Source organism: Typopeltis vanoorti, chromosome 24 (assembly GCF_054136105.1).
Source record: "Typopeltis vanoorti isolate ZY-2024b chromosome 24, IOZ_Tvanoo_1.0, whole genome shotgun sequence".
Lineage (NCBI taxonomy): Eukaryota > Metazoa > Arthropoda > Arachnida > Uropygi > Thelyphonidae > Typopeltis > Typopeltis vanoorti.
Window position 1 is genome coordinate 31,131,380 of NC_143572.1, and position 71,121 is coordinate 31,202,500.

At 35.3% G+C, this 71,121-nt stretch overlaps 1 protein-coding gene across 1 annotated transcript; it reads left to right on the forward strand.

Moving 5' to 3' along the window:
- Positions 1-30,956: 30,956 nt before the first annotated feature.
- Positions 30,957-58,388, forward strand: LOC150093070 (very long chain fatty acid elongase 4-like). Its single transcript, XM_090414143.1, has 7 exons — positions 30,957-30,993; positions 31,274-31,416; positions 34,969-35,055; positions 42,358-42,414; positions 49,810-49,915; positions 52,093-52,220; positions 58,038-58,388. Exons 1-7 carry the CDS (start codon positions 30,957-30,959, stop codon positions 58,386-58,388), a joined length of 909 nt encoding a protein of 302 aa, XP_090270269.1.
- The last annotated feature ends 12,733 nt before the right edge of the window (positions 58,389-71,121 follow it).

The following is a 71,121-nucleotide window of genomic DNA, read 5'->3' on the forward strand; positions in this document are numbered from 1 at the left end:
GGATTTGATGGAATATCACCACACATCTTAAGAGAATGTTCCAGGGAACTGGAAGTAGCATTGGCAGGCCTGTTTAACAAGAGTTTTGCAACAGAACAGGTTCCAAGGGACTGGAAGGAGGGTAAAATTGTTCCACCATAAAGGTGGTGATAAGGATGTAGCTTAAATTATAAACCGATCTGTATATCTGGAGTTGTGGTGAAGGTTCTGGAGAGATTGATGAGAAGTAGGATACAGAAATGGATTGATAACAGCAGTATTCTCTGTGGTAATTAGCACGGGTTTGTTAAGGGCAGTTCATGTTTCACTAACTTACTTATGTACTATAACAAGGTGACAAATACCTTGGAAAGAGGAGATGCATATATAGTGGTGTACTTGGATTTTGCAAATGCTTTTGATAGACTGCCACATGACAAGCTCTTAATTAAATTGAAAGAGATAGGATTGGATAACAGACTTCTGTGTTGGATCAGTAACTGGTTGTCAGATAGGTATCATAAATTGTATATGGCGGTGCAGTATCTCGAAATAGAGTGGTCACCAGTGGTATGCCACATGGGTCAGTTTTGGGGGATTGTTGTTCAATTTTTATGTTTATGATATTGAATTGGATTTATCTATATCTAGCTGTTTGCAGATGATGCAAAACTGGGGAGAGCAATGCAAAATCAGGCTGACGTTGATGCCTTACAAGAAGACTTGAATAGATTGCATGAATGGACAGATAAGTGGAACTGTCAGTTCAATGTTGCCAAGTGTAAGGTTTTGAGATTTGGTAAGCAACGATGGAATGCCAAGTATACATTTGGTCGTGAAACTTTAATAGAAGTAGAGGAGATGAGAGATCTAGTTGTAATGGTGGACAACGACCTGAAATTCAGGGGCCACATTGCAGAAGTTGCGAAGACATCACATCGAATAATTGCAATGATGCGGAGAACCCTGCTATGCAGAAATAGAGAGGTTATGTATAAGGCCTTGATTAGGCCTCATATGGATTATTGTGCGCAGATTTGGTCGCCGTGTTTTCATGGTGATGAGGATATGTTGGAAAGGGTACAGAGAAGATTCACAAAGGTAGTCAGTGGTCTTTGGAATGTGGAGTACGAGGACAGATTGAGGGAATGTAAGTTGCAGAGCCTCGTGAATAAGATTCTTTGCATGGAGGGTGGTTAGTGAGTGGAATGCATTGCCTGAGTGTGTTGTGAATGTGGAAACAATGAATCTGTTTACGACGAGGTTGGATAAGCATTGTATGCAATAGTGAGTATCTCCCAGAATGTCGCTGACTCCATGGAGGTTAGGTGTTGATAATAATAATAATAATAATAATAATAATAATAATAATAATAATAATAATAATAATAATAATTAGAAGTGGTTAAGGAAAGGAAAACGATGCACATACAGATAAAGTGAAGACGTTAGCAACTGGCTGTCTTCTAAAAGAATTCGATGTTTATGAGGTAATTAATAGCATAGTGATGCTATTAATTACCTCATAAAAATCGAATTATTGAAATTAAAAATCTAGAATATGCCAAAAGTTATTGCAAGGAAAATCAAAAAATATTATAAACAATAAAAGAGACTGAATATTTAGACGGAAATACTGATATCTAAAAAATAAATTACGAACTTCACTACAGAGCTAAATATCAGCAACGTTAAAATATTGTTACGCTAGTTCAACTGGCAGCCTTTGCCAATTCAGTTCAGGTATGGGCTTTGTAAATGATCAGGGCGATTTCAGACATCTGAAATTTGCATGCATATGGAACTATAAACATCGTTGGTGAAAACTCTATCAGCAAATAGTGCTCGACTCTGCAATCCATAGAATTCTCAGGAGTTCCAACTTAGGGAAACCATTGCGATATTGACTACGGGCGGATGGTGAACAGTTCTGATAAATAGCTAGAACAAAAATGATATTAAAGTAACTGATGTAAAGAAAAGAAAGAGCATATCTTAAAACCTTTTAACCCCCATGTTTCATCAAGTTGTAATAATTTGTTCTTTTTATCTTAGTAAATATAAGAATAAGTGTCAGAGGTTTTGAAGAAATTCGAAGGAAGACACAGAGGTGAGAGCCGTTATCACGTTTTCCTTGCTGAAAGAATTGTCCGCAACTTAGATTCACCCAACTTTCTATGAGGATTTACGGGATTTGTGCCCCAACATATCCAACAGTTACCAAATGAGACCAAGTTTAAAACTTGGCTTCCTAAGATGACAGATGCCACCATGTCAGGAAGATCTTCCACAGCCATCACCTGAAAATATCGATGCAGCGCATGCGGTGTTCCTTGATGATTGACGAAAACCAGTCAAAAACATTGAAAAGACTCTGGAGATATCCCGGAAAAGAGATGGGGGTCCTTATCTACTAATATCTGTACATGAGAAGCACTTAGCGAAGTGAGTCTCCGAATGTTTGAATGCTGACCAAAAGACAGAAAGTGTACTGTCACCTCAATGAATTTTGAGTCATTTTAAGAAATCATGTAGTGCAGATTTTTTTTGCTCGTATTGTGACCGTCGATGAAACATAGCTTCACCACTATGACTCAGAGACCAAACAACAATCAATGGAATGGAGACACAAAGTTTTTCCACGGCCAAAGAGGTTTCAAACCCAAAAATCAGCAGGGAAGGTTCTTACCATTGCCTTTTCGGATATGTATGCTAATCTCTACTAACTACCTCAAACAAAGGTGAAACTGTAACAGCAGCAGTTTATTCAACTGCTCTGAAGGACTTGAAGGAGGTACTGAAGGAAACACGCTTTCGAAAACTGAGCAGAGCCGTAGTGCTTTTGTAGGACTATGCACCTGCTCATGAAACTCAGCAGACAATACATAACTTCAGCTTTCAATGTTTGCCTCACCCACCCTATTCGCCAGACCTGATCCCATGTTAGTATTTCCTATTCCCAAATTTAAAGAACACTTGAAAGGAACAAAATTTACCATAGATGATGAAGTCACATCTGCATCTGAGGACTACAACAGGGGTAAGATATTTTTCTCTGAGAATTGTAGGTGATGCAGCACCGTTGTAACAAGGGTATAAAACTTCGTGGGGAATAATTAGAATAATGTGTAAGTTACATGGTTCTTCCTCAATTCTTTCATGGTGATTATCACAACTTTACAGCACACCCGAGTATTTGTTTTTCTGAGTTTTCAACAATTCTGTAATGAATGCCATCTCTACAAATGTAATTTAATTTTTTTATGTGTGAACCCTTAGTTAATGAAATCGTGCAAAACCGTGCTTAAAATAAATTAAATTATATCTATGTAAAATAATGTTATTATCGCTGCAATATTATATTTTAAATTACAAATAATGAGAATTGTCAATCTAAAGTCCAAAAAGAAAAGGAAATTCTTATTCGAAATATTTGAAAAAAAAAAAGAAAGTGCAGATTGAACTCATCGCATCGGTAAAAACTGTGAAAAATATTCATTTAAAGGACCTTTTTCATTCGTGTTAAGTATACCTTATTTCACGAAGCAAAAGAATAAAATTAAAAGGAAAAATTACGTAAAGAGGGTTCAGCCTTATAATAAACCTTAATAAAAGGAAGGATAGCAAGTTTTCGTTACTTTTATGAATCAAGTTCACTTTTCTTGAGTCTTCATTTTATTAATTCTTTGGGTTGAAATCTTCGGGCATAGAACCTTATGTTATTGACTCACTCAACGGTTTCCAGTGTCTGCTCTTCACTAGAATTTAGTGTCATTAAAAACAACAAAATACATAACTTAATTTATTTTATAAAATTCTATAACAAGCAATACTCAACTTCTGATGAAAATTCAACTCCTAATTAAGATATAAAAAACATCAGATAAATAAACATTAGAAAGTAGAAATAAAGTGAAGATAGCGATTTCTATGATAGTTTTTTCCGATTTATGCATGAAATATTGAAAACAGCTTTAGGTGGGACATCAGGAAAGGAACAGACATCACTCAAATATTAAAATAAGCTGTAAATGCACAACTTATTTCTGATTGGTTGTGATTGTAAAAACTCTCCGGTATAAACCTTCTGCAGGTTTCTCGCTGATATGATGATATAAAATCCATTTTTATGAATATGTGATTACGTGAACTTTTTAAGTGTTTCTTCAACTGGTTCCTGATTAGGTTAACTTCTGACGCTTTCAAAGCTAGTAGAGTTTACTCTTGGAAAGCTGGGTTTTTAATCCCTTAACTAAAGAAAATAGGCTCCATTCATGACAATATTACATGTAACGTTGGTGATAAGGACGTATGTTCCACTTTCTCCCTGGATCAGCGTTTAAAAATCATTGATAAGCTCGGGTTAACTTCATGTGATCAATAAAATTAGTGATGGTTACCAACAGTATTCTGAGCATTCAAAAATAAAAGTTACTTAACCCTGATTGAACTCGCCTAATACTCCCTATGAAGAGAAGAAGACCAAAGAGATATATATTTTTATATTTATTTTCTTCTTATTTTTTGTTTCCAAGGATCCATACATCCATAGAATGTATTGAAGATATCTCGTTATCTGACGTACATTTTCAGCCATATTTAGCTGACTCGCATTAACCAGTGATGCTAACTAATGTTTTCATGGTAACGAATCCATCCCCCAGATCTGAAACAGTCGAACTTTTATAACATGGACTTTCTAGCTCTTTCTCTATTTGAATAACTAGATCAGCAAAATAGGTCTAAATAATATGGTTTTCTTGATATTTTGTAGTAAGCAATTAATCACGATATTTTCACCTAGAGAATGGTTGTTATTTCTTCTTCGGCACAAGCAAGTAGTTACTGAATATGTTTTAGGATTCGAGAAGAGAGAAAAATAGAGAAGCATACTAAGAGAAAAACACTCATGACATAATCGGATTAAATGTATTTTATGTCTATTGTATACTGAACATAAATGTATTTTATATCTATTGTATACTGAACATAAATGTATTTTATGTCTATGTATACTGAACAGATTATTAGAGATACACAAAGTGTGAAATATGTCAAAGGTCTAGTTGGAAATTCCTTCACCTAACCAAATGATGCAAACTTGACCGTCATAGCCTGTACGATATCTCTGCGGGAATTTAATTTCTGTCCTCCAGATTTCTAAACATGCATTATGAGTGATACCTATCAAGGGCAAAATTAATACAGGGGTGAAGAGATTAGGGGTCTCTCCAGTCTTCGTTGATACAGAAGCAAAGCTGTTCATCGAAATGTTAATTAAATGGCTCAACCTGATTGTGACTCAAGAAACTCAGCGATAAGCATGCGTATTATCAGGTTGTTTTCACTGCCAGTTTGTGCTTGGATGGAGGTCGTGTAGTGGTATGACTGGAATCTGATTGGTAAGGCCATTTTATGGCATATACAAAGGAATGCTCTCTCATCACCAACATGAGAACAAACTCAATTAGATGTAGTATCGCTAATGGTAATATAAAATGCAATCCATACACTGAAAATTAAAAAAAATTACAAAACCTTAAAAGCTATTATAGTCGTTCATTATGGAACGACTATATCCTGAAAACAGTCGGATGCAATTTCAGCTCTCAATTCTCAGTCACTGGGTACCAGTGGTTCAATTACATTGGACTCACCTCCTGGCATATTATTCTCATCCAAATCCTGCATAGGTGACATGGCAAATATCGGTGCTATCTGTACAGAGGCATGCTTCTTTTAGTCTTATGCCAGAGGGATATCTGTGGGAGTCGTTATCAACCTGGATACTTAAGGGTTTCTTGTCTTGAATGCCCATGATATGTTTCTAAACTGAGTACAACATAATGCAGAGCTGAGGATGGTATGTGTTATTTCAAGAAGTTCGCGGTTTACGATCTTATCCATCGCTTTAAAACCTAACCGAGGTGGGGTAATAGTTCGATACTTTATGGAAAAATTAATCTCTTTATGGTATCCTTCCAACGGAAGCTGCCTAAACGCAGCTGATTCGAAATAGAGGAAATTGAAATGGAGCATCAAAAACTACAGACCTAGAATTCTCATGTTGGTGCGCTCTAAAAGCATACAGATCGGCGTTCAGCTACCAAAGCACCTTGAGGACTGTCATCTTATCAGTGACTAAGTGTTTTAATTCTGCTAATCATGATCCAGAGCGAATATTCTTTCCTGCATCGCCCACCATTAGACGTAGCAGATATAGCAGGTACAAAGTGAGAGTTATGGTGGATGGTGTCAGCTCCTTAGACTTTCTTATTGATTTGAAGTGGTGCACACTAAACAATCTCTCTGAATTTTCTGATAGTATCCAGAACAAGGCAGTTTCCGAACTGATTACACTTCATTCCCCCACCCCTTCTCTCTTGCAGTATCATAGATGGCAAGTTTTATCATTGTACCACTAATAGCATTAAAAGCAATAATAATAATAATAATAATAATAATAATAATAATAATAATAATAATAATAATAATAATAATAATAATACTCAGTACTTACAGACCGTTCAGTCTCACAAACTGTTCAGATTGGCTTAAATAAAATAATTGTTGAGGATAAGTTGGTTAGCCTTAGGCCTTAATGTATGTAAACTGCTTCGATCTTCTAGTGGGTTTAGCTTAAAAGTTGAAACCGTGGGTGAAAAATCCTGCTACCTCCGTATGAGATCACCTATCCTAAATTCATTTGAAAAGCAGTGATAAAGGTTTCTGATCCTAAACAAGTTTCGAATACACACACGATACGAAATTTAGAATAGTCCAGGAGTATTCCAAACATTATTTACAGGAATCGTACAGCAGGTCAATAATGATGAATTTTTACGTTTCGAGCATGATTTCTTAGAGTATGAAACGTAGTGCTACCTCATCTCAACATCAGATGCTCAAGTGGATCGAGATCCACTGAGTAAAGAAATACATCTTTTATGGTATACGGAATATCTGATTCTTGTGTTTACTTGTAGTAGTCATATGGCCTGTAGAATGATCAGTTATTCTGTTCATACATGGTTGGTTAGTTTATTTTTTATTGGCGCAAGAACAGCAAAGGTCATACTGTGCCATGTTCCTACATCTCCATCTCAAACAGCGCATAAACGCCCAACATAAACGGGTGTACTTAATTGGTAATAATATTGAGATAGTTCTCGCCATTCAGACTGCGGTTATCAGTGGGGATGAGGAATGAAGAGAATATATTTCAGAGAGTCTTTCCTTCACACTGTCATAAGTAAACATCTTAGATTCAGTCTTTGGTATTCTTGTCTCAATACGCTTGTCGTTCCCTCTGTATTAAATAAAAAGACTGGTTAAATACTCTATCTGATATTTTCGCAGTTCTATGGCGTCGTTTGTTTATGTCTCTTCATTTATACATGGGCTAGTCAAAGTTCTTTTTTTCTCTTTTGGACATAAATAGTTGTACACAGTGTGGATATACGTACTAATCAAAATGCATGCCGCTATGCTACCTCATACACCTCGTTGTACAGGTGGAACTGATTCGAAGTAACGCAAGCCATCAACTTAGCGTTAGAAGAGATGCGTCTAATTCGTTAACCGCTGAGTATCTGATACTTCTCTGTTATGTTTTTTTTTGTAGAAATTCTGTTTGTAAAAATAAATGCTGAGTGTTCGAATAAATGCTTGGTTCATATTCGACCACCTTGAGTAGCTTTAAAAGAATAGTTTAGAACGAAGAGTCTATAATTAGCGTGATGTAATCAATAATCTTTTAAGTATAAATACAAAGCACTGGAATTGTACAAGTTTAAAATAAAGTAAAATTTATTGAAATGCAAATATAAATAGGAGTTTCCCGTAAAACTTTAGAGATAATAATAAAAATTTATCAAGTTAAAGGAGTTTCGATGAAAAGTTCATTGATGTCTCAGATCATTTGAGTAGATATTCACTGACCTGATAAAGGTTTAAAATAAAATAATAAACATAAAATACTGATTTGCTAATTTATTTATTCATATGGAGTTTCCTCCCTTTTATCCCCCGTCCCTATTGGTGCGAGTTGAGCTCCCTCAAGGGGGGTTAAGAATTAATGTCTGTATACCAGTGTGTTCACGGGGCCGGTTTGTCTGCTTGCGGGATGAAAAACCCCAGATAAACTGGGGGAAAAACCTTGCTGTCCACTCCCAAGATCGGCTAACTTGGCTATGGCTGAGGAAGATCCTTAAGCTCCTCACGTCGGCGACGGTAATCGAACCAAGGACAATCATTCTCCAGGCATATGGTTGCGAAGCGCAAAGCCACTAGGCTAACCGCGCTGTATTTGCTAATTATGCTACTATTATAAGCAAGCTATGCTCAAAAATATCTGCCTTAACAGTACATCAATCGAAAGATTTCCGTAAATTTATCATTCCGCTGGAAAGACTTGTGCTTAGCACCTGTTTAAACACAATGACAGCGAGAACAGACTTGGTTCACACTCCAGTTTCTTTAGTTGTTTTCGCCGTAATTTCAAAGGATAGTTTTACATTAACATTATCATAACGATAAATGGAGATACTCTGGAAATGGATTTCTTTTTTTTATGAGAATAGCTTATTAAAGTAAGTCATTCCCATCAATGGAGATATTCAAATCTGGTTATGTATTTTAAGAAGAGTGTAAATGGTTCAGCCTTCATAGCTCAGTGGATTTAGACCAGACTTCATTTGAAAAGGTCAGGGTTAAAATCTCGTCTATGACGTTAGGAACGACTATAAAGTGTTTTCAATGAAATGGTGATTTCGCCGGTCTCATACGGAGGCGGAGGGATATCCTCCCAAACTATCGAGTTTATCATGCCTGTAAACAGGCAAACTGGCCAGAGGACGCACGCAGTGTACTATACATGCTATTCCGTCAAATTTAGTTTAGACTGTGCAGTGAAGTGTGGGTCTAAGTACAAGCGAAAATTAGGAGGAATAAATGGTTATGGAAAGTTGGTATACTAAGTGGATTGTGTTGCTGCTTCTAGGGTGTGATGTAGACAAGACCATAATATATGCGATGTCTTCAATAATAAGATAGGATTGAGAAAGATTTCTTTTAAATTAAAAAAGGAAGAATTATGAAGCAACCTAGAGACAAACAAAGATAAGTTAAACTGCAACTTATGTGCAATTTTTTTCAACTTATCCTACTTAAATAAACAATTTATTGACGACTCATGGTAGTTTTAAGTTTAATATGTCGATATTTCATAAGTATGGCCACAGTGGATATCAGTTCTTGTTTGATAAATATTACTATTTCTAATAAAACTATTCCATTAAAATTAATAACATGTTTAAGCTTTCAAGAGAAGTTCCTTTTTTAAATAAAGAAAAAAAAATATTTTATTAAAAAAAATTCTAATATCCGTCTTTTACTTTTCCAAACAAACAAATACAGGTGAATTGTTTTTATTTCTGTTTCTTCAACTCTCATTCAATATTCAATATTCAACATTCAACATTCAATATGCTCTCAGTTGGAAATCTATTCAACGAATTAATGCCACGAGTACTCCAAAAGCGTACGCTAATAAATATTATATTAACTCCAAAAATGCCAAATTATTTCAGTATAAAAACTAAACTTAAGATTAGAGATAAACACCTTGCATATGATATGTGTAATGTTTTGGGACTTCCTCCACTATATCATATGATACTGTCCGTTCAGACTCAAAAAAAAATTTCTTTTTTCTGAAAAAAATTGTAATTATCTCAAAAGCATTCATTTTCCTATAAATAAATAGCATACTATCTCTGAGGTTGTTCGAAAGCTGTTTTGGCGAATTAATTTAATTATTAAGTACACTCAGCTCTCTTTTTATGTGTCTTTTTTATGCGGTTTTGAAGTTATGCGGTGAATAACTTCAAAACTTATGTACCGTTGTACATATATATATAATGAACAGCGGTTTGCAGCACATTCTGGCGTAACGCGAGTAACGTGTGAGCAGTGAGTGTCCCTGAAGTTATTTGCATGTAAGTCTTTGTCTTTTCATTATCACAAGTCTAAATCTTGCTAATTTTTATTTTAAAAATTTAATTTAGCCCAGTGAAGAAAAAAAAAGCACCAAAGAAAACGCAATTTCTTTGAAAATGAAAATTGCAATTTTAGATCGCTTAACAAAAGTAGAGGGATCTGCAGCGATTGGTAAATATTTTAATTTAGGCGAATTTACGATGAGAGCAACTAAAAAGAATGAAGTTGCAATAAGAAAATCTGTCATTTCTGGCACAAAACTAAGTGCAAATTATCAACGTACTCAAGAGATGCTTTATTAGAAAAAACGGAACGAGTGCTCGTAATTTGGATTGAAGAATTAACTCAAAGAAGAATTCCTTAAAAAAAAAAAAATCAGCTAACGCCTTTTTATTCCCGTATATACGGGAGTAGGCGAGGCCATTTAGCCCTATCTTACTTTTGGAGACTGAGTGGGCAGTTCAATCTCCACTGGTACCCAATCAGAGACAGATGGCCCAAGGCTATCACTAATTAAGCGGTACGCAGTGAAGAGAGACGGCTCAAATGTGCCGCCATCTCGTGGTCCCTAACCCTAACACAATATATTTAATGTCTGAAATAATGTGGGTTCTACGGTCGATTTTCTTGAGTTTACAGGACGAAAAACCCGAGTTACCGGGAGGAAAAACCTGCGTGCCCGTGCCAGAGATCGACTAACTCGGGAACCGGTCGAAAAAAGGCATAGAAAAATTTCCTCTAGTCGCCGACTAGACTCGAAACCAAGACTTCCTTCGTGCGGCCAAGCGCGGTGGTGTGCAAACGCCACATCCACCGAGCTACACAGGCTCTAGAAGAATTCCTATAAGTGGTTATTTAATTAAACAAAAAGCTCTTCGGTTTTATGAACAGATGAAGCAATTGGAGCCGTCTACTTCCGCTTCCCAGGCTGATAAAGAATTTTCGGCTAGCAAAGGATGGCTAACCAGATTTTTAAAAAAAAGGAATGCACTTCAAGAGAAGTTAGCCAAAATTATTGAAGATGGTTGATATTGTCCCGATCAAGTGTTTAACGCTGCCGAAACAGGATTATTTTGGAAAAAAATGCCTGGTCGTACTTACATCGCAAAGTCTGAGAAAAAATCAAGTGGGTTTAAAGCAAGCAAAGATCGAGTAACATTGCTACTTTGTAGCAGTGTATCAGGGGATTGAATGTTGAAACTCTTCCTAGTAAATCAATCTCTAAGACCACGTGCTCTAAAAGGCAAGGATCTAAATAAGCTGCCGGTACATTAAATGACTAATACAAAGGCCTGGGTAACAACTGCTTTATTTACTGAATGGTTCAATAATTGCTTTGTACCAGACGTGGAAACATATATATAAAGCAAAAAGCTCTTGATTTTGAAATTGTATTAATTTTTGACAATTCACCAAGTCATCGGCATTTAGAACATCCAGATGTGCAGGTAGTATTTTTTTTTCTATCCAATACAACAAACATTATTCAGCCATTAGATCAAGGCATAATTGCTACTATTAAAAATATTACGTTTAAGCACTTTTCAATTTATATTGGATAAACTAGAAAATGAATCATTAACAGCAACTGATGTTTGGAAAAAAAATTCTATTTTGGACTGCTTAAATCATGTTGCATCTGCTATCGCTGAAATAAGACCACAAACTTTAAATGTCTGCGGGAAAGCAACTTGGCCTTGATGTGTTGCAAACAGTGCAACCATTCAAATATCTACATTATCAGCTGAAATAATTACTTTGGCACAGGAATTTGGTGGAGAAGGTTTTGATAGATTTAGCCAGAATGACGCAGACGAATTGCTTTTGGATAATGCCTTAATTGACGATGATATTATTGGATATCGATTAACTTTAGATATCGTCGAAGATCCAGAAAACAATAGTGAAACGGAAGAAAAATCTGTTTCCCTCACTGTAAACATAATTCTAGAAGGTCTTGGACTGTGCAATAAACTCGGAATTTTCTTATTAATGACACAAATGCTGAACGAGCCTTTAAATTCCAACGTGAGCTGAAGAACTGTATGTGTGGATATCGAGAGCTGTATAAGAAATTTGTAAAATCATCATCTCAAAGTTTAATCACTGATTACATTGTCAGAAGAAAACAATCAGCACAGAACGAGGTTAAAGCTAATTCTGTTTGTGAAGAACCATTGCCTTTACCTTACAGATCTGATGCGCTGACTATCTCTTCTGGTGATGAAAGTGATTTCGCACCAGTTTGCAAATGTTGCTGAAAATTGTCTAATAGCGACAATAATTCTGATGAAAAAATCTAAAAAAAATTATTACTTTTCAATAAAATTAAATTAATAAAGATTTAAAACAAACTTAGGCATTGTTATTTTCCTGAATTTTCATAAACTTTTTTATGCAATTTTAGGTTTATTTTAATTCATTTCATTGGTTTTGTGCGGTTTTCGAAAATTACGGAACGTATCCCCAATTTTTCAATGTAAGTTTGGTCTTTTTTGTGCGATTTTTTTATATGCGGTTTTCTGTGGAACGTATCTACCGCATAAAAAGAGACTATACTTTATTTATTTATTTTCATTAGCGACTGTGAGTTTTATATGGTGATTTTTTGAAAAATAAAACGGGTCACGTGTAAAAAGTATAATTGTTTAGTGCTCCAAATATATATATATATATATATATATGTTTATCATAAGATAATTTGTGATGAGAGAAAAGAGAAAACAGCAAAAAGCAATGCGTCTGAAACATCACGGAAGAACTTAATTAACGTAATGCAAAATATTTGTCATTTGTAGTTGTAATAAGCCAAACAAGATATTTCGAAATAATCCAAGTATTTTCCTGGCTGTCATACGTAACACAGTTCTGTTCGAGGTTACGCAAAGAAAATAAAACGTGTATATATATAATAAAATAAAATAAAACGCCTGAAGTTATTTGTTCTTAACTAACCATGAATGATTTGAAATGACATACTATTTGTTTCTTAGAAATTACACGACAAGGATTATTCCAGGTATACGAGTCTACAGGGGCGCCAATTGGAACATAATCTGAGAACATGAGCAAAGTGAACTTTTTCTCTGATTTTTTCTGCCCTCAGTAGAGAGATAACTGGAACTCGCGTACTAGTAAAATACTAGTGCTACAGGTAAGGGTACCGTACTGTTTCTTTTCTGTAAATTTAGAATAAAACAACAATCTTATTAAAATACGAAATAGGATGATCTATGATTAATATGTTTACCTGATATTAGTAATAAGAGAAATTTTTTTATTATTATTTATAAATTCTGGAAAAAAAATTAAATTATCTCAAAGGCATTCATTTTCCTATAAATAAATATCATGCTATCTCCGAGGTTATTCGAAAGAAAAAAAATTTATTAATTAAATTAAATTTAAAAAAAAAAAAAATATATATATATATATATATACCCAAGGTGAAATACTTTCTACATCTATCTCTCATCCTGAGATTTTTATTTAATAAGGTCGAAACACCTTATGGTGACTTGTTCTGGAAAAATACTTATAAGCTATGTATTACTAAAATCTTGGTGTTTCTAGCCTGGCTCCCACTGATGAGACCTCAATAAAGGTAGAAAACGGTCTGGGTAGTGGCCCCTTGCCTTTAATACATAAAGCATCATACATCTTCTCCAGGAGATGTGCTTTGCATTAAGGGTAAATATTAAGAATAGTGATCAGAGTTTATTCTACCTTTACCACGAGTTGCCTTGACTTGCACTACGTGTGGAATCACCCAGACTTGCAATACTTGCAGGCGCAAACTTGACTTGTTTGTCTGTTTGCTTACTTGGGAAATGGAGTAAAACCAGGTTTAAAATAGCTTGGTATCTTTAAGATATATATAAACTATTTTGAAATTTAATAACTTGATTTATGAATTTTGGCTATTTGCGTATTTTTTTCTTGAAATGTATTTCTGCTGGTCAGTTTATCGAATAACTCTGCTACCGCCGTATTGAGACCGACTAACTGACTTATGAAAAATTTCTTCGCGTCCGAGATGGGCTTCGAATCTAGATTTTCCAACCAACGGGCTGCATATACCGTCTGATGTACATAGGCTCCTTGTAACAGTCACAGTCCCAAGTCCTTCCTTTCTTTCAGGAAAAAAAGAAAACAGAAGAAAAGTGCAACTGCTACAATTTATTTAATAAATGTTTCTCTTCGATAATAAATACACAATTGCTAAAATTGTGGAAACTTTTTGGTAAAAGTGTATTTTTAAGGTTTGATGGCTCATAATACCACTTTTTTTGGAGTAATACCATAAAATTATATATCAATTGAAAGATAATTTAATCAAGAATGTGATAATTTTATGAAGGAATTTTTATTAGAACAGCAGTTATAAAGAAGAAAAGTGAAACACAAAAAAATGAGATATATACAAAATTTCTCACAATGAAAGTTAATACTTAGTTGGGTAACCGTTAGCATTAATTACGGTCTTACAACGCCTTCCCCTGAAGTGAACCAAGTTTTTTAGTTCTGCAGCTGTTATAATGTGAAACCAAGATTGAAATATTGCTTCTGTTAACTGGGTTTTATTGCTGTTTTGCTTCTGACTAACACGTTTTTTTAGTTAGCTCCATAGATTTTCGATTGGGTTAAGGTCTGTGCTATCCCAGGCCATTCCAGCAGTGAAATATGATTATCTTTGGATATTATAGCAACTTATGAAAACGAAAGTGATCTTGAAGAACTGAATTGTATCAGATGCAGACTACCAAATCTACCAATGCTTAAGTTCACAGTGTTCACTATATATTCGATTTATATTTATATACAAAATAATCATAAACTTAATTTGGTATTTGGTGACTTTTGTCCATTTATGCATTATATGCAAGATATGGCATTAATTCTCGCGGAGAATATGCCATATCGTGTAATATAGCAACTAGATTTTAAAGAAAATTATACGCTAAACTTTCACCTTCTCATGGTGCACCCTGTTGGGTATCTACCTGGATACTGAAACGCAAAATTTGGGATTTAGCCGATCAAATTGTATTCTAATTGGCTCAAACCAAAATACAAAATAATGGTACAACATGACAAAATTTCTTGCCGGCTGGGGTGTTGCCCGGTTAAACAAGTACCCGTTGTTTTCGTCAGGGAAACAAGGTGAAGAGCGAAAAGTCAGCTACTGGAACAAATCTGAAAAAACATCCCAACTCAACATCACCAGAGTTAAAGATTGTTCGTAATTAATCAACGTAAGAAGCGTGAATGGCAATGAAATCGAGCTACCTGAGGAATTAGATAAGTACCAGATCGACATAATAGGAGTGACTGAAACAGAAAAGACAAAAACTGGTGAGATCTTTCTGAGCAATAAATACAAAATGTTATATTCAGGCAATGACAATCAAGGAAGAGAAGGAGTAGCCATAGTATTCAACACAAAATACGAGGCTAATCTTTCTTGAATGGCAGGCAGTCTCAAGTAGAGTAATGTGGGCAAATATCAGAATGGAGAACTGGACAATGAGACTTATTTGTGCCTATGGTCCCACAGAAGGTTCTAGTAAGGTAGAAGTGGAGGAATGTTTTGAGGATTTAGAGAAAGCAGTTGACATAATCAAAAAGGAAAAGTTGGTCCTTGTTAGGGATCTAAATAGCAGAATAGGAAATGGTCGTCACACATACAAAAATATATTGGTAAAATTTCAAGAAAAGAGCAAAGCTAATAATAATGGCAAATACGTGTTGGATTTCTGTTCAGGACATGGACTGGTTATCATTAACAGAATGTTCCAACATAAAAATGTGCACAAATTCACATGGAGAGAAGAGGCAAGGAATACGAAAAGTCTCATTGACTATGTTATTGTTGATAGTGATGTTTTCTCCCTGGCGCAGGACACCAGAGTGTACAGAGGACAATGGCTGCACTGCATAGTTCAGACGGCCTAGACAGAGGGACGAATTCCCAAGGATTGGAGTAGAGCTCTGATAGTATCCATATATATGAAAAGGGAAACAAAACTGAATGTGAGAATTACAGAGGTATAATCGCAGAGTTCCTGGTAAGTTTTATGCAAGTATAAATGAGAAACGGTTGAGAAGAATTTTGGAAGAAAAGCTGGGTGAAGAACAAGCTGGATTCAAGCCAAATAGAGGCTGTCAGGATCAGATTTTCTCTTTACGACAGATGGTTGATAAATCATCGGAATATAACAAAGTTCTGCATTTAAGTCATGTAGATCTATAAAAGGCATATGACAAGGTGACAAGAGAAAAGTTACTCAAAATGCTACAGCTATATGGTGTTATTGGGACATTATATCAAGCAATGTTTAGTCTTTATTTGAGTTGTAAGTCAGCAGTAAGAATTGAAGAAAGTACAGGAAGATCGTTTAGTATTAAATCTGGTATCAGTCAAGGATGTACATTATCCCCTCTATTATTCATTGTTATCTATATGGATCACATTATGAAAGAAAGTGGTATTAAACATGATATCAAAATTAGACGTTAATGTCAGCTCTTTGCTTTATGTGGATGATGTTATACTTCTAAATAAATCCGCTACTACTCTGCAAGATTGCCTGACTAAATTGAATAACTGTTGTAATAGATATGGTATGAAGGTCAGCAATAAAATGAAAAAGACAATGAAAATAGGCAGAATCGTTGCAAATGTCAACTGCGTTGTAAACGGAGAACCTGTGGAACAAGTAAAACATTTCAGCTACTTAGGCACAATTTTTAGTGAAGATGGTAAATTAAATATGGAAATAGACAACGGAATCAACAAAGCTGGTGTGGTAGGAAGTCAATTCAATACATTCATATGGAACAAGAGAGAAATTAGCTATAACAATAAATTAGCTGTATACAAGACAGCGTTTGTATACAGCTAACAGACAGACGTAAAACACTTGACCAAAGACTAGAGACCGCAGATATGAGAGTCCTGAGAAAGAGGCGTGAACAGATAGCATTAAAAGCAATATCATATTAAAAATGACGATATTAGGAAAGAACTTGACATTGTGATCATCCAGGAATGCGTTAGCTGAGCTAATGTTATCTGGTATGTTCACTTAAACAGAATGGGCCAGGAAAGATTAGCAAAACAAGTGTTCCCTGCCAGGTTGTCAGGAAAACGACCCAGAGGAAGACCAAGATATAGGTGGATTGATAAGGTACAAAGTGCCTTTGACGATAGAAATATAAGATCTCTGATGTTGGAGTCTTGACAAGTAACAGACTGATTTTCAGGAAAATTGTAGATAGAAAGTTAGTAACGACGTAAATTTTTCATGTAATGCTATCATATAATGTATACCTCTTCAGGGTACATGGCAGAAATTTGATGATGGTGCTGAAATAGACGAACAGTGTTATTCATTTTTCATTAGTGCGACCGTTATCTAATCGAGACCATCTATAGTTTCCTACTCCTTTTTATAACTTATATATTCTACTAAATCATTATTTAGAAAAAAAAAACGAATCCTATTTTTTTTATTTTCTTGAGGTGGGGGATACGTTTTATTTCAAAGTAAAAAATTTTTTTAACACTAAGACACTAATCGGAACCTTTTCTGTTGCAGTAGCAGAAACAGCAACAGGACCTTGCATTGGTAAGTACTATTGCCGAATGTTTGTGTGTTTCTATGGGTAAACCGTTATTCACGTAGCAATCTGAATTACAATATCTGATTGTAGTCATGTTTATTCACATAGCAATCTAAGTAATCTTTCTTGTTTCTTTCGCCTTCACTCAAAGTAACATGAAATTTTGTGTAATCGCAATCAAGAATTTGCAATTAATGCATTACGTGGTAGAGTTGTTTCAATCTGATACAAGTAGTAAAATAGCCACATTCTATAGCAGGTGAACATCGTCTGTACTTTGTAATTAGCATTTCGAATTCTTCTGGTACGGATAACTGTGACTGCCTTTAAGTCACAAATAAATCCCCTTTGCCCTGTGTAATACTGCTATTCTGCTTCAAAAACATGGAACCGGAACTTTTTAAAGTTTTATGTTTGGTCTGTTGAGAATGAGTTATGTATTATCCAGCTGGTGGAATACAAAATATATTAATTTACATAAATACGAACGTTAAGAGCATAATCTGCTTCTTAAAGTTTGCATTTACTTCCGAAAGCAGATCGAAGGTCTAATCGTTTAAATTGCAATTGCTTCGGCTCCTGCAGAGATCTTATAAAATATCAAAAATCAGGTTCATTTGCAAATGCACACGAAGCTTTGAAGGTGGTGAACACACATAAGTAAAGGAATGAAATTATTTCAAAAACAAAGAAACAGTTGTTGAACTCTGAAAATCGAAATGAGAGAACATACTGTGAGATGTGGTAGTACTACAGATTCTCTTAAATTATGCGATATTTATAAGTGAACATAAAAATGTAAGACGGGTTTTGTTGCATTTTTTTAAACGTATTTAAATAAATTTCACATCCAATTAGTAAAAACATTCTGAGAGAGTAATGAATGAATGAATGAGTACTGAAAGAGAAATCTCTGGAAATGCGACACAAAATTTAATCACAGTAGTTGAAAATATAGCGAAACTTACGAATGCCGGAGCTGTTATTATATTATATTATATTATATTATATTATATTATATTATATTATATTATATTATATTATATTATATTATATTATATTATATTATATTATATGAAAAGAATGTTCGGCAGCTGTTGCGTATATCTAAATGAATGTCATAATGAATGTATTTTAAAATGTATTGTAGACTATGGTTTATGTTGTGGATGGAATTTGCTGATAGTTAAAAAGAAACCAGAAATGCAATTTATGGACACAAAAAGCTATTGTCTTCTGTATATTATGAAAAAATAACAATGGGATTTAAGTCGCGCAAAATCATCCAATTCCTAATCCATCGAACGAATAATTGACTATTGTCATAGCCCAGGGGTCTTCAACGCATGGCCCGCGGGCACTGTTGGCCCGTGGAGCTGTTTGCAGGCCCCCCAAAACAATTTTTCCACGCCGGCAATTTTGAAAATATAACTACTTAACATTAAAACGTGATTAAATAAAGAATAATTTCAATGAAGACCGCGGACTACTAAGCTATACTGAGGTTTTAGAATTGTAAGATGCTTTCCAGATTTATAAGGAACGCTGTGAATTTGACACTACATAAAATCCTATAAAAATAAATATTAAATAGACATGCTTCTTCAGCCATCTACCAGCGCCAAGCGGTACTTAAGTACTAGTACTAAAGTCGCAGGTAGATAGCTGAAGCAGTAGTTCGTTCCAGTGCGCTGTCTAGTGCCTTCCAGATACATCTCGAAGGTTATCTATACTTCCTTATTTTCATATAAATACAAGAGGATCTCTTCCACAGTCAGTCAGTCAGTCGTGAACAGTGTGATATTCTTATAAGCGCAAGCAGGTTCGTCATGTCAGCCATAGTCTACTATGGTTTCATATTGCCAGACTTTTTTTTATCAGTGTGAGACATATTCAGTGGATAATAACCGTTACACAGCTATTTTGGATCATATTTTGGGTTCACCTTCCATCACTATGGCGTCTACGAGTAAAAAGAGTAAATCAAGTGATTCTTGTCGGGTTTTTAATGAAAAGTGGGCCAATTTGTACTTTTTGGTGCCGATCGACGATAAGCCAGTGTGTCTAATTTGTCTTGAGTCAGTGTCAGCATCAAAAGAATATAATATAAAACAACACTATGAGAAAAAGCATGCGTCCAATTTCAACCACCTTCAAGGACGGCTTCGTGTAGACAAAGCGAATAAAAAATAATAATAATAAATCAGCTAACGCCGTTTTATTCCTGTATATAGGGAGTAGGTGAGGCCGTTTAAGCTCTAGATATCTAACTTTGGAGACCGAATGGGCAGTTCAATCTCCACTGGCACCCAATCAGAGATAGCTGGCTCAAAGCTATCATTAATTAAGCGGCACGCAGTGAAGAGAGACGGCTGGACAAGTGCCGCCATCTCGTGGTCCCTAACCTTAACACTCGTATTTAATGTCTGAAATAATGTGGGTTCTCCGGTCGATTTTCTTGAGTTTACGGGACGAAAAAACTGAGTTTCCGGGAGAAAAAACTCCCATGCCCGTGCCAGGGATCGTCTAATCGGGAACCGGTCGAAAAAAGCCTAGAAACATTTCTTTTAGTCGCCGACTAGATTCGAAACCAAGAAGTCTTCCTTCATGCGGTCAAGCGCCGTGGGTGTGCAAACACCATATCCATTGAGCTACATGACAAAGTGAACCATCTCCAAATTGATTTAAAACGCCAACAGGGTACATTTAAAAGGCATAGGAAAGATAGCGAGGCGTGCGTCAAAGTAAGTTATCTAATAGCTGAAAACATTACTAAAAATTCAAAAGTCTTCTTGGATGGCGAGTTTATGAAAGAGTGTCTCATCGCTGATGGAGATATTCTATGTCCAAATATTAAGGAAGTGTTTAAAAAACCAAGTTTTTCTGGGTAAACTGTAGCACGACGTGTCGAAGAATTTCCTAATGACATTGAAGGAAGTTTAAAAAAAGGTCGTCCGAATTTACGTCATATTCACTTGCTTTAGATGAGAGCACAGATATGAAGGATGCAGCGCAACTGGCTATCCTTTTCCGTGACATTTATCAACAGTTTAATGGGACAGAAGAACCGCTAGCGCTCGTACCTATGAAGGGCACGAAAGGCACTGATATTCTTGAAGGCGCCAAGAAACCGCTCCAACGTTTCGACGTCATCTTAACCAACCTCGGGGGTGTGGTAACTGATGGTGTCCCTGCTACGTTCAGAAAGAAAGAAGGGTTTGTTGCGCTACGGAATGAACCGGAACAAGAAGGAAATGTTTTCGTCCATTACCACCGTTTAATCCACCAGGAGAATTTGTGCGCGAAAACTATTGGATTTGAGAATGTTATGAAAGTTATTGTGACTGTCGTCCACATTATTAGGGCAAGAGGATTGAATCGTCGTGAATTTCAACAGTTTTTGACCCAAGAGTGCGAAGCGGATCACAGTGATGTGGTTTATTATAGTGATGTGCGTTGATGGACCAGAGGGAAGGTTCTTAAAAGAAAAGAGTCTTTGACTTAAGGAGCGAAATACAGCAGTTCATGCAAACCAAGGGGAATCCGATTGAGGAATTTAACGATCTGAAGTGGATGACAGACTTTGCCTTTGTGATCGACATCTCGTTGCATATGAATGACCAAAATACGCGGCTACAATCCAAAGATCAACTGGTGCACGCACTGTTTGATCACATCAAAACTTTTGTGGCCAAGCTCAAACTTTGGGAGGCAGAACTCGCGAAAAAAAGACTCAATTTATTTTCAGCTTCTCACTGATTCCAACTGTTCGTCTGTTTATGAATACGCTACAAAATTAGCCATGTTGCGAATTGAGTTCGAAGAGAGGTTTAGTGATTATCGTAACCAACAGTTTCTTTAGATTTATTTTCAATGTCGCTCAGTATCAATGCTGCCGAAATTCCAGGTTCAATACAAATGGAGCTGCTTGAACTCCAAAACAACTCTTCTTTGACAGAAAAATTATTCAATGTGCCCTAGCTTATATTTTACAAAGACTGCATTTCTGAGGATGCATTCCCTAATCTTCGCCGGCATGCTTTGAAGATGTGCGCTTTGTTAGGAAGCACATATTTATGTGAGTAGTTCTTCTCCAAATGAAGAATGTGAAGTCCAAGACAAGAACTCAGATTACGGATCAACATCTCAAGAATACTCTGAGCATAACCACTTGCAACAATGATGCCAACATCAACAAGCTGGTCAAATAAAAAACATTCCCATTGCCATTGTAAAAAAATAGTGTTTTCTTAATTAAATTATCTTTTTTCAAGTATTGATTGTATTTACTTTTCATGAACCCTACCTACGCTTAAATCTGAGTTTGTTTATTTTTATAGGATTTTAAGTGAAGTATCAAATGCACAGCGTTCATTGGGAACCTGCAGTCATAAATGTTATTATTAATATATTGAGTACTGCCTTAATTACTTTTGTATTACATTTCCTTAATTTTGCACTAGATATCCCCCCCCCCCCCTCTCTCTCTCTCTGGCTAGCTCGCTTTCTTCTTTCCTGCTTTTTCGTATTAATAATAATTAATTTTATATTAACTTCATATTACCGTTCAAAGTAGAAAGGAGCAGTACTAGAGGCGAAAAATTAGTCTGAATAAAAAATAAAATTAATACTTGATATGCGAATCACTACAAGAGGAGCTTCGCTGCTTACTGCGATACAGAAGTTATGAGCAGAAAAAATAAACGAAATTGAAAATAATGCCATTAACTAACTTCCGTTATTCCCCAAAGGATGGAGAGTGAGTCTCGTTAAATAATTTCGAGAATGAATAATATCAGTTTTTAAGTGACATCTCATAAACGAGAGATTGAGTAAGCTAGACATTAATACCGTGTACGGCCAATTCATTGGGAACGACATATTTCAGAGAACGGACACGCCAACAATGGAAAGACTAGAGTTTTCCAGTATTCTGCTAGACTGTTCTCATGTTCTTTGTTAAAGGTGAATTAAAGATAAAGGACTCTAACAAAATTTAAATTGGGTTCTTGATGAATGTAAGAATACTTGAAGGAAGGGCGCATGTCTTTAGCATCGTTTGATAGTATAGTCTCACAGTGACAAGAAACAAGAATAATAGGCTCCATTCAAAGTACCACAAGAGTTAATTAAAGCATAGGACAAATAGGGCTAATTTGGATGTTCAAATTATAACCAGTGTCAAAGGATATTTATCGAATAAGAAGCAGAATAAAATATGGAAAATTATACTCTAATGCAACTTCCAGACATTCATTTAAGAAACTCATTTTTCTCCCCATACAATAGTAAGCACATCTTCGCACAGTCATGTCCTACTGGAATATCGGAGTCCCTGTGATTTGAAAAGCTAATAATTGCCCGATAAAGGTATACTGGCACTAAATTGGAGATGTAGCAAGCAGAGGTTGTTAAGTAGATATGTAACAACGGCTGCAGTCCTGGTGAATGAGACCGCATGGAGAACCGTGTACTAGACAAAATTAATGAAAACATTGACTTTCAAGAAAAAAGGCCTCGAAGAACTTAGATCCTCTTTGCTTCAGATAACCAACTTATTGATATCGGGAGAGCTAGGAATTCTAATATGCACATTTTTACGTGGTTCATCACACGGGTAAGAGGATAAGTCGAATGTATGCGTCATCTAACCTAAAGAATAAGTTCGCGATATACGACAACGATATTTGCCGAACCGAGAAGACCTTTTTAAGTGATCGCTTGGTGTTGATAAAATTATATAACATCAAACCCTTCAGTGGAGGATAGCTCTCAAACATCTTCTGATCTATATATACTGGTATTATTACATATAATTCTGGTTACACATATTGCAGAACCCAATAAAAAAACAATATATAATTTACTATTATTCTTCTTTTGGAGCTTCAGGAAGTAGACCTGCAGTACCTGTATCTCACAACTACTAAAGTGGGAGCCGATTTCCCACGATAATGTAATTTTGTAATAATATTGTAATAATAATAAAAAAAGTATTGTCGTCTGACCATTCACGTAAATAGGCCATTCACTACATACTGGGATTTTAGTACCCCATTTCCAGTCTCAAAATTATAAAAAGCATCAGTTGAAACAGTCCAGGATTTCTGCTAAAAATTGTACACTGCTAAGGAAAATCTCACAGAAAAGTATGTTAACACTATTGACGGCGAAGAGAAAAACAAATACTCGCTAATATACTTAACCACCACAATTATTAGCTGCTATTTTAGGGTGTAGGTACCATGAAAATATTCTTAATAAATGTGTATATTTGATGTTATACATTTGAACAACACTTGTCTTGGAGAATGGCCCATCGGAAAAATCCAAAAATCGGAAAAATGGACGTTTTGCACTGCAGATTCAAAGAAGCGTCAGGCTTTAAAAATTCAACTTTTACGGCTTAAAAATGAATTGTTTTCAACATATATGCGAACAAAGAATGAAAACTTCCATGTTTCTGATCAGAGAATAGAAATACCATATTTGAAAAAACAAGCAAAACGATACATTTGACCCAATAAGAATTTATATAATGCAATCATCGCTGCCTTTTCTTATTCCACTTTTTAATTTTCTAATATTCGAAAATGTTCTTCTAGGAACATTAGGTGTTCTAAAGAAGAAGCGCAGCCCCCACCCCCACCATCATTTGTAATTTAGAACAAAGTAATCTTAAAGCTAGACGTCTTCCATTTGCTTATGTAATAGCAATGCTAACTGAAAATTCTAATGTAAGTGATAACAGAGAGGGAAGTTCTAGGAAAACCCCGGCTGTCAAGGCGAACTCCAGGTGGAAATCCCCTGAAATGAACTTTCTCAGGCGAAACCATCACCAAGTTTAAATGCCTGTCGAAACAACGGTCGAGACAGATATAAAAAATAGTTATAAATAACTAATTATTTCAGTAATAGTTAGCAGGACCTAAGACAACGGAGCAATTAGTTTATTTGAACTTTGCTTTCCTACGTGGTCTTTGATGAGAATTAACACTTCGAAACAGCTGTCACAACAGTAAACTAAAACACACGCTAAAAAGAACGCGAATATATCGGCTCTCCTGTCAGATCCGGTATCTGCTAAGTTGTGCAAGGCAAAGGCAACTCCGATGCCGATTGTATTTTCATAACTCTATTTTTCAAAATATTCTTAGTTTCTGTATATTCAACAATAAAATAAGGATGGATTTATAATATTCCATGATTCTATAAAACGTAGACTCTTAGTACTATACTTCATAGTACTAAAGATGTACAATTATACCCAGTCCTTACATTATACCCAGAATCTAAAAACGATATAAAATAATATATTACGGCTGAAAAATGTTGAAAAATGGTGAAAAGTGCAGTTATAGTGCATGGGTACTTCCACAAAGATTTGTGTACACCTGTGGAACATACCATTGGTGAATTAAGGATGTTTCCCACTTATTATTAACTCTATCCATATTGTTTTGTTTTTTACATAGTTCGCTTGTCTCATAGCGAGTGATTAAATTCCTTTTCCCCTTAAAGACAACCACTAACATTCACGCAAAGGAGGAATGTTTATTATTAAATAACACGCAGTTAGCGTAGGTCTCATCATATTTAAATTAATAAATAAAACATATGAAACCGGACATACACTTAACAATTTAAAGGCCATGCTGATCACCACATTATATAAACAAGGGAAAAGAAATTCAGTAATCATCTACTGATCTTTAGACTTCGATTTTCAATCATATTATTGAGCGGATTGTTAAAATCTGATTTCACAAAGATAAGATGTTGGAAATGGCAAAAATGCATGAAAACCTCTTGCCTTTAGTGCAGAAAATTCATCATCAACACCGGCCTAAAATTCAAACAGCCATTTAGATGCGAATTGTCTTTTGATTTCGCCGCTTGACGTGAAGTCAATAAATTGTTCCTCTTCTTCAATTGAAAAACCTTCAGCGGTAAGTTGAAATGGATTCCGAACCCACTCATACATTGTCATTGTGTTGTAGTCAGTTCTAGAATTGTTCGTCAACATTGTTAAATGATTTTTAATAGTTTGAAATAAAACTTCTATTTTCCTATTCCAAGAAGATTGTTATTTCCTCTCATAATTCGTAAACACGTTGTAAACATTTTCCCTCTGATAATCAACTTGTTTAACAGTAAGATAGTAATGCTGAATGTTCTGACCAAGCCATGTGTTTGCAAAGTTTAGAAAACTGTCTTGATTTTAAGGATCTCATTTTTATGTAATTCACCACGGTTATAACTGTTGTTAACAACAATGTTTAGACAAGGACTCATTTTCTTTGAAGCATGATCTCTATGAATCATGCAATGTGTCCAAATACATTGTGGAGATTTTTTCCTCACATGGGCTGTAAATGTTTAAACCTTCCAGACATAACTCGAGCATCATCAGTGCAAATTCAACATAATCTTTCCACCGTAGGTTTGCCTTATAAAATCATATAAAATCGTTCAATATTTTGAACAATACAGGTGCCGTGGCTTTACTTTCTATCGGTTTACAAAACTCTTCAATTGCTGATAATCCGTCGCAAGATCGAACATAAACAATTAAATTACAATCCTTGTTGCTATCTGTTGCCTCTTCAAGCTGAATTGAGAATTACTGGTCACAAAGTTTCGACAAAAGTTGTTGCTGCATATCTTCACATATATCTGCAAGCAACAGTATCATTTGATAGAGGTATGCACTGTGTTTGTTTAGTAATACTTTCAACAATCATAGTGTCCACAATATCAGTCGCAGCTGGTAGAATTAAGTCTTCTCCGTGTTGGGTTTTGCGCCTAGCTATTTGATATAGAACTTTGTAAGAAGCTAGTAAAACTTGTTCATTTAGAGACAAAGCTTTTTAATGCTAGATATACTAGATGTTTTCTGTTCAAACCATTTCAGTAGATCTTTGTAATGACAAGAAAGAACTTGGACAAATTCTTGATAATGTTAGCAAGATCAACATAAAGTTAACAGAGGACTTCAGTTCAACCCTACCAAGACAGAGATTATGATTCTCAAAGGAAGTACAAACAGGGAATCTCTTGAGAAACAAGTGTACCTTAACGAAGAAAGAATTGAGGAAGTCAGCAAGTTTGAGTACCTTATATCCATTATTAATGTGAAGAATTGCTATTCAGAAGATCGGAAGAAGATTAGAAATGTCAATCACAGCAGTCAGAGACTCGTCTAAAATCTGTATGGATGGATCTGTCTCCATGATAACAAATTTGAGGATTTTGGAACATTTGTTTTTCCGACTTATGGATACGAGACCTGGAATCTAAAGGAGTCAGAAAAGAAAAGATAGCTGCTTGTTAAGGCGTTCATTGGTACTAAAATACGTACAAATGAACGGGTGTCAGGAAAGATCAGTAGAACTTTAAGGCTCCTTAAGGATATTGACAGACGAAAGTTAAAATATTTTGGACACATTGAAAGGATGGAAGGAGGACTTCTCAGAACAATAATAGAAGGTAAACTTCCTGGAAAAAAAGGAGGGATAGACCATCAGTGAGATGGGTGGATGATGTGTATGTGGAGTGACTGATCTTCAGAGAGTTGAAACCTCCAGGAAAGCATAAAACAGGACTACATGCCGAGGCCAGGTGTGGCACATCTTCGAGCATCGGAGTAACCATACAGCATCTGTATATGTCCAGTGAACAACATATATGTATACATCTTCTTACGGGTTTCGGAGATCCTGGTGCCAAGATGGCGACTTTCTTCGTTCTCCTCTCGCGCAAGTAACCATCGTTCGCTTCAATATTTGAAAACTTCCATCGTACAAAATACTCAACAGATACAATTTTTAATATTTTCGACTTCACGACCTAAATTCACTTACATATTTTGAATAATAATCCACAAGAAAAAGCTACGTTAGAACTTAAGAAACTGGGAACATAAGAAATAAAAAAAAATAATATGTACACTTAAGTCTTCATGATTACATTAAATATATAATACAAAATGCTGTGAATATTCATTTTTAATATATTTTCATTGAGATTATTTCATTTGATATCATTTTATTGCTGTACTGAATTTTTGAATTGTTTTCTGTTTGTTCGGGTGATATTTTTGCTGTCTTTCTCGAAGCTTCTGCTGAGCTTATCTGAAGACGATATTTGATGGCGGGGTTTTGTGGTTTGCTTCAGTCCCCACCGAGTCTGGAGTTGATTTTACTGTTTATGTTGTTTGTGCATACGCCGCGAACAACAATTGAGTATGTGCGTGTTTTTAACCATTTTGTAGGTGGGGTAAATTGGGCGTATTTTTCTCGTTGCAATGGTGTTTGAGAGAGTTTCGTTATTTTTATTTATTCATTTTAATAATTTCTCTCTAATATCTGTATATTGCTCTCTGTATGTACTTAGGTTTCTCTTCTTGAAGGGCACTTTTTTGATCATGATAAGCATGCAGCAGCTCTGGGTCCTGCAGTGATTAATGTATTATACGTTATGTAGTTTGTTAACTGTGGTCTTGTTATCTGATATGTGCTCTGGTTATCCTATAGTTTGGACCGACGTAGTGGTACAGCATCGATTATGTAGTGACATAAGTGTTTTACTTCATACTTTTACTTGAACGAAGTAAACGATATAAGTCTTTGCAGCTTATATAAGTTTCAGATCTCTTTCTTCCCAGAATATCAGTTTTCTATTTTATTTTGCACCTTTAATCTATTACGTTTGTCGTGTTAGCAGATTGCGTGCGATATAATTACATATCTTAAAATGTTTTCACATAACATCTTATAGGTTGATATTTTTATACGTGTTAGAGTAATCTCTTTTAATCCTAATATTATACGAAATTTGTTGAGTAGATAACATATATGTCTATTCTAACTTAGATGAGCATCGAAGTGAATTCCGAAGTAACGTGTTTCACTGTGATGACTGCAGTATAAGGATGAGTGCTTCGTATGAAGGGGAAAGAAAGTCAGATCGTCAGATGCTTAATTTCTATGGGTTTGGTCTGAGGAATTTTGAATATCATTTGATTTGTTTCTCCAAGGATTTTCTGCATAATAATAATAATAATGTAATAACAACAGTATATTACTCTCAAAGGGATTACACACAAATACTGTATAATGCATATGTATACTGTAACATGTAAAGTGTGAAATGCTAGAAATGGTTCAGAGAAGATTATAATAAATGATTGATACAGTGATGCGAAGTTTGGTATATTGGTACCGTATAATGTTTAGCATGTAAACGGTTTTGGGTTACAAACGACTACTATTGTTGTTTTCTGTTGTCTTGGTCTTGTTGTGTTTGAGAAAGAGTAGTGTTGATGACTGAATGGAGATTGATAGTAATTAGGATTCATCAGCGTACTGAAACATTTGATTTCATATCGCAAAATACTAAGAATAGCAAACAGATCACTAGTAAAATATGTGAATAAATCAGTAATCGTCTGCTTATTCTGTTTAGAATTCTTATTAAACCCAGAAAGTTCCAGTAATAATCTCCAACCAACAATCTTCAACTACAATCAACAGATTGCAGTTGAAGAGTTTACCCGTGAATCGTATAAGTATCTTAAAAATGCTGCACTGATAAATATTAACATAAGACATTCTGTTAATTATGGAACTGAACTTGTTTGTGAAGAAAAAAGAGATACAGGAATTCCATTTTTTGCACAATTTTGCACATTTTCTCCACAATGTTAAATAATTATATTGAACACTACAACAACAAATATGTTTTTATAGTAATCTTAGATCAAGTTTTTTTATTTATTGGCTTTGAGAGCATACAAGTTAATTAAGTTAATAACTACTTCCCATTCTCCTTTTTAGACAAATCATGCAGGAATCTTTCATGATTTCAACCCAGATTCTAGATTCAGTCTTCGGCATGCCAGGTAAGATCTAATAAAATTTTACACAAAAGATCAGCACGTTCACAATATTCGTCTGACGCACCAAAAAATTATTATTATCATTATTATTATTAAAATAAATGAATAGTTTCAGTTCATGTTTCCAGTAGTATGTAATGCATTTTTCTAGTCAGTCGAATGTTATTATTGTTCAAAAGTGTTATTAAAATTATTATATGCATAGCTGGCAAAGGTTGGTCGATTGGTAGAGCCACTGCTACTCATGGCTCAGTTAAGTAAGTTTGAGCGCGGTTAGTAGTTGGAAGGGGCCCAATCGTTCGATGATGTTGGCACACTCTCCCTCCATGAGTCTTTGGACTCCCTGGAGGTGTGAAATAATAATAATAATGTAAAAATGAAATGAAAATGCAAAGCAAGTAAAATTGTAACATCACTAGTAGTCTAGTTGTAACAGTTCAACTCTAAATACGATCTGAACTGAAATTGTATACGAAATGAATACCATTTTATTTTTCAGTGTTCATAGCATAAGCAAGTAGTTCCTTCAAAAGATAAAAATGGTCAATTAAAAAATAAAAATGGTCAATTAAAAGATAAAAAATATTGCTAATTGCGTAACTCCACGAAGACTCAGGACTCATCGCAGTGGGTAGATTCGCAGTCAGACATTATTAATAACTGTTTTAGTGCATTGACCTCAGATCAGCACTGAGCATATTCACGATTAACGTGTTTCCATCGCTATCTACGGATAGCGATGTTTCTGGTGCTGAAATTGGACCAGGTACTGGTCCAATGTCAGCACGAGAAAGTAGTTGAGAATGAAAAAGCTAAAATACTCTGGGATTTCAAAATCCAGACTGACAAAAGCTTGGAATTTAATACACCCGATATAACAGTGGTTGAAAAAAGTGAAAACAAGGGTGTTAAGTTTATCGAAGTATCAGTACCAGGAGATAGTCGGATTGATGACAAAGAAACTGAAAAAATTACAAAGCACCACATATGCAAGTCGAAGTTGAACGAATCTGGCAAAAGAAAACGAAAGTTGTTCCCATAATAATAGGTGCTTCAGGCGCCATCCCTAAAACATTGAAAAAACATCTAGAAGCACTCGACTTAGATGGATTAAAAATTGGGCAGCTGAAAAAGGCCGCTTTGTTCGGCACAACATTTATTTTCAGAAAGTATTTCCACAACTCATAGGCCCTTGGGTAGGGCTCAAATTAGTGGAATATAACCAGCCTTTTCAGATTGGCGGACGCTTTTAACATAGGGAATAGTAACAGGTTGTGCCAGGCCTGTATCGCTATTTTCCAAAGGCGAGCTATAAATATTATGTCTATAAATATTCTTTTGTCTGTAGATTGGCCGATTTGCCTGTTTACGAGACGCAAAACTGGAGTTTACAGCAGAATAAAATCCTGTTAATACCATGTGAGATCGGGTAACTCAACTTCAGTTGAAAAAAATGGTATTCGTCTATAGTGACGACGTTTTCATAACAGGTAAGTAGAACTTACAATTAAAGCAGCTGCAAAGTACTGTTTTTATATTTTTCAATTTCATTGATTATCATTTTATTTTAAATCGCATTACATTTGGAATTATACAATTATTCGTTAAGAAAAATTCCATTTTAGCAGATCCCTGTATTCTATCGCAAAGGATATGATTACTCGTCATTAAACATTGGTTAATAATTTCTTACTAGAGATTTAGTTGTTTCTTATAAGTTTCTCTGTAATTACACAAAATATTTCTGATAAAATAGTTCTTTCTTTGCAGATGAAACCGCGAAATCATGGATCTTAGCTTCGAATCCTAACGGTGTGTGTTTAATCGCAACAAGCTATATTTTATTTGCAAAATGGGGACCATTACTGATGAAAAATCGAAAAGCATTTGACATCCGAACCCACATTATAATATATAATATCTTCATGGCTTTTTCTAGTTTCCTTTTATTTTTTGAAGTAAGTATAATTTAGTTTGACCATTGTAATATTTTATCTTTTTATTTCTTCGTTTTGTTGTCAGTGATACGTGAGTGAAAAATATGTTGAACTCATTTCCTTAATAAAAAAATTATTAGATCACATATTTTCCTGATGTTATAAATATTACACTACTGTTATAAATATTAAATAATTGTGAGATGTACTGTCATAATGTTAAAATAATTATAATTAATTCAGCAAATTGAGACTTAACTGTAATGATTGAACTCAAATGATAGGTGGAAGGTAAGAGACTTAGAAAAATTAAACATCGAAACTTAAACTTACTTGGAATAAATGTATTCACTGAAAACTTTGTTCTGCGCATTATAGGCATCCTCAGTACATTAAAAATGGACCACAGTATAAAATTACAATTAAGCGTTTATTTTTAAGAGCCACTATAGCATTAATGAGACAACAAACTGTCTGTAAAATATACAATGATTTAAAAAATATATATACAATAATACAGGGTGGCCATAAAATAACTTTCCATAATTGTGAAAGTTATAAACCAATAAACGGAATGAGTCCAAATTTTATATTGAGACTTTTGAAGGCATGGGGAAATGATTTCCCGAAAAAAAAAGATTTAGTACCAAAAGTCACCGATAGAGGAAATTTTGGCGCTGGCGGAACCGAAAACAAGCGGATAATTACATTAAAGGCAGATAAAATGGAATAATAACATTTCGACGGTGTAAGTGATGGCCGCGTCATTCATTCCTGCTAGATATGTGGCGCGTTACAATGATAATAATAATAATAATAATAATTAAACTAAAACAACAACTTTCGAGAGACGCAGAAATTAATGTAGTGAATGAATTAATTTAGTTAACGAACTCACAGGCAGAGCCGGCGCTAGGGTCTCTGACGCCCGCATGCAATTTCTATATAAGCGCCCCTGTAATGATCCGAAAGTGTGTGGTTCTTTTATGATAATAAAAATTTAAATTATTTGAAATTTCTAAAATATATTTTGATAGCCACACGTTGATTCGCTAAACGTAACGAACCGGGAGTGTTCACTAGGCAAGATAATCGTTAAAAACCCGTATATTCAAAAAATTCTCAAACATTAAAGCAAATTTTGATAAAGCCACTTCACTTTAATCGTTGAATATAATGATAGGGATTATAGCCTTCTCACCGACCCGAATCGCTAACAAAATTAAAATTAATTTTAATTAAAGTTAAAATTTATTTGAACTAAAATTTAAAAAATCCTTGCATTTTACAAGTTACTAAATTCTTAGAAACTTGTAATAATTTTTATAAGTGGAACTATCTTTTAGGAAATTAAAAGAAACTCAAGATAGATGAGAAAATAATAAAATAATTCAGAAATAATTAGAACATTTAATATAAGTATTCAAAAAATAATATCTTTACAGAATAACAGAAAATAAATTAAATTACATAAATATACTTGAAATTTTTTAAATTAAAATTTTAAAGTTTTTGATTTCATATTCACAAAATTAGAAATAATGGTCTTAACGTCTAATTCCGCACATGTATCATTTTCAATAGCTATTAACGCCAAACTAACAAGCCTTTTTTCTGACATTCTTGTTCTTAAGTAGGTTTTAATCAATTTCAACTTGGAAAAGGAACGTTCGCCGCTCGCTACACTAACAGTTAAGGTTAATAGCATTCTTGAAGCAATTGAAATGTTAAGGAAAGATAAGTTATTGGACACAATAAAATTAAGAATATCGAAAGGGCTTTTGAATATTAAATTATTCTTCCAAAATATATCCTGTAAAGCACATAACTCGTCATATATTTCTATTGCATTTACGTTTTTATTGTCGTCGTCCATCAAGAGAATCTCTAAATCGTCACAAATTTTTCGTAAATCTTCGTTATTAATTTGTAGTAATCTATAAAAGAAATTGAAATTATCATAATATGTTTTTAGTTGTTCAAAACGTTCTATTAACGAACACATTGCAACGTCTAGAAGTGTATAAAACACATTCACTCTAAATTTATCTTCTGGCGATTGTGGCGTTTCGTCATGATGCTCGTAGTCAAATTGTCGTGTCTTCTTTCGTTGTCGAACTTCCGTACCAGTTTTAAATTCTTGTTCTCCATCCACCTCTTCACTCCGTTATTTTGCCGTTTTTAGAACTTCTTTAAAATTTGTATCTGATCGATACTCTTGTAAGAATATTTTTAAGTTTTCGATTGATTCTAAAGCAAATGTAATGTTCATATTTTTGTCTTGAAGCATTTTACTCACAAGGTTTATTCTGTTAAGTAAATCATACCAAGTTATAAGAGAGCAAATAAATTTGTAGTCCTTTATTTTAGCACATAATGTTTATGCTTCATGCTGAGTTTCTTTATTAAAATTTTCATTATTTAAAATTTCAAAATGTGCATCATAAATTTCTCCTAACTGATATCGTAGAGGGCGGATTGTATTAATTTTGCTATCCCATCGCGTTTCTGATGGCTGTTTCAATGTTAATTTTTTTACGAACTTTAAAAGGATTGTCCAACGTTTGTAAGAGAATGAAAAGAATTGTATATTTCTTGAATAATTGCAAAGAAACTTTGGCTGCATCGTCGATGATTAAATTTAGAGTATAAGCAGCACATGGCACGTAAAAAGCTAGAGGACTTTTGTTCAAAAGCAAATTTTGGAGCCCTATATTTGCCCCATTGTCATACCCTTTACCTCGATTGGGAATGTTCCATTTTTCTAGTTGTTCCATTATTGTTGCACATAAACCACATCCTGTGGAATCTGATATATCTGCAAAACCTAAAACGTTCTCTTGTTTAAACTTTAAGTCATACCATTTATCCCCTGAAGATGTAAATCCTACGAAACTTGTCGGGAACTATTATTTCAGTATTTTGCACAACTGAATAATCAAAAATGTGGTGTAATCACCGAAATATATCTTTTGAATGAGTACTTTTTCTTTATTTTTGTTACGTGACATCTACAGTTAGTGCAAGGACTCATCGTGCGAGGGAACACAACTCCATTAAAACTCACTATATCCCTTAACTAATCTTCCGATTACACAACACTACTACCATCAACCCACAATGCCATCTACCCTCCGCCGCCACCAATGCTATTTTTTGTCTCATAATAATGAGATTAATGTGCGCTGAGTTATTTTAGTGACTATCGTTGTAATTTCCTTTGGTAACCTGATCAAACATCATATTTCTAATTTATTTTCTTCTGAATGTCTCTTATTTTTCATTTTTAAAAATGTCTATTGAATTGGAATATTTGTACTCAACCAAACCATTCCTTGATGGTTGTAGTTTACGCACATTCAACAATACTTCTCATGAGGGGGTGTAGTGTTAGATGTTGAAAAGAAGTAACAAATTGGTCATTGCAAAAATAACGGCATCTCTTACAGAATATAAATATATAAATTTTTATGAATATTTTTGGTATTATATTTTCTGTGCTTCATAATATGTTCTTTATATCATTAGGGTTTCTTGATCATCCCAAAGATGATGGAAAGCAGAACATTTTTTTGTGCTTCAGCCAGTATAAAACATCCTTCAGGAATTCAAAGAGTAAGTTAATATGTTTTTGATTCTTGAAGCGAAGAATAGCAAATACATAACATTGGAAAAAAGGTTCTGAAAATATACCTAATTTATCATATTTTATTAAACAATTTCGGTTTTCTCAAAAGAAAAATTGAAAACGTTTTGTAAAAAAGCATTTAAAAAAGACAAAATTGCGTTTCTTCTATAGAAGACCTGTAATCACAAATTTCATTTCTTAATATGTACACTTAGCGATACAAAAGATATTATGATAGCATTGCCTCATTAACTTATTACTGTCCTCCTTCCAACAATTTGTTCCAAATACATTTGTTATTTCTTAACCCTGAAATATTATTAGTTTTTTCTTGCCTGTTTCCTGAACACTTTGTATATCGCTTCCACTCACACACACATACACACAATTAAAGGTGAAGAACATTTACCAACCATATAAGTGGTTGGTAAATACAACACTTGGAAAGACAATTTCATTACTTTTATTCGACAACAGTAAATCATTATCTCGATCTATAATTTCTGACATTCTTTTTCATTATTATAAAATTATTCTCTCGAGCTATTCTCGACTCAACCAAGTGGAAAATAAATTATTGTCTACATTAAATATTTTATGAACTAATGTATGTTTTTTCTCCATGTCAATCTGGTTTTTAGACCGACAATTTTATGTGCTTTTCTGGTTACCTAACCAATACGATATATTCGAACGTAATACGCATTACAATAATACTTCAACCCTTATATTTAGAAGCCTCTTTCAAATCCTTCTTTATATATGTAATCCACTATTCCTAGCGCTAATCATTTAATTATCCATTTTATTCAAAGAAGTCGCGAATGAATCGGCATAACGGTGCCAATTTCCTTATCTTGTATAAGATACAGTATGTTAACCCATTTAAACCGATAATTAATTTATTAAACTCATCTCATGTCAACTGGGTCCTTTAAAATCTACCCGTAATGTTGGAAATGCAACTTCTGTTCTTTTTTGTACGTATAAAACTCATCCCAAATCTTCTCAGACATTTAATTCCCGTGCTGATTCTCATATCAGCAGTCTCTACTCTTTTGGTCAAGTATTTTTATTTCTGACCCAGCTCTCAGATCCATAAGTTAAAACTGGTTTGAATATTGTATTGTATACAGCTACTTTAGCATTCCGACTAATTCCTCTCTTATTCCACATAAATTTATTGAATTGACTTCCTACCCCACCAGATTTGTTGAATCTGTTGTTTATTTCCATATTTAATTTACCATCTTCACTAAAAATCGTACCTAAGTAGCTGAAATGTTTTACTTGTTCCACAGGTTCCCTATTCATAACGCAGTTGATATTTTCAAGGATTATACCTATTTTCATTGTCTTTGTCTTCTAATTTTGATCATCATACCATATCTATTACAACAGTTATTCAATTTAGTCAGGAAATCTTGCAGATTTGTAGCGGATTTATTTAGAAGTATAACATCATCCGCATAAAGCAAAGAGCTGACATTAACATCTCCAATTTTGATATCAGGTTTAATACCACTTTCCTTCATAATGTGATCCATATAGATAATGAATAACAGAGGGGATAATGTACATCCTTGTCTCACACCAGATTTAACATTAACCATCTTCCTGTACTTCCTTCAATTCTAACTGCTGATTTACAACTCAAGTAAAGACTATGTATTGCTTGATATAATGCCACATTGACGCTATAGAACTGTAGCGTACTGAATAGCTTCTGTCTTGGCGCCTTGTCATATGCCTTTTTCAGATAGATAAAACTTAAACACAGATCTTTGTTATATTCCCATTTTTTCTCAACTGTTTATCATAAAGTGAAGATCTGATCCTGACAACCCCTATTTGACCTGAATCCAGCTTGTTCTTCACCACGCTTTTCTTCCACAATTCTTCTCAACTGTTCCTCAAGTACACTTGAATAAATCTTACCAGGAACACTCAGTAAGGAAATACCTTTGCAATTCTCACATTCAGTTTTATTTCCCTTTTAATATATGGGTACTATGAGAGCTCTACTCCAATAATTGGGAATTCGTCCATCTGCCCAGGCCTTCTGAACTATGCAGTGCAACCACGGTAAGACTTTTATACCACCATACTTCAGAATTTCTGGTCGAATATCATCTACACCTGCTGCCGTTCCACATATCATCTACACCTGCTGACTTATTTGACGAACATTTGATATGCTTTCTTCTTTTCCTTCACTGCCTCTTTAACCTCCTGTGTGGACCATGTAGGTTTGATTTTCTATCCATGTAGACAACCTCACCACATGCCGCTCTCGCTGAATCAATCTGAGTTTCCTTCAAGGCTTGCCACTGAATCTCCAAGATTGGGTTCCTCTTCTCAAACTCTTTCATTTTTTTTAATAATCTTTGTGTATTTTAGTCTACAATTCACATCTGAGAGCTGCTCAACTTTTACTCGCTTTAAAACATTCTTATATGTATTCTTTTCAATATGAAATTCAATTTTATCCTGCTCAAGAATAAATAGTGATCACTTCCAATTTCAAATCCTCTGTACACTCTGGTGTACTGCACCAGGGAGTAAAAACATCACTATCGAATATAACTTAGTCAATGAGACTTTTCGTATTCCTTTCTTCTTATCTCAATGTGAATTTGTGCACATTTGTATGTTGGAACATGGTGTTATTAATAATCAGTCCATGTCGTGAACAGAAACCCAACAGGTATTTGCCATTATTATTAGCTTTGCTCTTTTCTTCAAATTTTCCAAAAATATTTTTGTATGTCTAACAATCATTTCCTACTCTGCTATTTAGATCCCCAACAAGGACCAACTTTTATTTTTTCGTTATGTCAGTTGCTTTCTCTAAATCCTCAAAACATTCCTCCACCTCCACCTTAGTAGAACCTTTTGTGGGATATAGGCTCAAATAAGTCTCATTGTCCAGTTCCCCATTCTCATATTTGCCCACATTACTCTACTTGAGACTGCCTGCCATTCAAGAAAGTAGCCTCTTATTTAGTGTTGAATACAATAGCTATTCCTTCTTTTCCTTTGTCATTTCCTGAATATAACATTTTGTATTTATTGCTCAGAAAGATCTCAGCAGTTTTTGTCTTTTTTGTTTCAGTCACCCCTATTATGTTGATCTGATACTCATCTAATTCCTCAGCTAGCTCCATTTCTTTGCCATTCAGGCTTCTTGTGTTGATAGTTCCGATCTTTAACTCTGGTGATGTTGAGTTGGGATGTATTTTCATATTTGTTCCTGTAGCTGACTTTTCTCTGTTCGTCCTGGTTCCCTGGTAAAATTAACGGGGTACTTGTTTAACCTGGCATGAAATTTTGTCATGTTGTACCGTCATTTTGTATTTTAGTTTAAGCCAATAAGAATACAATTTGGTCGGCTAAATCCCAAATTTCCAGCCCATCCTCGTTCGTTCAGTGTCCAAGTTGATACCCAACAGGGTGTATTACGAGAAAGTGAGGACTGGACATTAGGTCAGAAGCTCTGGTTGGTTCGCCGCATTCCTTTAAAGGTCATGTGGAGGTCTCCTCTCAGTTATGCAACTTTGACCATTAAGCACTCCTATTTAAATTATATTAAATATTTTATTCATTTATTAGCATAAAGCATGATCTTGTAGATCTTGTTTCCTTGCATTTGGTGCGATCTGCTACAAACAGAGATTTAAATTAGATGTCTGTTGCATGGTAATGACAGTTACATTCATCTGAACACTGTAATTGAATTCAACAGAAAGATTTAAATCACTGAATTCTCAGTTTTGTGAAACCCTAGTTTACACAGTTGTTTATCAAATCAGTAAACTTCTGACGAAGAATACTTGTTAAAATTAGCTTAATACATAAAGATTAAAATGAGGAAAATAGAATAATAAAGCTGATACAGTAAAGTACACTTTGACGAAAAGGCTGATTAATAAAATGTACTTTGATAAATAACTTCATCGAAGCAAAATGTAATGTAATTCGTAAAACAAACCAGTAAGGAAATAAATGTAGACGATCGTTAAAAGGCGTGTTCTTATTCATTCGTTCCTTCAGCGTGATTCACTATTAGGACAGTTGAGCTCATAGCAATTTTGACATATATTGTTTCGAAATTACTGTTTTAGAATATATGTGTGTCATCAATGCATCGGATTGGCAGGCTCTCATAACTATTTATATAAAATACTAAGTGGAGCTACTCATTGGGTAAGTGATGCAAAATTACAGTCTCAAGAGTTCTATTAATCCGCCCTCTCGAGGTATGTATTGTTTCTATTAAAGAGACAGGCGACATAAGCGATAATTCCGATGCCAATGGACGTCTTTCTGGTTGGAGGAAATGACACCTATACCAATCTAGGTGGAATATACCACCACTTTGTTCATTGGAGACCTGAAGAAACTCATGCTGTCTTTGACATAGACAGTGTAGATAGTAAACGCGACCGAACTAGATGGTAACGCATTAATTACATTTCCCGTACAGCATAATCCTCTGCCTTCTTCACTGGGATTTTGTTCCTGAAGGAAGGCTGTATAGTGGTATGCCAAAGTGGGGGCTGTCTAGCTCATGAAATGTCATGGAGGCTGGATATTCTCTGTGGGTGACATGGCCAAGAGTCAATCTCTTCCATCTGCATAGTATTGTACTTTATGTTTTCTGCCTTTTAACGCAAAGAACACAGCAAATTCAAATAAAAATAAAAGTCATTGAGGTTGATATAAACAAAAATCTCTCAAAAAATCCAAAAATATTAAAACGCTTTAAAACTTTTGCAAAACTTTCTCTTCTGCGTACACTTCGCCAACAGTTTTGATATAAACGAAGACTTTAATGATGTCCATCAACAACTACACACATCCAAACCTAATTTCCTTTTCTGACCCAATACTAAATTATTGCTGAAACAACAACAATCCATCTTAAATGCGCAATCCACAAGTAGCAGGACATAAGCGATTGGACTGAATAGGATCCCGCAATTTGTAAAGAACTAAGAAATTTAAAAAAAATTTGATATATTACAAATTTGCTACAAGATTATACATGTGCTAGGAAGTTTTATTCTGTCAGCAGTGAGCCAAAGTACACTGACTATACGAAACAGAGCACCTCACAATCACTTTGACTCAACCAACAATGTGGATATTTTCTTAACCTGCTCTCCTTCCATGCACAATGTTGAGATGATCTCTCCTCTTGATAATTGAAATCATAAACGAAATGCAAGATTCATCCTGGAGGGGAATATATTTCCTAACAGCAATTAAAATTCTCTCTCAGTGAATAGAATAAAGTGGAGAGATCTCCGAGGCTTGTACTCCTATTTTCCTTAATTATATTTACAGCAATGAGGGATTTAATTCCTTACCGTGTTCAAACGTCCGACACACTATTCAATCCATTTATTCCTAGAAAAATCCAAGGAATATCTACAATAAAAATAAACTGAATATCTCAAGTGATTCGAGACGAAATTCCTGCTTCATTCACAGCCTACGCTGATGCCCATAACACCTGCAAAATTATCATTAACAGAGCTTGATCTGAGTTTGAAATGGACAATTAATGAAACTTGCTTTCTATACTATCGGATGTCGTGCCTTTTAGTCCACTACAAAAGTAATGAGCGCAATTTCTATCCATCTGTTCTAAAATCTCTCGCTCTCGTAGATTGCAGTGTGCACCACCTACGAGATAACTGAAATCCTAGTTTCATCATCTAAATTCGACTTTTGCGTAGATGAGGAAGATAATCTGCTTCGTATTTACTTGCGATATTGCAATGCATGCCTCATGTAGTCTTCCATTAAAAAGACATCAGTTGATGATTGTTCAACTTAGATACTGGAGAGGCTTGTAGTCCGGAAAGTATCTCATCAATTGGGTTAGAAGGATATTCTCCAGAATTACAGCATGTCATTTTCCATTTTGCTCTACTTTATGCTTAGACAGCATCCGCCTAACGGCATAGAAGCTTGCTACTATCGTAGTTAATCTTGCTTGATCGTGCTTGCTCATATGAGCTAGCTTGTATGCTGTTAAGCGGAGTCTGGCTAAGCATGAACCAGAGCAAAAAACACCGAATATCTCAGTGTATTTTGATGACACACATCACATCAAATGAGATCACTAACATCAAACGTGTAAAGCATTTTGACATGTCCACAACTCGAGGCAATTCTTATCATTCTGAAAGTGCGGAATGTTTCGCGTTTGTGATTATCCCGTTTCTATTTGTAACATCAGCAGTTATGCCTCCTGTCAAACACTTCCACGGTTATTATTGTAATGACTGAATAGCATTGAATCAAAAACTGGTATAACAGACTTCATCAGATTCTAACAGAAACAGAAGGAGGAGAACAGGACAAATGTTGCGACAAGTGCCTTCTGTTGAAGGAGAGAAAATGCGCATTTGTTATTTGGGCATAAGTAAAAAAAAATCTGTTATTTTTTACTTGTTTTCAAATTCCAGTCTCGAGTGGTTGTTATTGTTGTTATTATAACAAATGTAAATCGGTAAATCAATTTTAAAATATATTTAATACAATTTTTTTTTATCTAATTGTCTATCATCAAAACTAAAATGAAATTCGACTGATTGCATTAGATGTTATCTCTCTCTCTCTCTCTCTCCTTCTCTGTTTGTATGTATATATATATATATATATATATATATATATATATATATATATATAGAAGCTAGACTTGCATCACTTGCAGGCGCAAACTTGACTTGTTTGTCTGTTTGCTTACTTAGGAAATGGAGTAAAACTAGGTTTAAAATTGCTTGGTATTTTTAACATTTATTATACCCAAGGTAAAATACTTTCTGCATTTATATCTCCTCCAGAGATTTTTATTTAATAAGGTTAAAACACCTTATGGCAACTTGTTCTGGTAATATACTTATAAGCTCTGTATTACTAAATCTTGGTATTTCTATTTCTAGCCTAGCTCCCACTGACGAGACCTCAATAAAGGTCAAAACCGGTCTGGGTAGTGGCCCCTTTCCTTTAATACAAAACATCATGCATCCCCTTCGTGGAGATGTGTTTTGGCATTAAGGGTAAATAAAGCGTAAATATTAAGATTAGTGATCAGAGCTTATACCACCTTTACCACGAGTTGCCTTGGTCTTGCACTACCTGTAGGATCAGCTAGACTTGCATCACTTGCAGGCGCAAACTTGACTTGTTTGTCTGTTTGCTTACTTGGGAAATGCAGTAAAACCAGGTTTAAAATTGCTTGGTATTTTGTTCAAGTAATGCTTTATTTCTTTCAGGGAAACTTCATGGGTTGGTTTTACATGATGACGAGGATTATTGAATTTCTAGACACAGTAAGTATGTCTAATATTTCTGTAGTTCAATATAAAGCGTGTTCAAGACCGAAAGTTTGCTATAAAGAATTTATTGCTCATTTTACAATATTTTAAGCGCCCCTTCAAAATAGTTCTCCCCCCCCCCTCTACTGGCGATTGACTGTTCCCAACGTTTCTTCCGTTGTTGGAATACTTCCTGCAGCGCACATGGCGAGCAATTCTCTTATCGTATTTTCCTGAATCGCCTCTATGGTTTGGAAACCATCCTTTCAAAGTTGTCTTAAGTTTGGGAAACAGTAAGAAGTCTGCTGGCGCTGAATCCGGAGAATTAGGTGGATGGCTGATGTTTTGCATATAATTGCGGCTGAGGAACGACGTGTGAGCCTGCGCATTGTCGTTGTGCAACAATCGAGTCTGGTTTCCCCACAGTTTAGGACTATTCCTGCATACGACATCCTCAAATGCACTAAAACTTCATGGCCCAACGCTCTGTTTATTATCTGACCACGTGGAACAAATTTATAATGGACAATGTCTTTCCAATCAAAAAAACACAACCAACATCACCTGTATCTTTGACCGACTCATTCCCTGCTTTCTTTTTCGTCGAACAGACCCTTTCTCCACCCACTGCGACGATTCCATCGTGGTTTCAACATCACAGCCATAAACCCACGTCTCAATTATTACCAAGTTTACAGCAACATTTCACACATACACGTTGTACTTGAAGATCTTTCATTGTCACTTTGTAACTAATCCGAAGAACAGCTTGTGCACGTGCTCACTCGAGCGAATATAACTCGACAACCAATGCTCATAGCACAACGGGGAAAATGGCGGTTTTATTGTCAAAACCTGCCACTAGATGTGCTCAGTAGTCGCAATGTATTCTTTATGCCGGCGCGCTGTTTAGAAAGTTCGGAATTTTTTTTCTTTTTTTTAACACGTCTCGTATGTTCAAAAATATAAAATATATATTTAAAGAAATATTAGTATTATATATTAATAAAAAGGAAGCAAATTGTGTCTCAGGGAGCATTTTCATGTGTTAGTAAATTTTTAAAGTTTACTTGAATCATATCTCAACCATTTCTTATAAAATTAAGTGCTTTGTGATTTGGAAAGCAATGAATTCGAAAAGATATGCATTTTTCAGTTGACATGAAACTATAATTTTGGAAAATATCACTGCAACCATTTAATACTGATTAAAAAGTTTACAGAGAAAACTAGTGTCATCAGCCCAGTATAAAATGTCTGCATTCTGCAAACATTTTCTGTGTGAGTCCGCTGTTTCGAGTGCATGGAAACCAAAATTTTTCCATGGAAACATTTGGCATCTCCGTACAACTCTATTCGTCCTTCTGGTGAGATCAATATCCTACAGTTTCTTATGTTCAAGCTACGAGAAGTTCGTAAGATAGTCTATGATTCTTATTATATGGAAATTTACGGTGATCATTATATGGAAATTTATGATTCCATATGTCTTAAATCCTAACGACTTAAATGGAGTATTCTTATAATTTGTGTACGTTATTATCTTCTGTATATAAGATTGAGTAAAATATTAAGAGTCATATATACAAAGCACTGTTCCTATAACCACAGCCATCGCAAAGGTTAAAAGAACACGCTATCTCGGACTTCACTTCGATGCTGATCAAAGTTGTCATACAAATTATCTAAACAATAAACTTAGGAAAGTATCAAGAAAACTATAGCGATTAATCGAATTTGCTCCCGCATACATAAAATGATAATCTATAAAGCACTATGCGAAAACATTTTAAGATACGAAATTACATGATATTCATTCTGCGCAGACTAACAATTTATCAGATAACAGTTGTTTCAAAACAAAATCATAAAACTGAAACTCTTGGAACATAAAGAAGATCCCACACATACGGAATTCCGCATGCACGTGTTTGGCTAATGAAGTCTAGGATGCCTTCATTAGCCAAACACGTGCATGCGTCACGTGCCAGATTTTGTGGATAGAATTATTGATCTAATCATAATAAAAGGGGTAAATACTACTTTTATTTTATAATTAAGACAAGTGTTTTTTAAGTGTTGAAGTTATTTGGCTAGTTCGTCCTTGTTAGTAATGAGTGGAAGGGCTGTGGCACCTAGTGTGGAAATAATACACGATCTTCTTCTTCTACTACGCGTTATTCCAGCTTCCCATGCAGGGTCCGCGTGTTACTTTAGATGCAACTTCTTGTTAGTACTACTCCCAACCGACCCGTCGCCTGATCTGCCGCTGGGGGGGGGATTATTTTTGACTGTAGAGGCGTATGTTCATGGGGCCGGTTGCTTGTTTGCGGGATGAAAAACGCCAGATAAATTGGCGGAAAAAACCCTACTGACCGCACCCAAGACCGGCTAACTTGGCTATGCCTGAGGAAGATTCTCAAATTCCTCACGTCAACAACGGGAATCGAACCTGGGACACTCCTTCCCCAGGCACATGGTTGCGAAGCGCAAAGCCACTAGGCTAACCGCGCGTCTTGTGGAAATAATACACGATATTTGACGTCTATAAATGGGAAGAGGCATGTAGATATTAGTCAGCTTTATAAATATATACTTTTAATTTTATTGATTCCTTAATTAATTGAAGGTAAAGAAATGTGAGTGAAACAATTACATTCTAATTCATAGGTATATATATATATATATATATATATATATATATATATATATATATATATACTATAATATATATATATATATATATATATATATATATATATATATATATATATAGTAAAAACCAGGTTTAAAATTACTTGGTATCTTTAACATATTTATACCCAAGGTAAAAATACTTTCTACATTTATATCTCCTCCAGAGATTTTTATTTAACAAGGTTAAAACACCTTATGGTAACTTGTTTTGGCGAAATACTTACAAGCTCTGTATTACTAAATCTTGGTATTTCTAATTCTAGCCTAGCTCCCACTGACGAGACCTCAATAAAGGTCGAAACCGGTCTGGGTAGTGGCCCCTTGCCTTTAATACAAAACATCATACATCCCCTTCTTGGAGATGTGTTTTGGCATTAAGGGTAAATATTAAGATTAGTGATCGGAGCTTGTTCCACCTTTGCCACGAGTTGCCCTGGGCCTGCACTACCTGTGGGATCAGTTAGACTTGCATCAATTGCAGGCGCAAACTTGACTTTTAGTCTGTTTGCTTACTTAGGAAATGAGTAAAAACCAGGTTTACAATTACTTGGTATCTTTAACATATATATATATATATATGTTAAAATACTATATATATATATAGTATTTTACCTTGGCCATAATAAATGTTAAAGCTACCAAGCTATTTTAAATCTGGTTTTACTCCATTTACCAAGTAAGTAAACAGACAAGTAAGTCAAGTTTGCGCCTGCAAGTATTGCAAGTCTAGGTGATTCCACACGTACTGCAAGTCCAAGGCAACTCATGGTAAAAGGTGGATAAGCTCTGATCACTATTCTTAATAATATTTACCCTTAATTCAAAGCACATCTCCTGGAGGAGATGTATTTGCTCCTCCTGAGATTTTTATTTAATAAAGTTAAAACACCTTATGGTGACTTGTTCTGGTAAAATAATTATAAGCGCTTTATTACTAAAATCTTGGTATTTCTAGCCTGGCTACCACTGCTGAGACCTCAATAAAGGTCGAAACCGGTCTGGATAGTGACCCCTTGCCTTTAATATATAGGATCATACATCTCCTCCAGGAGATGTGCTTTGAATTAAGGGTAAATATTAAGAACAGTGATCAGAGCTTATCCACTTTTTACCATGAATTGCCTTGGTCTTGCACCACGTGTGGGATCACCTAGACTTGCAATACTCGCAGGCTCAAACCTGACATAGTTGTCTGTTTGCTTACTTGGGAAATGGAGTAAAACATATATATACTGCTTGAAAAGAGGTCAAAGGACACCATGAGCAAGGTTCATCGTGCCGTGTAGCAAGTCGCATGTCACATGTGTGTAACGGTCAAAATTGAAGGAATACGATGCTTCCAAATCAGTGCAACTATGGCCTGGTAAAAGTGCTAGAAGGGAAGTGACGAAGTATTGATGAAACGTTTTGATAGAGACCTATTTGTTTGGCAAATCGTTGACAAATTGGAGTACAACAGGTGAACGGTCAGTGATATCATAATACGATGGAGGCGCTGGGAGTCAACTGCGGGGAGTCAGCTATCCACACAATACTCACTGAACATGACCATAGGATACTACGAAGAATAATATCTGAAAATTGCCGGCTTACAAGTTAAATGTGAAGTTCCGGGCATCGACACTCACAACTTGAATTTTCTTGTTTTTTTTTTTTTTATTTTTTCGTGTGCGTTTCTCCCCTGTATCTTGACCCTCCCTTAGGACTGGTTGAGGCTTCCTAGTGAGGGATTAAGTATGTACAGGGTGTTCGGGATAAATTTGACATATTTATAATTAATTATATTTTTCCGTAAGTTACATGTATTAACACACACTTCTCTTCATTTAAAAGTTTGGACCCTTCTTCATTCATATACAAGATGTCAGAAAGGATGGATAGCTGGAACCCACCTGAATCATGGAAGAGAATAACTTGTATCATGATGATTCGTGCCCGCCATCAAAATAAGGATATTACGACTGCTGCCCAATGCTCCCTGAATACAGTAAAAACAATCAGGCATGAACTAGAGACTTGCAATGGTGACTACGAGGATGTAGCAAGAAGAAAGATCCCTAGCAGACGATCTGATTGCGTTCGTACAGCAGAATTCCTCGCAAATCTGCAGGAACAGGTGTTGAAGAACCCTGGCATTGGAATTCGGGCTTTGTTCGTGGAGTTGCTAACTGTAGTCAAGCCCTGGATAACAAGGGTAGCCAATGGTAGGCCGTATGTATGGCAGCAGGATTCGGCCCCTTGCCACACCTCTGGGAAAAGTCAAAAATGGTTGTCTGAAAATTTCTACCACTTCACCAGTCCAAATGTTTGGCCTCCAAACTCCCCAGACCTTAACCCCATGGATTATTTTGTATGGGGCGCAGTTGAAAAAGACACCAATCGCATTTCCAGTAATACAAAAGCCCAGTTAATGGATAAAATTAAAACAGTTTTTGCGGCCCTTCCCAGGGAGACTGTAGCATCAGCTTGTTCGAGGTTCCGAAGCAGAATTGAAGCTGTGATCGATGCTAATGGTGGTTATTTTGAGTAAATCTTGTTGATAGTATTGTAATTAACTCTGCCTGTAATGTTTTTTTGTCAATTCATTAAATTTAATAGATACAAAGAAGATTTTCGTTTTCCTTACGAAACTGTCAAATTTATCCCGAACACCCTGTATTTTATGACCATAGATCGATGTGTGTTCACTTGCCGGTTTGCCTGTTCTGAGCACGAAACACCCGATTAATCGGTTAAAAAACCCTCTACCTGCGTAAGAGACCGACTTAGTTACCTTTAGTCGGAAGATCCCAAATGCAGGTTAATCACGTCATGGACGGGAATCGAAACCTGTTCTTTCCGACCAAAGCGTTTCATCTATACCGACTGAGCAACGTAGGCTCGGTTCTCATGGCAGGACCACAACATTCAAACCCCACATTACCCGATCCAACATGCTGCGTCGTCTTCAATGAAGCAAAGGGCATGTACAGTGGGAGAATTGAAGCTTGGAAAGCTGTGCTTTTGAGCGACGAATCCCGTATAACCAGCAGATAGATGAGTGCTGATGTGGTCGATGCTGGTGAACGCCAGAGTGTGTAACCCCAGTTATGAAATTCAGAGGTGGCGGTGTGATGGTTTTTCCTGTTTTCCTGGTTTGACATTTGTTTGTGATGCCAACGAACAATGAAATCCGATAGATATGTAAACATTCTGGACAATACAAATGCTTCCTACTAGGTGGCGTTTATACGGTGACTATTGTCTCTTTCAACAAAACAATGCATCATGTCATAAGACATAAGGCTGTGACTATAATTGCATGGTTTGTAGATATGAGCTTCATCTCAGTTGACTGGCCTCCATAGAGCCTTAATCATGATCTGAATATCATTGGGAGAGAAATGGAGCGTTGGGTTTATGTCAAGGGACGTTCGCCCCACAAACGTTCAGGACCTCATTACATGCCTACAGGAAGAATGGTCCAAAATTCACATCGATCCCTATCGTATGCCTCTGGAGTGTATGCCCCGTAATATTTCAGCAGTTATCACAGCCAAAGGATCTTCCCCCCCCCCCCCCACCCCCCCCCCCCCCCACCCCCCCCCCCCCCCACCCCCCCCCCCCCCCACCCCCCCCCCCCCCCACCCCCCCCCCCCCCCACCCCCCCCCCCCCCCACCCCCCCCCCCCCCCACCCCCCCCCCCCCCCACCCCCCCCCCCCCCCACCCCCCCCCCCCCCCACCCCCCCCCCCCCCCACCCCCCCCCCCCCCCACCCCCCCCCCCCCCCACCCCCCCCCCCCCCCACCCCCCCCCCCCCCCACCCCCCCCCCCCCCCACCCCCCCCCCCCCCCACCCCCCCCCCCCCCCACCCCCCCCCCCCCCCACCCCCCCCCCCCCCCACCCCCCCCCCCCCCCACCCCCCCCCCCCCCCACCCCCCCCCCCCCCCACCCCCCCCCCCCCCCACCCCCCCCCCCCCCCACCCCCCCCCCCCCCCACCCCCCCCCCCCCCCACCCCCCCCCCCCCCCACCCCCCCCCCCCCCCACCCCCCCCCCCCCCCACCCCCATATCCTTCTTTGTTCAATGTTTTGTTCAACAATCACGTTATCTGATGTGAATCTTTTGGCTACCTCTGGAACATTCCCCCTTAACTCCAACTCCCTGTTCAAGCCCACGTCATAGACCTCATAGATCCCTGCAATTCATCTGCAACTATATAGTACACAGCTTGTGATCTTTTCTTCCCAAAGTGCATGACATTACACCTAGCTTTACATATTATTCATGCACTATGTCTTGGACTAAGACCCGTCCATAAACCACTCTTTCGTATCTGCTCATTCGTTGATTCATATCCATCCCCATTTACTGCATTTTCGGTTTTCTTTTCTTTTCATTTGATGATTCTTTTGAATTCATTTGATGATTCTCGGCTGAATCCTGTCGAATGCCTTTACAAACTCAGGGATAATCAATGAGTAGCCATTTTCAATTATCCAGCTCCATGGACCACGTATGTACGTGGTCCATGACGTTTAGACAAAATTACCTCATAGACAAAATATATACATTATATTGTTTCTTATTAATTTCTCTCTCTCTCTCTCTCTCTCTCTCTCTCTCTCTCTGTATGCAGCCAATATTTTTCTTTTAATTTACCTTTTCATTGTCTTTACATATTACAACAAAAACTCAAAGTGATAATATTAATATACAGAGGACATTTTTTCAGGCGTTCTTTATTATGAGGAAGAAATTCAGTCATGTGACTAATCTCCACATCATTCATCACTCGACCACCTTCATAATCAGCTGGATGTGTATGAGATATGCAGCAGGTAAGAACATTGAATGTAGTTCCTACAATGTTGTTCAGATGTTTATTTTGTAATAATTTTGAAACATAATCAAAGCTTAAAAGGAACTTCAACCAACTTCTCGCTTGCAGCGTGGCTGAATTAAGTGATCAAAGTAATATTAAGTGTAATTCTAGAACACCTATTTTTTTTTCATTGTTCCATATAAGCGACCGCATTCTGTTTATTCAGCGTATAGTGGCTTAGTATTATTCAATAATATTTCGTAGATTATCTTGCCCATTGCTGCAAACATACGATATATATAGTATAACTTTAAATACAGTGAGTAGTAGTCATAAAATCATTCTAGTTAGAAGTCTCCTCGTGATAATACATTCCGCATAACCTCATATGAATAAGACTATGTAATTTGTTTATGAAAGCAGAAAATTTTATTAACAGGAAGCAAAGTAATAGTTTTCTATCAGGCAAGGAAAATCATCTCCCAATTGTTCATTCATTCATCCAATGATCCTCTAAACTGTCATCACTGCCCATTGATAATATGATATTGGCCGCTCCGATACTAGCTGCCAGCTCTAGTGAACAGCCGACAGAAAGATGAATCCTATAATGACCTGGAATGTAGGTAACCGATATCGAGTAAGTTTCGTCTAGGGGGAAAAAACTGAATAGTCGGTAGCTATAACTTTTAGTTGGTTTATCTCATATTTTGCAGATTGTAAAGGATCAACAGCAAAACATTTGAAAACGTAATCGTGAAGTAATCATGCTGCATTATCCCAATATTAATGCTCCTATGCAAAGAGAGCTTCGAAGATGATATGGCATGGAAGACACTCAACAATCAGATAATTCGACATTTAATTTCTCACTGCGAGGAGTCAGTATCAACTGGCGATTGGATATGTACACTGAGATCCTGAGCAGTTCAAATGAAAGAAAGCACAACGAGTGCGAACGAAAGTGAGAAAGAAGTTCACTTTGGATCATTTGGAGATCTCAATAACATCCTGCATCGGATATTGAATATGGAGATAAAAATCTCGTTTCTCATATGATGATTGTTAAAGAATGTTCTAGTTCAGCTGTCGTTGCAGTTAGTTCTGTAATGCATGAGATTCTGACAGGATGGTGTTATAGGACATTGCTCAAGAAAGAATTATCCCTGAGAGAGATATATATATTCAAATTGCATTATAACAAAATATGGATATTAGAAATGGACTGCACGTTCATGATTTGCTACGGCTGGCATTTGTACTGGGATAAGGGATCCCAAGGAAAAAGCTTACGCATTACAAACTTGAAACCAGGCAATAGTCAATGTAACACCTGAAACCAGGCAATAGTCAATGTAACACCTGAAACGAAATATCCATTAATGCGAGAGGTACCAATGAAATAGTTAAGAGTTTGCCTGTGCTATGTTTTCATAGACTGTTTGCTGTATATCATTTTATGAATAAAATTTAAAAAACTGAATTCTTTCAGTTTTTAAATGTGGGCCAACAGAGATGCACGTGCAGTTATTCAGTCAACATATCAGAAGCAATTCCCCATCAACGTTTGCTTAGATATTTAGATTAATCGGGCCATATGTTTTGCCAGCAGGCTTACGGGGACCTTCGTACCTTGAGTACTTGCAAAACCATGTAGGAACCATCTTCCATGATCATCTGCTCGACGATATTCCCTGTGCATCGGAATATTATTATGATTATTCGTGACACCTCCAAGGAGTCCGAAGACTCATCACGGGAGCATATATATTGTAAAACTCTCCGTATCCACCACTACACCCAACCTCTACTACCAATCATCTATATCATCGACATACGGATCGGATCAAAGTTTTCCTAAAAGACGAATTGATCAAAGTTGTTCAACTGCATGGTCTCTTAGGTCCAACCAATATTTGGTCTGGCCATGCAATTTGATTCGCACGAATCAGGATCCTGCGGATTTTGATTTACCGATGAAATTATTGTACTCAGGAACTCTGAATGGCGTGAGGCTATCACTTATTTCTTGACATTTTGCCTTGCATTTTAGAGATCCTGAATGTGCGTGGTTTTGGACCCATGGTGATTAGAATGTTTTCGTTAGTTTTTTTGTTGTACCATATACCTTTAAAGTTTTACCATGTACAATATCCAAATCTATGAAATATTTTCTCTTTATTTCTCTCGTAGGAGGCAGTACTATTATAGGTATCACTGCGAATTGTTTCGTGCATACGCTGATGTACACTTACTATACTTTGGCAGCATTAGGAATAAATCAGCTTTGGTGGAAAAAGTACCTCACCATTATTCAAATGGTAAGTATTCTTATTTGCATGAACATAGACATATTTCGTGCATCGGTTCTGAAAATACTACGCAGAGAGAGAATTTGTTAATTGCATTTAAAAACAGAGTGATGCATGTCAAAAATGAATACACAAATTCATAAAAATATAAATATCACTATAGCATAACGGTCATCAACGCATTCTGCAAATATCCTGATACACAATATTTATACGTGGGCAAATCCTTCCAAAGACATTCTAATAAATGGTTAATCATTAAGAAGGAAAAAATGAAAATCTATAAGTAGAGAGAGACCTTTTTGATTGTATAAATCAAGTAAGTTATGTATATGTGTGTGTGTATATATATATATATAGCAAAACTTATCATTTTGACTCTACCTATTTAAAAAAAGTTGTTATCAATAAGTCTTCCCATGAACTATCTTCGGAAGAAAAAAGCATATTTGCTAAAGGTCTCAACTTTGTCACTATTCCTACATCCATTCCAAAAGAACATCTCTTAACAAAGATAGAAAAGGCAGCTTCTTTATTGCCTAACAAAGAAGCCAACCTCCTCCGTGTGGAAGCCATTTTCACCATAAATGAAGCTAGACCTCCACCAGACAACATTACTTAATCTGAAAGAACAGATATTAAGTCCTTAAAAGATAATAATTACATCGTTATTCTTCCGGCTGACAAAGGGAATGCGACTGTTATCTGAGACAAGTCTGATTACCATAGTAAAATCTTGGAACTTTTAAACAGTGATACTTACTCAGAAATTAATAGTAACCCTACGATTGAACTACACAATAGAACTAATAATTTATTTAAAACCACTTTGAAGTCACAAAGAAACTTCGTCTTTCTCTTAGGTCACTTCATCCCTTGATCCCTCGACTGTATGGTCTCCCCAAGATTCACAAAACAAACTGCCCACTCAGACCTATAGTTGAGGGCATCTACTCTCCTACCTATAACCTCTCCAAATATCTCGCGAGTTTTCTAAGAAATCTTTCTGGAATTTCCTCTTCACATATTAAAAACTCTGCAGATTTCTAAAATCAAGGATATCAAACTTAAGAAAACAGATTTAATGGCCAGTTTCGATATTGTTTCTCTCTTTACAAATGTACCTGCTCAAGAAGTCCTCGATCTTCTCAAGGACAAATTATCAAAAAAACTCTTTGCTCTTCTCTCCCATTGCATTAAGTCAGGATATTCCAAATATGACAATAAGATCTACTTACAAAACTCAGATTTTGCCATTGGTAACCCGCTCTTTTCCATTCTCTCAGATATATTTCTCAACGATTTTGAAGAAAAAGCTATTAACTCCTTCCACCTTAAACCAAAATTCTGGTATCGCTATATTGATGATATTTTCCTCATCTGGGAAGATGGTGTCAACAACCTCTATTTATTTTTAGACCACCTAAACAAATGCCATGAAAAAATCTCTTTCACCTTCGAACTGGAATCCGATGAGTGCCTCCCCATTTTAGACCTGAAACTTACCAGATGTGCTGAGAGTATTAAAAGCTCATTTTTTAGAAAGCCTACTCATACTGATAGATACCCTCATGCTTCATCCCATCATTATCCCCCAAAAAAATTTGGTATTTTTCCACCTTAGCTCACCGAGCCAAATCTTTACTTATAGAAGAAAGAGAAATTGAAAATTAATTCATTTTTCTTAAAAAAACTTTTATTAATAATAGTTTCTCTCCTACGCAAATTGACAAATTTCTTTTTCCCAGTCACTCAACTTCATCTGAAGATCCCTCTTCTCCCAGAGCCTTCATCTCTTTGCCTTACATCAGCTCTCTTTCACCAAAACTGGCAAAAATTCTCAAGACGTTTAACTTCAGAACTTGCTTCACTACGCTCCCAAAACTTCGTTCAATACTTAGTAAACCTAAAGAGAAACATCTTCCAACTCAGTTTTCTGGAGTGTACAAGATTTTATGTGATTGTGGAACGCCATACTATGGCCAGAATGCTAAATCCATCCTTCTACGTTTGGTGGAACACCGTAGAGATATCTCCTCTAACAGGACTAGAGCCAGCGCTCTCTCTAGCCACGTTCTCTTTTCAGTTAACTCAGACGAAGGCCGCCAACACATTGTGAACTGGACTCAAACTTCTAACATCCATGTGTGCTATGATGAGTTCGAGGGAAAGATTGTCGAATCTAGAGATATTTCTCTAGATTCTTCTCATATCAACAACAGCTTAAGCTTCAATCTCTCTGACGCACACGTTGTCTCTGTTCAGTATTGGCGTACTCACGACAGCGCTTAGTATATGTTTGTTTGGAACTCAAGCTCACATTTTGTTCTCAAATACGCTACTGTGTTTTTGTACGTGTTCTGTTATTACAATTTTAAGTCTCGTAATTCTTTACATATTTCTTTGATTGTGATACCTGAAGATGTTGATCTATTCAACGAAACTTCTAAACTAGTAGTATCTTTTTAAATATACCATGTCATATTTTTATCTCTTGGTAACAGTCATTAAAGCTTTCTGAATGTATATATATATATATATATATATATATATATATATATATTGTAACTCTGCTTGCACCATACACCAGGAAGGGAGATGGAAGCACTAGTGAAACGAGGAGCTGCCCAAAACACCTCTTCAATCTGTCGAATAAGATCTATATTCTGTCCATAATATGAGACCTTGTTCCTATTACTGACAACAGTGGGTGCCCAGTGCCCACTATCTGTGCATCAAAATACACAAACTCTTTTACCCTTCTTTGCAATAAATCGGGCTTTCTAATACCAGCCGTAGTCCTATAGTGCGGTTCAATCACAGCTTCCTAACCTTTGTTTTTCAACCGGTTACTTAATATAGAGACCACGGCCTCATGTCGCTTCACCCGAATACCATGAGTTCGAAAACAACATTGGGCATTATGATAACGGGTTTCCCTGTAACGGCAACCTGCCCTACAACTCATGTATGTCACCTCTGAGGCCGCGGGTTGTGCGGGTCCTCGTGGACAGGGGATTGATCCTCGCCCTGATTGTCAATCAATTCGTAACCATGTAGGAGTCTAGTACATTTCCGTACACACTGATGCTGAGAAGGCACTAGATTATATCCAAAACGTGATGCACTATCAACAGAGCTATATAGTTGAGTAGCCAATTTCTATGCTCTGTTGAGGCAGCCTTGATACCTGCTCCACCTTATAGTATGCCTAAGGTTCTATTGGATAATAGGACAATGAAATACATCTCTGAGAATTTGCGAAATGCATATTTCTAACTTATTAATTCTATTATAATAGAGTCATGGTGATAAGTCAGCGGAGGAAACGGATAGCAAATCCGCCATCCTTCGCCATAGCATGAAACTTATGATAGTACCTAGTGGCAAATAATTTGAAAGGAGGAAAAGCCTTTGCTGGAGTTTGAGAGGAGCTTATCTTAAAGATAACAAACCATTTTCTAAAGAGAAGGGAATAGAAGACCGTCCCTTTGTTGTAAAGAAGATACCAAGGTATTTCCATTCCTCCAGGACAGTAAGGCAATGCATTGGCCTATCCAGGAAAAACTCAAGATTTTCAACCTTTAGCTTCTTGTCACGTCCCAATGGGACAAGTGCTAATAAGCAGGACTTCTCTACATTTATGGTGAGACCTCTAACATGAACTAAGTCGACTATTCGGTCAAGGAGTTCCTGCAGCCTTCCTTAGTGGAGGCCACGAGAATAAAGTCATCAGCTAAGGCCATAGCATTAAAAGAAGAAGACGGCTCAAGAAAGTATCCAATATCTTTGGGTAGAGAACGAAGAAACTCATCAGTGATGCAGCTAAAGGAAAGAATGCATAGAAGGTCACGTTGGCGAACACCATGAACTGCGGGAATAGAACTCGCCCAAGCCCCAATATTAATAGTAAGAGAATTATTAGAGTATAACTCTAAAACATATGAAAGAAAAGAAGCTACACAGCCTGCAATAGATAGTGTTCTTAAAAGAGCAGGAAGAGAAACATTATCAAAGGCTTTCTGAAAGTCCGGGGAAGCCATAAACAAAAGCTTAAGACGTCGGCGATAATCAGAAAAGAGGGCGGAAAGAATATAAATATTCTCAGCACAGCTATCCGAAAGGATAAATGCTCTCTGCTTAAAGTCATATTGAATATACTTTTACAGTATTCTAACACTTTATCATAAAGTCGAAGAAGAACAGAAGAAACTCTAATAGGCCGGTTAATCCTCAGCACTATCAGTAGTTATCCTAAAGTGTCGTATTCGTTATCTCGATCACTTAATGTGTCGTTTCCTTTCCAAGAAAAATTAAACAGATAAATATGTGTCTATTTTCTCTATTCTAAAATTTGATCCAGTACCGGTGAGGAAGATAGCAGACCCTGTGTTATCCTACATATACAGTAGTTTGGTATGGTGGTAAATATCCATTATTCAGCGCTCGGCTTTGGAGTTTATTACACTGGACAAAACAGTTTAAAAAATCACTCCTGTCAGATTGAGTTAGTCAATTTGTATATATTTCGATGTGCTGAACACGAATATGAAAATGAAAATGAGAAATTGGCTACGGTTTCTGAGAAATCTGCAATAGCTTCTTATGTAATACAGTAATACGTACTTATAACATACGTACACCGGTCAATGTCCTCTTTTATGTCCACCGGCTAATATCGCTTTGTCTGTCGCTTGATTAGATTCTCAGGATCATCTCTAGAGAGGATCCAACAGTAATCAGCCAACGGTATCCTTTATCCATCGTTGCAATTTCCTGATGGAACGTTCTCCGTGCTCATCACTAACCATGCTACAGTTGTCGGGAAAGAAATTCAAGTGGGAATGGAGCAGGTTTATTTTTAAGGGCATTTTATAGCCATGTTTTTGATACAGAGACAAATCCTCAACCAGTTCCTTGTAGTCTTCTTCCCTGTCATTACCGAGTAAGTTAGTTAACCCCAGACGATACGCGTCGCAAGATTTTTCTCGTCACCCTGTAGCAGTTAATGTAGAACATCTCATCAATGAAGAACTCTCCGATATGAGTGCAACAAAATCTCCCTCTTTAATTTTCGCTTGAAAGCTGATCCAGTCCATGTCTTTTATGACGTTTTTTGTTTCTTTTTTTCTTTTTTCCAGAGCGAATTTTGATGTGTAGGAACGGTAGCAGAATTTTGTGCTTGCTTTTCTTCCAGTTCTGGATGTTGCCCATTATATCCGACCTTCAGAGATTTCCTCACAGGCCAGCTCTCTTTACATAGTGAAAAGTCCTTGCTAGGCTGTTCGATTCACACAAAAAACAGCAGTATTTCATATATCCTAGCTACAGCCTCATAATCACAGACACTACATTCAAATCACGAAAGAAATACCAGCCGTACTTGCTGTGTTGAAAACAATCCAAGCTGTTTTAATTATCGTAGGTTTCTTTCATGTAGACAGATTGTCCAACTCGAATGGATGGAAACTGGATTCCATTATGCTACAACACCGCCTTGAGACTTAACTTCGGCGAGTCTATGAATAGTCGTCATTCATTCTGGTCATATTTGATTTGTAGGGAATTTATCAGGCCATCTAAATCATAGCATAAGAATAAGTCATCTTCTTTCGGAAGTAAGATGCAAATTGATCATGACGAGTGCAAAACAAAGTCATTCGGAGATTTTCCTTGAGAAGAATCCATTGTAAGTCTTGCTGTCAGTAAATAATGCTTTTGTAACTAAAAAAAATTATACGTTATAAAATATCTGCAAATGAGTTAAGATATATACTGTTTTCTCTTTTTAGTACATAACTATATAGGATTTGTTTTTATTTTCAGGTGCAGCTTTTGTTTTTGTCCCTCTACTTTTTTCAGGTTGCTTTTCTCCGAAACTGCGATTATCCGGTGCTACTTAGCTTAATAAAAAGTTCAATGTGTGCAGTATTTTTTGCTTTATTTGTCAACTTTTATGTTATGACTTACGTTAGAAAAGCTGAAGCAGTTCCAAGCTTCACGAATTCTGAAAGTTTTGCTTGTATAGGAAATCATAATGCAAATGAAGAAGAACATAAAGATTTGTTAAAAGATGCTGCAGAGCCTGCAGAAAAGAAAGATACAATTGTAAATAAGATACACTTGCGTAGATCTGTTGTGCATCAAAGTAAAACAATTTATTGCATGCATGCATGAATTATACGAAGGAAGTTGAGACCCCTTGGAATTAAAATGCATGTCAATTTTTAAGTGTATTTTGTTTTACAATAAAAAACGTTTTATAATTATAAGTATGTGTATTGATTATTATACTATAATAAATCTCAATTGTTAAATGGATATCTAGAGAAGGTCTCTAAGAAATCATGAATAAGAAAATTTTCACCACTTTAGTTTGTTATCTTTATTGAGTGGTATCTTAAATCATTCTTGATAAAGGGAGCAATAATTTTACCTTCTTAATTCTAATGAATTTGGATTATAAATTAGGTTAGTGTGAGTTAATCTATAGGTCATAATAAATATTTGTTAAATATAAATGATCACAAACAAGTGTGGAGCTATTTCGAACAAAGTGCCAAAATCAATACATAACTTAACACTTGCGTTACGAATATACTGATTTGAGTTACATCAACATCAAAGTCTCTCGCGTAGGTTTTCTTAATGCATTTATTTCATTAAAGCATTTTGCCCTTATAAAGGAAAACATAAAAATATAGTTAACAATAAGAAATATATAAAATTTATTTCATATTTTATTTAATTTTATTAATTAAAAAAATTAAAACAAAAATTGTGTCAAATTACTCAGTCGGGTATTTAAATTAATTAAATCAATTAATTACATTAATTAAAAAAATTAAAATAATTGTGTCAAATTACTCAATCGAGCATTCGTTTTAAACATTCCTATGATCCATGCACTGCACAGATGTGATAAAGGACTAATATCTTTTCTGAAATAATTTTATCATCTTATAAGGAGGTACTCGATATATTCCTATATCGAGTACCTCCTTAGATATCTTCTTTTTCATTGTTATAAAAGTAGCAAAGTGAATTGTATCAAAACTACGTCCTCTAATTGAGGGAACGTTCATCATTCACATGAACATTAAAACATCTAGCTACCCATTCTTATTCTACAAGTGTGTTTGGATGGTTTATAAATTCTTCCGACGAACCAGTATATTTGTTTGATGAGCAGATGATGCTGGGGAATCTTGTCAACATATCACAGATTTTCTGGAGATTCATTCGTAAGTTTTTCACAATCAAACCCATTAAATTTATTTTGATATTGAATAAATTAATACAGTAATTCCTTTGCAAAATGTATTTTAGTGTTCGATGTTGCTCCTCTTGATATATACAGATCGTGCTTTAATATTTTCCAAATGAAGAAGGATAAAATAACATAACCACCCAGAATTACAATAACAAAAACACTTACGAAATACTATACTAAGTTAAGGAATAATTACTGTTTATATCAAGTGTCTGTCTTCATGGCTGCTTTATATAATGATAATGATTAATCACATATAATAATTCCAAGTTATTTACAAAAAATAACATCACAAGCAAGCCACTCAACAATTAGAGTGATAATGAAAATAATATTACGATAAAAGACTAAAGAATAATAAAAGATCTGAAATAGGAATTTTTATTTGTAATTATGTTTCAAAGAAAAATTCATCCAGCCGTTTTGTTTCTATGTAGAATAAAAATAGTTACACGTGCAGTAGTTAGAATCACATGCAAGATGAAACACTGGAAACAATATAAGTGATAATGATAAGATTACCACATAAGACATCATTTTGAAAATAATTATTTTGCCATTAGAGATGAAATGTAGGCTTGGCACCACACGAAATAATTCTGTTATATCTGGTTTCATGGTTTCTAAATGAGCCCTAAACAAAAGTGGTGTAATCAGTGTTTTCCAAGAAGTGGAGGTAAGTTAAAAATGAATGAATATACAATTTTACAAAACCTTGTCTTCTGATTACTAAACATACAAGACGTGTATATATAAAAATGTCCCCTATATCCTTATTGTATTCAACGTAATTAACAGAAAATATTGTTAGTGAGGAATAGGAAAGTACGTTTAACTCTTCCAGAATAAATATACTTAGATCAAATTCCACTATTGGAGTTTAATTATGAGTTGCATATTGAATACATCAAAAACTTCATCAACTGAGCGTGCTGTGTTTAGTTTAATTAGCATTTTTATTAAAATGCTAATTAAATTATTCTTGAAAATTAACTTTGTCAATTGAGAGAGTGATCCTCGTTTCCAAATAATTGGAAAGCATTGAACGTATTGTGATTTGCTTTCAATTTAGTTCATTATTATTTTGAATGGCGCTTCTATTTTTGCTCTTTAACGGGGTGTGTTTTATGGAGGATAATAATCATAACAATAATAATAATAATATTATTATTATTATTTATAAGCACCATCACTTTATTAGAAGACAACACCGATGCAATAAACAAAGCTCTCGACAAAACAAGTACGTCATCCTTTTACTGTGTGACTTAACCAAAGCTTTTGATATATTCGAATATGACATACTACCGGCTAAACTATACTCAATCGGGATAATTGGAAGACAAATACTGCATACCTGGTTAATGAACTATCTCTCAAACAGAACACAAGCAACAAAAATAGGCTCATGTTACAGCAGGGGTATACAATTAAAACACGGTGTCCCTCAAGGCGCCATATTATTACCCACTTTATTCAACATATACATGAAATCACAACAACTTCTACCAAAATTCAATTGTAATCAATGACACCAATACACAGATGTTAATAATACACAATCCGAGAATCACGTGCCCCGCACCACTATCGCTACACTGCCACATATACCACTGCATTAACAACAAAAATACCTGTCAAGGTCACTAAATCAAATCCGTAACACATGCATAAATACCTTGTCCGCCTTTACCCAGATTGCCGCTTTAAATGGATAAAACATATAGATTACCTACATGCTGAACTCCGCATCATCGCAGCAAAACTCTTCCAAGTAAAAGACATGATTCCATCTAACATGAAAAAAATTCCTATATCACGGTATCTGTGATATAGGATCGTCATACCATACCGAGGAGTGGTAAAACGATCTATGCAAACACATCAAACAGCCACCTAACAAAATTAGAAATATTACATAGGAAATTCGTGTCCAATAGTGATTTGGATACCTTGTACACAACAGACAATATTCAAACTGCTCATGGCGACACAGAGAATCCTGAGCATTAAAAATCTGAACGACTACATAATGTTACTAAGGAATTACTTCATCACCTCTCGTAACAACAGAGATACATATGGCATAAGAGGACCCACAGCAACTCTTTACATCTCTAGACCCTCAACAACTCACACGGTTCCTTTGTGAGATCGCATCTAATACCCACGCTACTCAATAACCTACCAAGAAATCTAAAACACATAAAGAACTACAGAACCTTAAAACGTGAACTCTGTAAACTATACCAACACAGTTAATATAGCATTAACACTTATATACACATGACAGATCACCAGCATCCAACGCCTACATTCTATCCATAAACGGTACGAAACAACATAAATAGTGAATCCTACTCTCTTCATAAAAATTAACCCTAGCTTCGAAGTAGGAGGGGATTAGCCCGCTTCATTCTACTAATCCTCATAATCATAAACTTAAATTTATTGTAATGTATATGTCAATACCGTATATAATAATAAATGATGATACTGATATGAAAAAATGTGTATTTGTATTTAACGAAAAAAATATCAAAAGAAATAAAGCTGCGTAAATTTTCTGCTCTGTACAAATGAATTTTGTACAGAGCAGAAAATATAATATGTGTTAATTGTACAAATGTGAATACTCTGTATGATGAATATAGAAAAAATATTATTATTAAAAACATTATATATAGAAATAATATCTATTGTTAATATAGGTATATATAGAGTGTAAAAATTCAAACAAAAATCTGTAATAATAATCATTGTTAATATTATAATAATATACGTTGTGTAAACAATTATCAGGAGCTGAGCCTGACATTGCCTCCACTTACTTGTGTCAAGTTCCTTTCTATATTATTAAATCTATATTCTTTCCTATATGGCCTCACTTGACTGACTCTTACTTACTTCGAACCGGAGGGTAATAGAGTACTCAAGGCCCGAGGGTGTGTCTCCATTTTCCAACTTCTACTCTAGCTGGTAGAGGGCATCAGCTGCACTAGTACTTGCTGGAGCTCTGCGGTGGAGAAGGCAATGGGAAACAACTCCACTAATATCCCTAGAAAATTTTAGTAGCAATGAATAGAACTTATAACTGGGCAGCTACCAGATCGGCACCACCTTGGCTTGGCACAAAGAGGAAAAGAAGGTGCACATTGGAATAGATACAATATCGGGAAATAAGGAAGCTTCAAGGGATGATGTTCTTCCCGATCAAACCTCTAAAAGTGACTTAAAACAAGCTATAAACAAACTGAAAATGAAAGATCGTCAGAGAATCAAAATTGCAACATAGAATGTGAGAACAATGAACAGATGTGGAAGATTAGAAAATCTCAAACAAGAAATGGACAAAGGAAAAGTTGATATCATAGGGCTCTGTGAAGTCAGATGGGAAGGAATAGGTGATTTTTATAGTGACGAAGTAAGAGTAATTTACTCAGGTGAAGATAAAAACGAAAAAGGAGTTTGACTTGTTTTTAATAAAAGAACAGCCAAAAGCATCATTAACATAAAATATCTGAATTACAGGATTATGGGGGCTTAATCTGAGCCTTAAATGAACATTTAAGGCTCAGCCTGTGAACATAACAACAATGCAGCTATACATGCCAACAAGTGACCATTTAGATGAGGAAATAGAGGAAATGTACGAACAATTACAAGAACTAATTAAGGAAGATAAAATTTAAAAAAATATGATTATAATGGGAGACTCGAATGGAGTTGTGGGAGAAGAAGAGGATGGGAATGAAGTAGGAAGATACGGACTAGGTAGTAGCTATGAGAGAGGGGAAAGGATAGTGGAATTTTGTAAAGAAAATAAGCTAATAATTACGAATACTTGGTTTAAAAAATCTAATAGAAGACTATACACATGGAATAAACCAGGAGATACGGAAAAGGTATCAAATTGATTACATTATAGTAAAGCAAAGATACAAGAATTGTGTAAAAATGCATGAACCTATCCTGGAGCTGATATTTACTCTGACCACAACCTACTATTCATCGAAATAAATGTGAAACTAAAAAAAAATAAAATGAGCTAGGAAAAGTGAAAAAATAGAACTTAAAGAAATTAGAAAATGCCAATGAATTTGGAAATAGATTGGAGAAAGAATTAGAGAAAACAAGTTTCGTCAAAATTGAAGATCCAGAAAAGAAATGGAAACAAGAGAAAATAAAGAAGATTGCAGAGGAAGAAATTGGATATGTAAGAGCTAAAATAATACAAAAAATCTTGAATACCTAATGAGATGATTTCTCTAATGGAAGAAAGATGAAAATGGAAAAATAAAGACACTCCGGAATGGAAAATACAATATAGAACCCTGAATAACAAACTGAGAAAGGAAGCAGAAAGAAGTAGAGAAGATTGGCTTAAAAAACAATGTAAAGAAATGGAAAATTATGAGAGGGTGGGAAGGTATGATCTTTTGTATGAAAAAGCAAGAAGCATGAATCACAAGAGAAATGGATTTCGAGGCATAGAAAATAAGAATGGAAAAATCATAACGGAAGAAGATAAAATCCTAATGAGATGGACGGAATATATTGAAGGGATATATGACAAGGAAAATAGACCAAATGAGTTGCCATTAGAAGATATAAAGAAGGTATATGAAGATGATCTAGGCCCAGAAAGTTTGAAGATAGAAGTAGAAATGGCCATTAAAGAACTAAGATGTGGAAAAGCAGAAGGAATAGATGAAATAATTGCAGAATGCCCGAAGGAACTTCAAAAGAAAGGAACTGAAGAAATAACCAAAATAATAAATTTAATTTATAACAAAGGAGAATTAACAAAAGATTTTATGATCTTAATATTTATACCTTTACCAGAGAAAGGTAATGCAGTGAACTGCAAGGATTTTAGAAAAATAAGCCTAATTTCCCTTACATCAAAACTACTTATGAGATCTTAACACAAAGAATTGCCTCTAAGGTGGAAGAATTTCTTGGAGAAGATCAGGTTGGCTTCAGGAAGGGTAGGGGAATTAAGAGATGCAATTGAACTGTTAAGAATAGTAAGCGAAAGAAGCTGGAAGTGAATAAAGAAGATAATATCTGTTATATAGATTTTGAAAATGTTTTTGCTTTGTAAAATAGGATAAGACGGTGAAGTAATGGAAAACATTAGTATGAATTGGAAAGACAGAAGGCTAATATTTCACTATATATGGAACAAACTGCCATGGTGAGAGACATATATGGTAAACCAGAACCAGGTGTCATTGGGCGAGGAGTAAGACAAGGCTTTTCTCTGTCACCATTTTTGTTTAACATCTGTTCCGAAACAATGTTAAAAGAAGTACTGGAGAATTCTGAAGAAGGAATAAAGATTGGACGTAGACAAATATTTGCAATACGATATGCAGATGACAAGGCATTATTATTGAATACTGAAACGGGACTACAACATCTGTTGAAAAGATTACTAGAATCCCGTATCAATTATGGAATGAAAATTAACATAAGAAAAAAAACGTGATGAAAATAGCAAGGAAAGAGGCAAATATGGATATCAGAATAAATTGGGAAAAATTGAATCAGGTAAAGAAATTTAAATATCCCGGAAGTGTTATTAGCAGTGATGGAAGACGCAAAACTGACATAAAAGCAAGAATAGCGATGGGAAGAGATGTCTTTAGTAGAACATGGAATTTATTCGAAGTAAAATGGATAGAAACCCAAAAAAATACTAATGAAATGTTGTGTGCAGTGTTGCCATCTGTGCAGCTGAAACATTGAAGAAAGAAGAAATTCAGATTTTGGAAAGCTTTGAGGTGTGAATTTACAGAACGATGAAAAAAATCAAATGGACAGATTAAATAACTAATGAAAGAGGTCTTAAAAAGAGTTGAAGAAAAAAGAAGTCTGTTAAGGAGGATAAAAAGAGGAAGGTGCAACTGGATCGGACATATTCTGAGAGGGAATGGAATCATCAGAGACGCCATCGAAGGAAACACATGGAAAAAGACGCAGAAGAAGAGTACGGAAAACAATCTCTCTCCCCCACCACACATACACACACACACAAACCTACGACAACCCCCCCCCTCTCAAAAAACTACCACTACAAGACTACCACTACATGTCTAAATCCAACCCTATTTTCACAAAAAAAAAAAAAAAAAAAAAGTTAAACTGTAATAGCAGTCGAAGTCTTTCAAGCACGTACCAACAAACAGTAAAATCAACACCTGGCTTGTGACCAGTATAGGAACACAACCATGAAACCACCACCCTCTGTCATCTATTATCTTCCTCAGGTAAGCTCTGCTAAGCTTCGAGGAAGAAAATTACTAACTTGCAAGTATCTGTTATACACACTTGTAATGCGTTATAAATATTATATACATATAATTACTACAGCAACTATGTATGCAATTCATCTGAGACATAAAAAAAAAAAAAAAAAAAAAAAAAATTCTGTATAATCCTTATTGTAAATACTGTAAATATTATTATTGTATGTAACTTATACTGAGACATAATAAAATGTAAAAAAACAAAAACAAAATTGTTATTATTATTATTATTGAATTGTGTGTGTATGCTGCATTACTGCATTGTATCGTGAATTGTATGCACACTGGTGCCAATCCATATTTAGCTAGTTTAAAAAAATGTATATTCATATTTATAAAATGTACTCTGCATTTTGTATATCGAATTTTCGTACTGTACAGAAAAGATAATATGTTTTTCATTGTGTGTGTGCAGATACTCTGTGTGATAGTAAACCTTATCATTTTCATTGTAAAAACAAAAACAAATAAGTCGTTTATAAAAAAAAAAAAAAAAAAAAAATTATTATTATTATTATTATTATTATTATTATATTCTAAATTCAAAAATTCTGTGTAAACCTTATTGTAAATATTGTAAATATTATTATTGTATGTAATTTATACTGAGACATAATAAAATGTTAAAAAAAAATAAAAAATAAAAAAATAAAAATAATAAAAAATTATTATTATTATTATTATTATTATTATTATTATTATTATTATTATTATTATTATTATTATTATTGCCTACATACTACCTACATACAAAGTATCTACATACCAAGCTTAGAATAATAGCAAGCAAACTATACAGATTAAAAGACATTGCCCCAACCCACATAAAAATACTAATCTATAAAGCATTATGTGAAAACATTTTAAGATATGCAATCACATCATACGCATTATCCGCAGACTACAGACTTAACAGGCTACAATGGTTGCAAGATAAAATGGTAAAACTGATATTCTGGGAACAACCCACACTTATGCAGGAAGCATGGACAAAACACAAAATATTTAAGATGAAACACTTAAGCCACTACACAGTAATGTTAAAACATTACTGTGTAGTGTTTTAACAGATAAACTACAGCCCAACATATAGAGTAACCAGAACAACATATCAAATAACAAGACCACAGTCAACAAACTACATAACATATAAATACAACAATCACAACGGCAAAGCCACCCGAAACTTCTACGTACCTGACATGATAAACAAACTGCCGTTCCACAACAGAAACCTAGGAACCTACAGAGAGCTGAATCAGGCGCTATATAAATATTATAGCGAGGATGAAAATTAGTGCAATTCCTGTTTCTCTCTCCCCCCCACACACGCACGCACACACAAACCTATGACAAAGCCCCTCTCAAAAAACCATCACCACAAGAACACAAAGAAACAAACATGCCATGTCTAAATCCAATCCTATTTGCACACAAAAAAAAAAAACGTTAATCTGTAATAGCAGTTGAAGTCTTCCAAGCACGTACCAACAAACAATAAAATCAACACCTGGCTTGTGACCAGTATAGGAACATAACCAAGAAACCACTACCATCTGTCATCTATTATCTTCCTCAGATAAGCTCTGCTAAGACACTCCTTCCCGAGGCGTATCATTGCGAAGCGCATAGCCACTAGGCTAACCGCACGGACTTTTAATCGATATAATTTGCTTATTATTATCCTGAGTCTGTTGTGTAGATAATTTGTATGGGAGGATAGATGTCGGAGAGTGAGGTGCTTAATTTGTATCGGTTGGATCTTGCGTGGTTTTGAATATCATGAGCTTGGTTTTTTCAGGGCTTACGTATATGCTGTTTTCAGTTAGCCAGCTAGTGACCAGATTGATGTCCTGTTGCAAATTTGTGTAACTGTAGTTTCTTCGTTATGAATGGACACTTGGCGGTGTTGTCTGTGTACTCGAAGATATTACCTTTCTAAGGGAGTTGGTTAATGCCGTGTGTTTATATGTTAAAAATAATCTGAGAAAGAACAGTTCCTTTTGATTATCGATTACCGGTATTTCTTTGCTGTGCGCTGATCCTATACGTCTAATATGCTTTCTGTTTTTCATGTATGCTTTGATCCACTGTAGTAGACGAACTCCAATTCCGATGTGTGTGTGTGTGTGTGTGTGTGTGTGTGTGTGTGTGTGTGTGTGTGTGTGTGTGTGTGTGTGTGTGTGTGTGTGTGTGTGTGTGTGTGTGTGTGTGTGTGTGTGTGTGTGTGTGTGTGTGTGTGTGTGTGTGATACTTTGTTCAACAAGGTTTTTCGTGTTAGAGTATCAAACAAGCAAATGGTCACTGAATTCTTCCAGGAGCGTTTTCCTTTTCCTTTTTTTAAAAAAAAATCACATTGTGTTATTTCTTGGATTATGTGGAATTTTCGATGTATATTACGTGAAGAGTTTGTGACACACAATGCTCTCGATAATTTCATTCGCCAATAATGTAGTTATTGGTCTGTAGTTACTCATAATGTTTCGTTTTCTGTGTTTATGTATGGATGTGATTAATGCAGTCTTTAGTGTTTCAGGTATGTGGCCCATTTCGAAGATTTCATTTATCAGTTTTAGTATAACTGGACATAGGTTGGTTGAGTGTTTCTTGATGTCTTTTGGTCTGATTCCGTCTATCCCTGGTCCTTTGTTATGGTTAATTTGTTGAATTGCAAGTGACAGTTCTTCTTTTGTTACTGTGGGGAACAGCATTGAGTGGATTGCATATAAATCAATCAATCAATCAATCAATAAATAAATAAATAAATAAATAAATAAATAAATATATATATATATATATATATATATATATATATATATATATATATATATATATATATATATATATATATATATATATATATATATTCGATGCTGTTTAGTAGTCTCGGTAAGATTTATGGCTTCTGTTTTAGTATGCAGCTGAATTTCTCTGATGTAATATGTCTCGTAGTTTGAACGTTATAACGGCTACCATATAGCTGTTTGGAGAATTAGAATATTCATGTGTCCTTGACTTGATGAGGTGATTATGTTTTTGACTATCTTTTCTCTTGTATGCATATGTATGGATGGGGTTAAATTACACACGGATATGAAGAGTGAAGGTAATAGACTGTGTTGTTCTGTTGAAATTTTTCGTATTGATATCCACATTTATTATCAGGTATTTATTCTAAATCTCTTTCTCCCGTGCTAGAAAATCATCTGTTTAATTCATCGAGAAATTTTTGGCACTTAAAATGGGTGGTCTGTAGATAGCTTTTAATATCAAGGAGTTTTCTTGTTTGATATTTTTGAATTCGATGCATATATTTTGTCTATATTCTAATTTAGAGTTTATTGTTTTTTACATCTAATTTTTGCACACACAATATTATCATTCTTCCGCCGTGTTTAGTTTGTCTACAGTATATGTGTTGAAAGTTTGGGATTTGATAATTGGTTGCTTCTTCGTTTGTTGTGGATACTTCAATTAATGATAAAATATCTATATTGTCTATATCTTCCTTCAGCTAACCTTAGAAGGTAAGCCAGTGTTTTTAATACTCCTAATGACGATGTGAAAAATGCACAGGTGTTTTTTGTCCAGTTTCTTGTTTCCTTTCAGTTACAGATTTAGAATGTGACAGCTGCTGTCGTATCCTAAGGTGATTAGGTGTGCATTCATGTGTGTGTGTGTGTGTGTGTGTGTGTGTGTGTGTGTGTGTGTGTGTGTGTGTGTGTGTGTGTGTGTGTGTGTGTGTGTGTGTGTTTTCCTCCTAATAGTAACCCTACTAGGAGGTAATTTATTCCTACATGCTGCATTGCATACAATGCATATATTACATGTGGCTTCCAAGTACTGATTAATATTTACATTTCCAGTTTTGTATCAATATTCGTATTTACATTTATATTTTTCATTTATCTATGCTTTCGATTTAAAAGGAAATCGTCCTGTTTTCCTTCAAATAAGTATATTAATAGTAGTAGATAGCTGCATTTGGCTTTATAGTAGTTCTGTTTTCTGCTGTCTTTTAAATTTTGGTTATTGTATATTCTTTGATATAGTCATCTGAGTGTGTTGACACGTTTTCTTAGGACTGTTTAAATCGGCGTTCCACAAAGGTACTAATTTTCTTCCATCGATGTTTAGCTTCTTGGTTGTTCTGAGTGCTAGATTTTTTCAGACCTGATAGCGAATAAGCAAGGAAGTTTATATCGCTTATTCTGAAACCCACATGTCTAGGTTCTTGTCTAAGCTGAGCTGTTGTTTGTTGATCCCATTAAAGGGATGTTCTGAGATTAGACATCAAAATTCTATTTTTTTAATACTTTCACAAATATCTCTAGATTGGTTTTATTGGTGATGTACTTGATTTTAATGCGATGTTTTGTGTTGTGTATTCCGTTCATATTTTTGTTACTGATAATGAAACTTAATATGCGATGATCAGAACAGCTTTAGTCTTCTTCGGATTTCCATTCAGAAACCCAGGGTAAAATGTCGTTGTTTGCCATTGTCAGATCAATGAAGGTGCTTCCTCTGGTATTTTGAAATAATGGATTGTTACAGTCGTCGTCTAGTATGTGTAGGGAATTTTATGCTAAGAACTTTTCCAAATTTTTACCTGTATTGTTTGTGATTTTATTAAACCATAATACCGATTGAGCGTTGCTATATAGTCCAATAATAGGCCGTAGTTGATGGTAAAATCTACGATGTCATAATGTGTGTGTATGTGTGTGTGTGTGTGTGTATGTGTGTGTGTGTGTATGTGTGTGTGTGAGATGTTCACTTTATTAAGACTCATTAGTGTTATTAGTGTTCATTTTAATGTGGTATTTACTTTTATTATGTTCCTTTTAATGTGGTATATACTTTTATTGTCATTAAATCTGTTCAGATCTACTAAGGATCTGAACAATAATGACAATAATAATAGCTAAGTGTATGAATATAATTCTTGTTATATATCTTTACTACCTCATAATACTCATTAATCTAAATGTGTTTAGTTGTTGTTGAAATATCGTTTCTTTTTAGTGTTAAAACCTGGTTTTAACAAGGTACTAAACAGAGACAGCAACATTAAATCTTTTGGCACATAAACTAACATTTTATTCAATAAATGTATTTCCTCCTCCACATAAAGGAATTTTGCACTGTTTTTGTTCATTATTTTTATTTTATTTTAATTACGATTACACCGGATAAATGAACCCATTTTAGGTATTGTTTCTGGGAAAATTCCCATGCTACTCTCTTAAACACTATTATTATCATTACGACTATTATAGCTTGTTTTTGTTTAGGAGTGTCCCTTATTTTAAATCCATTG

Coding starts and splice junctions, on each gene's coding strand:
- LOC150093070 (XM_090414143.1), top strand. CDS start 30,957: ATGGTATTCGTCTATAGTGACGACGTTTTCATAACAG. Junction 31,417..34,968: donor TCCGAACCCACATTATAATA/TATAATATCTTC, acceptor TTATATCATTAG/GGTTTCTTGATCATCCCAAA. Junction 49,916..52,092: donor GTGTATGAGATATGCAGCAG/GTAAGAACATTG, acceptor TTTCTCTCGTAG/GAGGCAGTACTATTATAGGT.